A 72,089-nucleotide genomic window follows, 5' to 3' on the forward strand; every position below is an offset into this window, starting at 1 on the left:
AGCAAATAGACAGCTCTCAGAATGGGAGAGGATTTTTGCAAGTTATACTACTGACAAAGGTCTAATAACCAGAATTCACAGAGAACTCAAACTTATTACTAAGCAAAAAACAAGTGATCCCATTTCATTGTGGACAAGAGACATGAATAAAAGTTTCTCTGAAGAAGACAGGTGCATGGCCTACAGACACATGAGAAAATGCTCGTCATCTTTAATTGTCAGAGAAATGCAAATCAAAACTACTCTGAGATACCATCTAACTAAGAGTAGCCCACATCACAAAATCCCAGAACAACAGATGTTGGTATGGATGTGTAGAAAGGGAACACTTCTGTACTGATGGTGGGAATGCAAGCTAGTACATTCATTTTGGAAGGAAGTTTGGAGAACACTCAGGGATCTAAATGTAGACCTGCCGTTTGATCCCACAATTCCTCTTCTAGGTGTATATCCAAAGGACCAAAAATCATTTGGCAATAAAGATATTTGCACCAGATTGTTTATTGCAGCTCAATTCATAATTGCCAAGTCATGGAATAAGCCCAAGTGCCCATCAACCCATGAATGGATTGATAAATTATGGTATATGTATACCATGGAATATTATGCAGCAATAAAAACAAATGGAGACTTTACCTCCTTTATGTTTACATGGATGGAGCTGGAAAATATTCTTCTTAGAAAAGTATTTCAGGAATGGAAAAAAAAATATCCAATGTACTCAGTACTACTGTGAAACCAATTTTCATATGTAAGAGTTACTCAAACTTGTATATGACAAATTAAACACAACTTTAGGCTATGATGAAGGAGGGAAGGGGAGGGCTAGGGATGGGGAAGGGGTGGGAGGGATAGCAGCAGATAGTAGGGGGACCACAACTATGGAGCACATTGCAAGTACAAGTAGGTTCTATCATGTGTAGATCACAAATGTCCTAATGGTATAATTGGGTAAATGAGATGAAAGCTATGCTGATTAGTATGCTGTAAGCACTCCATTTTGTACAAATAATCAACACAGTGGAATGGGCATAATTGTATTTTTGATCTATGTACAAAAGACTTAATAAAAAAATTAATTAAAAAAAGAGAGAGAGAAATTGGTTTTCCTCACAGACTCTAAATCAATTACCTTAAGCTGTGTGATACAAAGGATTGACATCTTGTTTTAAAATGTTGTTTAAAAAATCTCATTAGAAGTAAATCTTAAATAACTAGAAAATGTAATAAAATATGATTGCATCTTATGAGCTTGAGCCAATGATTTGCTGGTGTGTAATAAAACTTTCAGTTTCTTTGGGAAAAAAATAAGAAATTGAAGGTGGGTAGGAAGACAAACATGATATATTAAGAATAAAGAACACACACACATACACAAAGAATAAGGGACACAAAAAGAGATTTGCTTATTCAGGAAAAGCTCAGCTATTCAGAACTCTGCACTTCAAAGCCCAAATTTACTACTTACTACAGTATGTCCACAAGTAAATTATTTCCATAGGTCTAATAGAGAAATAACCTTTATATGAAAACAAGATTAATAAAACAGATTATTTTCTTTGAGCATAAAATAAAACAATATAGAGGCGGAGCATGATGGTGGACAGAATGGATGTGTAGCCCACCTCTCCCAAGTCATCAGGTGAGAGGGAGGGGGGGTCTAGACCTTTTCCCCATGTGGATTATTGGTGTGGACAGACAGCTGGAGATGTGCAGTGAATTGGCAGATTGCTTTATATGAGGTGTAATTTAAAACAAAGGACTGTGTTGTAGAGATTTTGCCTGCCTGCCCAAGGTGGCCAGCATCCGGCCCCTCCCTCACAGAGGACAGCCATTTGCAATTCCTGGCAAAACCCAATTGATGAAAATTTATTCCTGAGCCCGGTTTGGTGACCAGAAAGGGGTGCCGCTCAGAGCCACAAGGGGCTAAGCAGCCCGATGGAAAATTGAAGGGAAGGGATCCTGCCCAGGAAACAGACATTTTGAATTGTCCAAAATGGCAGATACCTTTTCCCAGAACAACAGGAGTGATTAAATAGACTGGACCATTCCTGGTGAGGAATATTGGTGTGGGCTGGAAGTTCAGGCTGTGCAGCGAACTGGCAGGTGGCTGGTCTCAAAAGTCCAGATCCAAAAGTGAGACTCTGAGCCCCCAAAACTGAGGAAAAGGTCTCTGAGTGCTGCATCTGCAGGAGACTGGGCAGCAGGAGCCAGTAGCAGCCAGCCCCTCCCCCACAGCCAATTGCAGTTACCAGTTTGTGGGAGAACTTGGGAGCAGCATGGAAAGATTTGTGAAGTGTGGACTCCTGCACTGAGTTGGGAGGTTGGATAGGAGTGCTGTCTGAAACAGAGCAGCCACAGTTGGACAACAATTAGGAAATAAACATTTATAGAAACTCCAAAATGGCGGTAGGCCAGGTAGGGTGGTTACCATGGTAACAATACAAACTGTGAACCAGGTATAAGCCTGGGAAACACTCACAGCACCACCTGGTGTCCATAAAGTATATTGCATTATAAGTATATTCCTACTAAGTTTGATCCCTACATCATACATATAGATGTATATTTCCATGTATATACAAGAATACTACTTTGTGGTCCATGCCTTTCTTTTTCTCATCATTTTCTTGGAGGAGCTATTTTTAATTTTTTTATTATTTATTTATTTATTTTGTCTTTATTTTTTCTATTTTTAATTTTTTCTTTCTTCTTTTATAATTTTTTTATGAACACCACTTTTTTTCCCTTCTCTCTTCCTCTTCTTCCCTTCTTATGGTTCCTGAGAGTGATTACATCAGATTTGTAGAGTTTTTGTTTGTTTGTTTTTTACCTTTTTTCAATTATTTTACAATTATCATTACTTTTATTGTAGTTGTTATTTTTGTTGTCTGTATGTCTATGTGTTTCTGATTGTTCATGCATCTGTGGGCTTGTGTGTTTATTTCCTCCTTTGGTCTCAATGTGTTTGGTGTATTGCTAAATCCTCAGGTTGGCTATTTTCCCTAACTCCAATTTTCTTTTTCTTTCTTTTTTTTTTTTGTAGAGACAGAGTCTCACTTTATGGCCCTCGGTAGAGTGCCATGGCCTCACACAGCTCACAGCAACCTCCAACTCCTGGGCTTAAACGATTCTCTTGCCTCAGCCTCCCTAGTAGCTGGGACTACAGGCACCCGCCACAATGCCCGGCTATTTTTTGGTTGCAGTTTGGCCGGAGCCGGGTTTGAACCCACCACCCTCAGTATATGGGGCCAGCGCCTTACTGACGGAGCCACAGGCACCGTCTCCTAACTCCAATTTTCACATTCAAGAAGAACAAGGGGGAATGGGGGACAATGGCTGATTGGAGCCAGCTCTCGATAGAAGCTCCAGTCCAGAGGGAGAGATAACAGCCAGAAAGAACCCAACAAAGCCAAAGGAGGTGAACTGAGTTGAGAGATGAGATAGATAATTGCTCGTCTTCCCTGCTGAAGCAAGCTTCGACTCCAAAGAAACTATTTTTAGTTACAGACGTCATCCCAAAGAGGGTGTGTGGCTGTCCCCTTCCCTAAAAGAGTTGCTTGCTTACTGTGGGATATCTACTGGTGAGCAATGAACTGAAGCTCTCCTTCCTCACCCCACCAAAGGGAATTGCTGAAAGATGGGACTCCTATTCAAGAGAGCCCCTTGCAGTGAGTCTAGGAATTCCCTTGTTTGGCAGAAAATTTGAACAAATATTTTTCTTGTCACCTTGACCCTTCAGTCTACCCCACCCACAAACACCTGGCCTGGCAGTCTAGAAGTCCAATTCCTCCAGAACCCAGAATGTCTGCATTTCTTGGCAAAGATTGGAAATGGCATAGACGGTGGCAGTACAGCTGTGCTGTACCTGTGAATCCAGTAACTGCACAGAAAGACATAGAGGGAAAGGTGACTGACCTGGCCCCAGAAAAGAGTATTTCAGCAGCAGACAGACCCTTGGGTTCCTGCACTGCAGGTAGAGGCTCAGAAACTGGTAAGGTGCACGAACCCAAGAGGAGGCACCTCCCACACAATTTCAGCATTAGTAGAGTGATCCTGCAGGGGTCTAACTCTGGAGAGTCATCTCCCCAACTCTGTGGCCTGCCAGAGGGAACCAGACCTGATGTTATAGGGATTTCAGAGCTCCAGAACAGTGGCAACAATAGTGCAGTGGCTGAGGGAGAAATTCTTTTGCTGTCTGGATGTCCTCAGGTTTGAACTGAGCTCATGTGGAACTTTCTTTGCCTGCTATTGAGCACCTGAGGCGGACTGACCTCAGCTTCCCCTGCTGGATGGTGGTAGACTGTGGTAACCACAAGCAGGAGGCAACGACCTTACTTTTACTCTGGTAGGCACATAGCCCTGGCACATTTGCTTATTGGACATAACAGGGCCACAGAGATTTGGTTAACAGAGACTGCCATTGGGAATACTAGATACTGTGGTGACCAAAGTTCAGTGGTGAAGTACGACCAAGGTGGGGTAAGAGGCATCACCCCCTCTGGCTCTAAACCTCCTATTGGACGGGCCTCTCTAACCCCTTAGAGCACCAGAGGTGCTCAAATCACACTTTGACTGCCAATAGATCCCTAACATCTAGTTGCTGGAGTCCTCTTGAACTCTCCAGGTAGAGAGTGGGGGCTGTCTGGGACAATTGGTCTGGAACTCTTGAACTGGAAAAATTACCTGAGGACCCTCCAAGGTGGGACCCTGGTTTTACTGTAGTGGGAAGGTTTGATTGTCCTCTTCCAGATATTACTGCTGGGGGAAGGGATGTCCTAGTTGATTGTATTACACCGAAGCTGAGACTTCAACCTAGAGTTACTGATTCACTAAGATTGGACAGAGATCAGCTGAATACAAGGCAGAGCCACCCACCCGCACTGCACCAGGCAGGCGTCTAGAGTAACAGACTGTAGTACTGCACCGGTCCTTTGCAAAATTGTACAGGAAAAGCTACCATCATCAGTCCCAGTTTTTAGGTGAAGGGCTCGTCAGCCACAACTGTAGAAGTTTCCAGTCCAATTTCACCTTACCTGCTCATCTAGCTAAACACTGAAAAAAAATCATGGGGCGGAATCAGTGGAAAAACTCTGGCCACATGAATAAACAGGAAAGTTCAACTCTGCCAAGGAATGACAAAACAGCTAATCCAGAGGATCCCATTTACAAACATATAGCTGAGATGTCTGAAATCAAATTTAGAATTTGGATTGCAAACAATATCAACAGAATGGAAGTAAAGATGGAGGTAGAAATTGTACGAATAATTCAGAAGATGTCTCTAGAATTCAATTAATTCAAAGACAAAATCACCAAAGATTTTGACACATTGAGAAAAGAAGTTACAGCCTTATATGATATGAGAAATACAATCGAATCCCTCAGGAACAGGCAGAAGAAAGGATTTCTGACATTGAAGAGAAAGTTTTTGAATGATCCCAAATGTTCAAAGAGGAAGAGAAATCTAGAGCAAAAACAGATCATTCTCTCAGAGAGCTCTGGGATAACTCAAAGAAAACCAATATTCATCTATAGGGATTCCTGAAGGTGATGAAGGAGCTCCTGAAGGTGATGAAGTAGCTTCACAAGGCACAGAGGCCCTTCTTCATGAGATTATGAAAGATAACTTTCCAGACATGCCAAGAGATCCTGACATCCAGATAGGAGATAGTTTCAGAACCCTGCACAACTCAACCCGAATAAGACATCCCCCAGACATATCATAATTAATTTTACTAAGGTTATGTGAAGGAGAAAATCCTGAAAGCAGTCAGACATAAAAAAACCATAACCTACAAGGGGAAGAATATTACAATGACTGCTGATCTCTCTGCTGAAACCTTTCAAACCAGAAGAGGGTAGTCATTGACTTTTAATCTCCTAAAACAAAATAAATTTCAACCCAGGATCCTATACCCAGCTAAACTGAATTTCATTTATCATGGAGAAATTAAATACTTTAATGACATTCATATGTTGAAGAAATTTTCCATAACTAAACCAGTTCTCCAGGATATCCTCAGACCTATTCTGCATAATGGCCAGCACAACTCTCCACCACAAAAGTAAACTCACTCTGAAACTTTTGATCAAATTCCAAATTCTACAGCGGTGAAAGGATTAAAAATATCCACTAGTCTTTTGAAAAACATGATACCCAAAATTATACCAGACTTATCAATATTCTCCATTATTGTGAATTGATTAAATTGTCCTCTAAAGAGTTACAGGCTGGCTGATGGGATACAAAAGCTCAGACCAGATATCTCCTGCACACAGGAATCTCATGTTACCTTAAAAGATAAATAAAGACTCAGGATGAAGGGATGGTTATCTATATTCCAGGCAAATGGAAGACAGAAAAGAAGCTCATGTTGCAATTTTATTTGCAGATACAATAGGCTTTAAACCAACAAAATAATGAAAGATAAGGAGGGTCTCTACATATTTGTTAAGGGCAAGACTCAATATGATGAAATTTCAATTATTAATATTTATGCACCCAACCAAGATGCACCTCAATTTATAAGAGAAACTCCAACGAACATGAGCAACTTGATTTCCTCCAGGTCCATAGTAGTCGGAGATTTAAACACCCCTTTAGCCATGTTGGATAGATCCTGCAAGAAGAAGCTAAGCAAAGAAATTTTAGATTTAAACTTAACCATCCAACAATTGGATTTAACAGACATTTACAGAACATTTTATCCTAACAAAACTGAATACACATTCTTCGCACCAGGTTATGGGACATACTCCAAAATTGATCACATCTTAGGTCACAAATCTAACCTCAGCTTTTTTAAAACAATAGAAGTTATTCCTTGCATCTTCTCAGACCATAATAAAATAAAAGTGGAACTCAGTAACAACAACAACCTGCGTGCTCATACAAAAACATGGAAACTGAATAACCTCATGCTGAATGATAGCTGGGTCATAGACAAGATTAAGAAGGAAATAAACAAATTTTGGAACAAAACGACAATGAAGACACGAACTGTCAGAACCTCTGGGATACCACAAAGGCAGTCCTAAAAAAGAAATTTATAGGCACTGCAAGCACTGCAAGCCTTCCTCAAGAGAACAGAAAGAGAGGAATTTAACAACTTAATGGGACACCTCAAGCAATTGGAAAAGAACATTCCAATCCAAAATCCAGCATAAGAAAAGAAATAACCAAAATTAGACAGAATTAAATGAAATTGAAAACAAAATAATTATACAACAGATCAATAAATCAAAAAACTTGGTTTTTTGAAAAGGTCAATAAAATAGATAAACCTTTAGCTAATCTAACCAGACATAAAAAAGAGTAACATCTCTAATTTCATCAATCAGAAATGGTAAAGATGAAATAACAACAGACTCCTCAGAAATTCAAAATATCCTTAATGAATACTACAAGAAAGTTTATTCTCAGAAATATGAAAACCTGAAGGAAATCGACAAATACTTGGAAGCAGGCCACCCCCCACAACTTAGCCAGAATGAGGTGGAAATGTTGAACCAGCCTATATCAAGTTCTGAAATAGCATCAACTATACAAAATCTCCGTAAAAAGAAGAAGCCAGGTCCAGACGGCTTCACATCAGAATTCTACCAAACTGTTAAAGAGGAACTAGGAACTATATTATTCAAACTTTTACAAAATATAGAAAGAAAAAGAATGCTATCCAACACATTCTATGAAGCAAACATCACCTTGATCCCCAAACCAGGAAAGGACCCAACAAGAAAAGAAAATTATAGACCAATATCACCAATGAATACTGATGCAAAAATATTCAACAAGATCCTAACAAAAAAATCCAGAAACACATCAAACAAATTATACACCATAACCAAGTGGGTTTTATGCCAGGGTCTCAAGGCTGGTTCAATATATGTAAATCTATAAATATAATTCAGCACATAAACAAATTAAAAAACAAAGACCATATGATTCTCTCAATCGATGCAGAAAAAGCTTTTGATAATATCCAGCATCCCTTCATGATCAGAACACTTAGGAAAATGGGCATAGAAGGGACATTTCTTTAACTAATAGAGACCATCTACAACAAACCTAAAGCTAATATTGTATTGAACAAAGGTAAATCAAAACCATTTCCACTCAGATCAGAAATCAGGCAAGGTTGCCCATTGTCTCCATTGCTCTTTAACATTGTAATGGAAGTTTTAGCTATTGCAATTAGGGAAGAAAAGGCGATCAAGGGTATCCACAGAGGGTCAGAAGAGATCAAACTTTCACTCTTCACAGATGATATGATTGTATATCTGGAAAACACCACGGATTCTACTACAAAATACTTAGAAGTGATCAAGGAATACAGCAGTGTCTCAGGTTACAAAATTCATAAATTGGTAGCCTTTATATATACCAACAATAATCAAGCTGAAAAAACAGTTAAGGACTCTATTCCATTCACAGTAGTGCCAAAGAAGATGAACTATTTGGGAGTTTATCTAACAAAGGACGTGAAAAATCTCTATAAAGAGAACTATGAAACTCTAAATAAAGAAATAGCTGAAAATGTTAACAAATGGAAAAACATACCATGCTCATGGCTGGGAAGAATCAACATTGTTAAAAATGTTCATACTACCAAAGCAACATACAATTTTAATTCAACACCAATTAAAGCTCCACTGTCATACTTTAAAGATCTTGACACTACTGGGACCTGATCAAACTAAAAATCTTCTGTACAGCCAAGAACACAGTAAGGAAAGCAAACAAATAGACCTCAGAATGGGAGAAGATATTTGAAGGTTATGTCTCTGACAAAGGTTTAATAACCAGAATCCACAGAGGACTCAAACGTATAAGCAAGAAAAGAACAAGTGATCACATCACAGGCTGGGCAAGGGACTTGAAGAGAAACTTCTCTGAAGAAGTTTCATGTGCCTACAGACACGTGAAAAAATGTTCATCATCCTTAATCATCAGAGAAATTCAAATCAAAACTACTTTGGGATATCATCTAACTCCAGTAAGATTAGCCCATATCACAAAATCCCAAGACCAGAGATGTTGACATGGATGTGGAGAAAAGGGAAAACTTCTACACTGCTGGTGGGAATACAAATTAATATATTCCTTCCTTTTGGAAAGATGTTTGGAGAACACTTAGAGATCTAAAAATAGATCTGCCATTCAATCCTATAATTCCTCTACTAGGCATATACCCAGGAGACCAAAAATCACATTATGACAAAGATATTTGTACCAGAATTTTTATTGCAGCCCAATTCATAATTGCTAAGTCATGGAAAAAGCCCAAGTGCCCATCAATCCACGAATGGATTAATAAATTGTGGTATATGTACAGCACGGAATATTATGCAGCCTTAAAGAAAGATGGAGACCTTACATCTTTCATGTTTACATGAATGGAGCTGGAACATAGTCTTCTTAGTAAAGTATCTCAAGAATGGAAGAAAAAGTATCCAATGTACTCAGCCCTACTATGAAACTAATGTATGGCTTTCATATGAAAGCTATAACCCAGTTATATCCTAAGAATATGGAGAAGGGGGAGGGAGAGGGAAGGAGCAGAGGGAGGTTGGTTGGTGGGATTACATATGTGGTGCATCTTACAAGGGTAAACGTGAAACTTAGTAAATGTAGAATATAAATGTCTTAACACAATAAGGAAGAAAATGCCAGGAAGGCTATGTTAACCAGTGTGATAAAAATGTGTTAAACGGTCTATAAAACCAGTGTATGGTGCCCCATGATCATATTAATGTACACAGCAATATTTTAATTAAAAAATAAAATAAAAAGAAATAGCTGAAGATGTTAACAAATGGAAAAACATACCATGGTCATGGCTAGGAAAAATCAACATTGTCAAAATGTCTATACTATCAAAAGCAATATACAATTTTTTTAAATTAATTAATTAATTTTTTTTTGTAGAGACAGGGTCTCACTTTATAGCCCTCAGTAGAGTGCCATGGCATCACACAGCTCACAGCAACCTCCAACTCCTGGGCTTAAGCGATTCTCTTGCCTCAGCCTCCTGAGTAGCTGGGACTACAGGTGCCCGCCACAACGCCTGGCTATTTTTTGGTTGCAGTTTGGCCGGGGCCGGGTTTGAACCCACCACCCTTGGTATATGGGGCCGGCGCCCTACCAACTGAGCCAGAGGTGCCGCCCAGCAATATACAATTTTAATGCAATCTCTATTAAAGCTCCATTTTCATACTTTAAAGATCTTGAAAAAATGATACATTGCTTTATATGAAATCAGAAATAACCTTGAATAGCCAAGATATTAGTCAGAAATAAAAACAATGCAGGAGGAATTATGCTACCAGACCTCAGACTATACTATACCCAATAGTGATTAAAATAGCATGGTACTCGCACAAAAACAGAGAGGTAAATATATGGAACAGAATAGAGAACCAAGAAATGAACCCAGCTACTTACCGTTATTTGATATTTGACAAGCCAATTAAAAACATTCAAGGGGGAAAAGATTCCCTGTTTAACAAATGGTGCTGGGTGAACTGGCTAGTGACCTGTAGAAGACTGAAACTAGACCCACACCTTTCACTTTTAACTAAGATAGACTCTCACTGGATTAAAGATTTAAACTTAAGACATGAAATTATAAAAATACTAGAAGAAAGTGCAGGGAAAACTCTTGAAGGGATCAGCCTGGGCGAATATATTTTGAGGAGGACCCCCCCCAGGCAATTGAACCTGCATCAAAAATACACCACTAGAACCTGATGAAACTAAAAAGATTCTGCACACACAAGAACACAGTAAGTAGAGCAAGCAGACAGCCCTCAGAATGGGAGAAGATATTTTGCAGGATATGTCTCCGACAAAGAAATTACCAGAATCCACAGTGAACTCAAACGTATTAGCAAGAAAAGAACAAGTGATCCCATCTCAGGCTGGGCAAGGGACTTGAAGAGAAATTTCTCTGAAGAAGACAGGCAATCAGCCTACAGACACATGAAAAAATGCTCATGGGGCGGCGCCTGTGGCTCAGTGAGTAGGGTGCCAGCCCCATATGCCGAGGGTGGCAGGTTCAAACCCAGCCTCCGCCAAACTGCAACAAAAAAATAGCCAGGCATTGTGGAGGGCGCCTGTAGTCCCAGCTGCTCGGGAGGCTGAGGCAAGAGAATTGCGTAAGCCCTAGAGTTAAGAGGTTGCTGTGAGCCGTGTGACACCACGGCACTCTACCCGAGGGCGGTACAGTGAGACTCTGTCTCTACAAAAAAAAAAAAAAAAACAAAAAAAAAAAAAACAAAAATGCTCATCATCCTTAACCATCAGAGAAATGCTAATCAAAACTACTTTGAGATATCATCTAACTCCAGTAAGATTAGCCCACACAAAATCCCAAAACCAGAGATGCTGGCATGGATGTGGAGAAAAGGGAACACTTCTGCACTGCTGGTGGGAATGCAAACTAATAAGGTCCTTTTGGAAAGATGTTTGGAGAACACTTAGAGATCTAAAAATAGATCTGCCATTTGATCCTATAATTCCTCTATTAGGTATATATCCAGAAGACCAAAAATTGCACTATAACAAAGATATATGTACCAGAGTGTTTATTGCAGCCCAATTCATAATTGCTAAGTCATGGAAAAAACCCAAGTGCCCATTGACTCATGAATGGATTAATAAATTGTGGTATTTGTACACCATGGAATATTATGCAGCTGTAAAGAAAGATGGAGAGTATACCTCCTTCATATTTTCATGGATGGAGCTGGAAAATATTCTTCAAAGGTATCCAAAGAATGGCAGAAAAAGTACCCAATGTACTCAGCCCTAATATAAAACTAATTTATAGCTTTCATACGAAGGCTACATCCCAAATCTCAGTACAAGTATATGGGGAAGAGGGCAAGGGAGGGGCAGGGAGGGTCAAGTATTGGTCAATTTCCTTCAAATCTTCATATTTCTGAGAATAAAGTTTCTTGTAATATTCATTAAGGATTTTTTTTTATTTCTGAGGAATCTGTTGTTATTTTGTCTTTGTCATTTCTGATTGATGAGATTACAGATTTTATTCTTTTTATCCTGATTAGGTTGGCCAAAGGTTTATCTATTTTATTGACCTTTTCAAAAAACCAACTTTTTGATTTATTGATCTGTTGCATAATTTCTTTTTTTTCAATTTCATTTAATTCTGCTCTAGTTTTGGTTATTTTTTTTCTTCTACTGAGTTTTGGGTTGGAACGTTCTTTCTTTTCCAGTTGCTTGAGATGTCCCATTATGTTGTTAACTTCCTGTCTTTCCGTTCTCTTGAGTAAGGCTTGCAGTGCTATAAATTTCCCTCTTAGTACTGCCTTTTAGGTATCACAGAGGTTCTGATAATTCATGTGTTCATTGTCGTTTTGTTCCAAAAATTTGGCAATTTCTTTCTTAATCTCATCTCTGACCCAGATATCATTCAGCATAAGGTTATTTAACTTCCGTGTTTTTGTATGAGTATGCAGATTCCTGTGGTTACTGAACTCAACTTTTATTCCATGGTGCTCCAAGATGATGCAAGGAATAATTTCTATTCCTTTAAATTTACTGAGGTTAGACTTGTGACCTAAGATGTGATCGATTTTGGAGTATGTTCTGTGGGCTGACAAGAAGTATGTGTATTCAGTTTTGTTGGGATGAAATGTTCTGTAGTTGTCTGGTAAATCAAAATGTTGGTTGGTTAGGTTTAAATCTAAAATTTCTTTGCTCAGCTTCTTATTGGAGGATCGTTCCAACACTGCCAAAGGAGTGTTGAAATCTCCGACTATTATGGAGCTAGAGGAATTTAAGTTGCTCATATCTGTTAGAGTTTCTCTTATAAATTGAGGTGCATTCTGGTTGGGTGCATAGATATTAATAATTGAAATCTCATCATATTGAGTATTACTCTTAACAAATATGAAGTGACCATTCTTATCCTTCCTTACTTTTATTGGTTTAAAGCCTATTGTATTTGCAAATAAAATTGCAACACCTGCTTTTTTCTGATTACCATTTGCCTGAAATATGGATTCCCATCCTTTAACCCTGAGTCTATATTTGTCTTTTAAGGTATGATTTGACACTTGTATGCACAAAATATCTGGCCTGAGTTTTCGTATCCAGTCAGCTAACCTATGCCTCTTTAGAGAACAGTTTAAGCTGTTCACATTAATGGAGAATATTGATAAGTCTGGTAAAATTTTGGGTATCGAGTGTTTTGAAACTTCAGTGGACATTTTTAATCCTTTTCCCAGTGTGGAAGTTGGAGTTTGATCCAAAGTTTCTGAGTGAGTTTACTTTTGTGGTAGAGGATTGGGTTGGTCGTTATGGAAGATAGGTCTGAGAATATCCTGAAGAGCTGGTTTGGTTACGGCAAATTTCTTCAACATATGAATGTTATTAAAGTATTTAATTACTCTATCATAAACGAAACTCAGTTTAGCTGGATACAGGATCCGGAGTTGAAAGTTATTTTGCTTTAGGAGACTAAAAGTCAATGGCCACCCTCTTCAGGCTTGAAAAGTTTCAGCAGAGAGATCTGCAGTCATTCTAATATTCTTCCCTTTGTAGGTAATGGCTTTCTTACGTCTGGCTGCTTTGAAACCTTTCTCCTTTATATTAACTTTAGTGAAGTTAATTATGATATGCCTGGGGGATGTCTTATTGGGATTGAGACATGCTGGATATCTGAATTTCAGAATCTCTAGGCATGTCTGGAAAATTTACTTTCATAATTTCATGGAGAAGGGCCTCTGTGCTTAGTGAGGCCACTTCATCGGTTTTAGGGATTCCATTGAGGCGGACGTTAGCCTTCTTCAAATTATCCCAGAGTTCTCTGAGAAAATGATCCGCTTTTTCTCTCCATTTCTCTTCCTCTTTGAGAGTTCGGGAGTGTTCAAAGGCTTTGTCTTCAGTGTCAGAAATCCTTTCTTCTGCTTGCTCTACTCTGTTACTGAGGGATTCTACTGTATTTTTCAGATCTTTGAGGGCTGAAAATTCTTGCTTCAGTGTGTTTAAATATTTGGTGGTTTTGTCTTTAAATTCGTTAAATTCTTGAGACAACTTTTGAATTTCTCCTCGAATTCCTAATTCCGTCTTTTGAATTGCTGCTCAAATTTCTAATTCTAAATTTTCCTCCACTTTATTAATCTTGTTTGCAATCCAAATTCTGAAATCGATTTCTGACATCTCGGTCAGTTGTTTATGAATGGGATCTTCAGTTACATCTGACATATCTTTCTTTGGGGGAGTTGCTCTTTTCTGGTTATTCATGTTACCAGAGTTTTTCTGCTGATTTCACCCCAGGATTGCTTTACACCCTTTGACTTTTCCCCTGGAGCTTTGTTGAGGACCTGTACAGTGCTGTGGCCTGAGAAACTGGGGCCCTGTTTGGTGTGGTGGGGCTAAGTGGTTCTGTCTTGTTTTCAGCTGGTTTCTGTTTGACCCCAGTTATTCTAGGTTGAAGTCTCAGCTGTGGAGAAATACCAGCAATTAAGTCACCCCGCCCACCACAGGCAACAATTGGAAAAGAAAAATCAAACCTTCCTACAACCACACACCCAGGGTACCACCTGAATAGTCCTCAGGCGATTGGCTCAGTTCAAAAGGTCCAAATCAATTGTCTCAGTCAGTACAGGTCTTGGGTGGGAGATTTTAAGAGGTCTCTGGGAACTGGATCACAGGAGTCTGGTGACTACTCTAATATGGCTTGTTCCAGTGTTTTGTGGAGTCGGGAGGAGCAACCCAGCAAATAGATCAGTCTGGGAAGGTTGATGCCTTCTTCCCCACCTTGTACCTCTGCCACATCCCATCACTGATAGCCCTGCAGTTGGCTGACCCAGTTGCCTGTAGTGAACAGATACTCCAGGGGTTTGCATTTGCCTGAATTACAAGGAAATCTATTTCTGTTCAGCCAAGCCACTGCGCTTTGCCTCTACCTAGCAGGAGGAGGTGAGGCCTGACAACCTTGGGCGTTTGATGAGGGCTTGGGATGTTCACTCCGTTCCAGCCCAGCCCCTGATTGATGTTATTGACATAACAGAACAGAACAACTTTGCGGGATTTTGTTTCTGTTCCTGCTAAATTCCCCTGTCAGTTCTACCCTGTTGCCTACCTTTGTCTATAGGCTGATGACCCCCTGAGGGCCAGGTGTGTCTTAGGCTCAGTAACGCGGTCCTCTGGGTCAGCCCCGCTCTGGGAACTTCCGGGGTCTGTGAGTGTGTTTCTAGTCCCTGTGCTCTGTGGAAAGCTGGCTTCAGTCAGCCATCTTGTCTCCACTCTCTCCTTTGACTATCTTTTAAGCTTTCCAGTGTCATCACCCTGGAAGTATCTATGTACTTTTTCTATAACAGATTTGGGTGTGGGTCCCTTCACTAAGCAACGCCGAGTTTCTATGCATTTTTATTTCTTTGAATTAGCTTATTTGAAATCATTTTATTAATAACTTTAGGTCTATAAATAGTTTGTTTTAAATGATATATAACTGTAAAAGTATTTATACTTTTAATTGTATTTCTTTTTTCTTCCATATAAAGTGTAATCCCTAAAAGTATAGCCCTCCAGTGAAGAATACCTACAGCATTTTGAACAAGTCTACCTATTCTCCACATTATGAATTTTCATCAAATAATTATTAATATAAAACTTACTGACTTCCTAAACTCAAAATCTGATTTTGTCTGTAAAGCTTAAGTAAAAATATTAACTTGCACTCTTACATGCTGCCATTTATAATCAACATTATAATAAAATTGAGATTCAAATTGTATTCATAGTAATTTCTAGTTAAGTCCAAGGACTCACGTTGTAAGGCAGAGAGAGTGTTGGTAGTTTGGCTGTTATGAATAATCACTGTGAACCAAAAATACTTCTTTTGCAAGTACATATGTTGGATGTTGAGTCAGGAACCCAATTAAAGAAAGCCATGATATAATTGCTTGGAATCATTGTTAGAAAAAACATATTCAACATTCTCACTAAAAATAATGAACGTGATGCTTAAACTTTGTGGTGAAGCTTATTTAACTTTTTGTAATTAAGAAGAAAGATTCTTTTTAATGTAACTAGAGTTCAAAATAAGATGATATAATTACTGCTTAGGCAGCCTACTAAAATGACATTTATCTGACATTTTCACTTATATAAAAAGGCATCCCATAAAATAAATTTTTTTCAAGCAGTGAAGTTAAAATTGTAATCATAACAGCAAAATTATTTAAGATTACTCTTTTCTTAGAAAAATGTCATTCAGGAGTCATTATATATCAAACGTGAACTGAATTCCCATATTTGGTGGTGTATATATCCAAATACCATGCCTTACCTTTTTGTCATTGAAAAGAAAATGCAGCACAGAATTTTTTTTCCAAGCTTTTAGTTTTGTTAAAGAATTCTGTGAAAAATAGCAACTATTCAGGTAGCATAGATGCATTAGTTAAAACATTATGTCTGGGTCACCTAATTGTTTTTTTTTTTTTTTTGTAGAGACAGAGTCTCACTTTATCACCCTCAGTAGAGTGCCATGGCATCACACAGCTCACAGCAACCTCCAACACCTGGGCTTAAGCGATTCTCTTGCCTCAGCTTCCCGAGTAGCTGGGACTACAGGCGCCCGCCACAATGCCCAGCTATTTTTTGGTTTGCAGTTCAGCCGGGGCTGGGTTTGAACCCGCCACCCTTGGTATATGGGGCCGGCGCCTTACCAACAGAGCCACAGGTGCCGCCCCTCACCTAATTGTTAATAGCATAAACTGTATGACAAAAACTAAAATATAAAGCCTAATAAAATCTTTCCAAATATTCTTATAAAACTAGTATAATCATAACAGTGAAGGACGACTTAGATATTCCAGAAGAATTAATTCTCACATAACAAAGAAATAAAAAAAATAAAAGCAAATTGAGCAATATATTGAATTAATACTGAAATAAGCAAAGGCAAATACATTTCAAGAGTACTGTGTTTTTGATGATTATAGAGTTAAGGTATGGCATTTGGGTATATGCAATTATCAGAATACAGTTCACATCTAATATATAATAACATCCGAATGAGATTTTTTAAAGAAAAGAGTAATTTTGAAGAATTTTACTGATACGATTACCATTAAATTCACTGCTTGAAAAATTCATATATTATTAATATATTAATATTTAAAATAAGCATAACATTAATTGTGCAAATTAAAGAGTAGAAAACAATGAATTGTTTTTAGAGATAATGGGTAATATAAGGTCACCAAACTGGTGTTGCTGTAGCCAGGGTTACAAGCAATTTTTTCATATTCTTTTAAAAATGTTAACATAATGAAGAAAATCATGGATACTTGTGAATAGAGGCTCACATAAACTAACTGAGTGAAACTGTTTTCAAAGACATTTATTTGAAGTCTTAGTTAGAGGGTGGCTACTACAATGCTTTAAAAACCTAAGAGAGCTCCTACCATGAAAAGGCAAATCCTGTAAGACACAGAAGTGACCTCTAAGGCCTGAATAAATTTTCACTGTGACAGATTTTCTTCTGCAATGTTAAAAAATGAAGATGGTTGAACACTTGGCCATTTGTGCAAGGAACATACAGAAAACAGCTAGAATTAAAAACTCTTAACTTGGGCGGTGCCTGTGGCTCAAAGGAGTAAGGTGCTGGCCTCATATGCTGGAGGTGGCGGGTTCAAATCCAGCCCGGGCCAAAAACTGCAAAAGAAAAGAAAAGAAATTAAAAAACACACTAAAGATCCATCTACCACTTAATTATATCGTATGCAGTGTTTGTTTGGGATTTTGTTATTTTTTCCTAATTTAAAAAGGAGATTAAAAAAGAATACTATACAAATAAGTTGGAATTTATTTATTTATTTATTTATTTATTTATTTATTTTGAGACAGAGTTTCTCACTCTGTCACTCTGAATAGAGCGCTATGGTATTTTGTCTCACAGCAATCTCAAAGTCTTGGGCTCAAAAGATTCTCCTGCCTCAACCTACCAAGAACCTGGGATGATATGCACCTTCTACAATGCCCAGCTAATTTCTTTCTATTTTTATTACAGACATGGACTTATTATTTCTCAGGCTGTTCTTGAACTCTTGAGCTGAAGCAATCCACCTAGCTCTGCCTCCCAAAATGCTAGGATTACAGGTGTGAGCCATTACGCCCTCCTCAAAATCAGTTGGAAATTTTTAAATCACTAATAAAACATTAGATCTAGCAGACAGGAGTTAAGGCAAATTTGTCTGAAGATAAGAGTTATGGTTGTGTGTTTGATACTAACTCACACTGCTCTCATTAAAAGTATAAATTTTTATAATAAACAAATTTATAAGGCCAATAGAAGTCTCAGGAGATCTGTGCCAGCAGTCAATTACTGCTTGAAAAAATAGCACTAATAAACATTAATAAATTAATATTTTTTGTTAAAAATAAAAATAGCATTAATAAATAGAAGATTTAGGAAAAGAAGGCTGCTAGATTAATCAGAAAGGAGGAAAAGTTTTTGATGAAAAAAAAAAAACAATCATAGACGGGGTATAATACCAAGGGAAAAGTGCCAGAGTGGAGATTTCATATGAAAAAGTGGAGGATCAGAACAAGGAACAAGATATTGACAGAGGACACCTCTCAAGAGGCTTGGTGTATATTAAAATTAATTTTTTTTTTTTTGGCTGGGGCTGGGTTTGAACCCACCACCTCCAGTATATGGAGCTAGCGCCCAATTCCTTTGAGCCACAGGTGCCACCCCAAAATTAAAAATTATTTTGATTAGGGAGGAGAGAGCAAGGTGGCAGCCGAGTAACAGCTTCCTTGCATCTGGGCACCGTGAGTCTGGGGAGATAGGACTCTAGGCATCTCTGGCTGGTGGGATCTGCCTATCATCGCCCCTGTGAGGATACAGGGAGTCAGTGAGAGACTTCTGGACCCCAAGAGGAGGAATAAAACAGTGGACAAATGGCAAGTGGTCACATGTGTTCAATCCGTCTAAACCCACCCCCAACTGTAAGTTCAGTAGCAGCGAGACTGCAAACCAGAAAGGCCTTACCTGTGAACTGTTTTGGTGTCTTTGGACTTGGCACTCAGTTGAAATGCCTTGGGGAGAGCCTGAGCGGGAGTGCAGAGAACTTTGGCCATTGTCTAGGGCCCCAGTCTGAGCCACTGAGCCAGACGGAGCTAATAGTGTTTGGCTGTGGGTCACAGGGAGCCATTGTGAGCGATCTGCCCTGGCAAGCTCCGCCCTCAGGGTCGCAGAGCTAGAATTGGGTGGGAGCTGGTAACCCAGCGACCAAATAGCCTAAGGGTGGGATCTGAGCTGCCTTGCAGCCCTAACAATCAGGGGCAGAGTGAGACCGTTTTTGGCACACTGGGTAAGTGGATAGCCACTTCAGCAGTGATTCCAGCGACAAGCACTTTCCTGGAAAAGCTTCTGCTCAGCAAGTTTACAAGTTCAAAGTGCCATTTAAGTGGGCTGAAGAGAGATTTAGGGTATCTACCTGCTGGGGTTTGAGAAATCAGCAGCCTCCAGTCGTATCAGAACTGTGATTAACATCTCATACCCCAGAAGACCACATGTTGCCCAGACAATATTCAATAACATATACATACTGCTTGGTTTTTGGTTGTGTTTTTTTTGTTTGTTTATTTGTTTTTCTTTTTTTTTTTTGTTTGGTTGTTTTTTTGTTTATTTTGATGTTGTTGATGTTGTTTTGTTTTTTAATTTCAACCTTTTCCATAAGGATCCTTTTTCTTTCTCAATTTTTCTAGTTCAATTATAATTTCCCATTTCTGCCTTTTTCAATAACCAGAACTTCATTTTTGCTAGTGTTTCTACCACTATTATTTGGTTTTTCACCCAATTTTATCCCGTAAAGTTTTCTGTTTGCTTGTTTTGGCATGATTTATAGCATTTTTGTCTTTCCTCTCTACTTGGTGGAGGTGGGGTACTGTGTCTGATCAGGTTAGCAAAGAGCTGCTGACCTCAAAGGGACCACCCAACTGGGCACCCCCAAAAGGTGGGGATTTTTTGAGGTTGTGTCAAAGTACCCTACTGTACAACTATATTGCTCCGTCTCCCTCTTTCTGTGCCTCTCTTCTTTTTGTCAATATTCCTTTTACCCACCCCCTCTCCTTTCTCTATTTTTCCTTTTTTTCCTTATCACTCGGTCCTCCTTACTTTAATCCCTTATTTGCTCTTCAACCTTCTCACCCTTCTGGTCCTGTAACTCTTAGTCCACAGGCATGAGAACTTAAAGAGCAAGAGGAAGTGATAGGAAAATTAGGGCAAGGAAACAGATAAAAGAAATCACTCATGAGGAAGTATCAGCAGAAAACTCCAGGCAACATGAAGAACCAGTCCAGAAATACACCGCCAAGGGACTATGAGGTAGCTACTGCAGATGATTCCACCTATAAAGAAATGTTAGGAATGACAGAAAGGGAATTTGGAATACACATGTTAAAAACAATGAAAGAAATGATGGAAACAATAAAGGAAACTGCTAATAAAGTGGAAAATAACCAAAGGAAATCCAAAAACAGAATCAAATAAAAGATGATATGAAGAATATAAAAAGGATATAGCAGAGCTGGAGGAACTGAAACAGTCAATTAGGGAACTTGAAGATGCAATGGGAAGTATCAGCAACAGGTTAGACCATGCAGAAGAAAGAATTTCAGAGTTAGAAGACAAAGTTCTTGAGATAACTCAGATAGATAAAGAGGCAGAAGAGAGAGAAAGCAGAACATTCACTGTCAGAATTATGGGACTTTATGAAGCGTTCCAACATACAAGTTATAGGAATTCCAGAAGAGGAAGAAGGATGCCCCAGAGGAATGGAAGCTATACTAGAGAATATTATAAAAGAAAATTTCCCAAATATCACCAAAGATTCTGACACACTCCTTCAAGAGGGATAACGAACCCCAGGTTGCCTCAACTCTAACCGAGCTTTTCCAAGACACATTGTGATGAACCTTTCCAAAGTCAAGACAAAAGAAAAGATTCTGCAAGCTGCCAGGAGTAAGCGCCAGTTGACCTACATGGGCAAATCCATCAGCGTGACCGCAGACATCTCTAATGAAACTTTCCAAGCAAGAAGACAATGGTCATCTACCATTAATCTACTTAAACAGAACAATTTACAGCCCAGAATTTTGTACCCTGCTAAGCTAAGCTTCAAAATTGATGGAGAAATCAAATCATTTACCGATATACAAACATTGAGGAAATTCGCCAGAACAAGACCAGCTCTATAGGAAATACTTCAACCTGTTCTGCACACTGACCACCACAATGGATCAGCAGCAAAGTAAGAACTCAGAAATCAAAGGACAGAACCTAACCTCCACACTGATGCAAAAGATAAAACTAAGCAATGGACTCTCACAAAATAAGATGAATAGAATACTGCCACACTTATCAATTATCTCAATAAATGTTAATGGCTTGAATTCCCCACTGAAGAGACATAGATTGGCTGACTGGATTGAAAAACACAAGCCATCCATTTGCTGTCTGCAAGAAACACACCTGGCTTCAAAAGACAAATTAAAGCTCCGAGTCAAGGGTTGGAAGACAATTTTTGAGGCAAATGGAATTCAGAAGAAAAGAGGAGTTGCAATCTTATTTTCAGATACATGTGGATTTAAAGCAACTAAAGTCAAAAAAGACAAAGATGGTCACTTTATATTGGTCAAGGGAAAAATACAACAAGAAGAAATTTCAATTGTAAATATTTATGCACCCAATTTAAATGCTCCCAGATTCTTGAAGCAGACCTTACTCAGTCTGAGCAATATGATATCTGATAATACCATCATAACAGGGGACTTTAGCACTCCTCTTTCAGAGCTGGACAGATCCTCTAAACAGAAATTAAACAAAGATATAAGAGATTTAAATTGGACCCTAGAACAACTGTGCTTGATAGACGCATATAGAACACTCCACCCCAAAGATAAAGAATATACATTCTTCTCATCACCCCATGGAACATTCTCCAAAATTGATAATATCCTTGGACACAAAACAAATATCAAGAGAATCAAAAGAACTGAAATTTTACCTTGTATCTTCTCAGACCATAAGGCACTAAAGGTGGAACTCAACTCTAACAAAAACGCTCAAACCCTCCCAAAGGCATGGAAACAAACAATCTTCTGTTGAATAACAGATGGGCGCAGAAAGAAATTAAACAGGAAATTATTAAATTCATTGAGCATAACAACAATGAAGACACAAGCTACCAAAACCTGTGGGATACTGCAAAGGCAGTTTTGAGAGAAAAATTCATCGCTTTAGACGCCTACATTCAAAAAACCGAAAGAGAGCGCATCGATAATCTCACAAGAGACCTTACGAGATTGGAAAAAGGAGAACAAACTAAGCCTAAACTCAGTAGAAGAAAAGAAATATCCAAAAACAAAGAAGAGATCAATGAAATTGAAAACAAAAGAATCATTCAGAAAATTAATGAAACAAGGAGTTGGTTTTTTGAAACAATAAATAAAATAGATTAACCATTGGCCAGACTAACAAGGAATAGAAAAGTAAAATCTCTAGTAACCTCAATCAGAAATGATAAAGGGGAAATAACAACTGATCCCACAGAGATACAAGAGATCATCTCTGAATACTACCAGAAACTCTATGCCCAGAAATTTGACAATGTGAAGGAAATGGATCAATATTTGGAATCACACCCTCTCCCTAGACTCAGCCAGGAAGAAATAGAGCTCCTGAACAGACCAATTTCAAGCACTGAGATCAAAGAAACAATAAAAATCTTCCAACCAAAAAATGCCTTGGTCCAGGTGGCTTCACTCCGGAATTCTATCAAACTTTCAAGTAAGAGCTTATTCCTGTACTGCAGAAATTATTCCAAAAAATTGAGGAAGAAGGAATCTTCCCCAACACATTCTATGAAGCAAACATCAACCTGATACCAAAACCAGGAAAAGACCGAAACAAAAAGGAGAATTTCAGACCAATCTCACTCATGAATATACATGCAAAAATTCTCAACAAAATCCTAGCCAATAGATTACAGCTTATCATCAAAAAAGTCATTCATCATGATCAAGTAGGCTTCATCCCAGGGATGCAAGGTTGGTTTAACATACGCAAGTCCATAAACATTATCCACCATATTGACAGAGGCAAAAATAAAGATCACATGATCCTCTCAATAGATGCAGAAAAAGCATTTGATATAATCCAGCATCCTTTTCTAATTAGAACACTGAAGAGTATAGGCATAAGTGGCACATTTCTGAAACTGATTGAAGCTATCTATGACAAACCAATAGCCAATATTTCACTGAATGGAGTAAAACTGAAAGCTTTTCCTCTTAGAACTGGAACCAGACAAGGTTGTCCTCTGTCACCTTTACTATTCAACATAGTGCTGGAAGTTCTAACCAATACAATGAGGCAAGACAAGGAAATAAAGGGAATCCAAATGGGAGCAGAGGAGGCCAAACTCTCCCTCTTTGCTGACGACATGATCTTATACTTAGAGAACCCCAAAGACTCAACCACAAGACTCCTAGAAGTCATCAAAAAATACAGTAATGTTTCAGGATATAAAATCAATGTCCACAAGTCAGTAGCCTTTGTATACACCAATAACAGTCAAGATGAGAAGCTAATTAAGGACACAACTCCCTTCACCATAGTTTCAAAGAAAATAAAATCCCTAGGAATATACTTAACGAAGGAGGTGAAGGACCTCTATAAAGAAAACTATGAAATCCTCAGAAAGGAAATAGCAGAGGATATTAACAAATGGAAGAACATACCATGCTCATGGATGGGAAGAATCAACATTGTTAAAATGTCTATACTTTCCAAAGCAGTCTACCTATTCAATGCCATTCCTATCAAAATACCAACATCGTACTTTCGAGATTTGGAAAAAATGTTTCTGCGTTTTGTATGGAACTGCAAAAAACCCCGTAGTTAGTCCTTAGTAATAAAAATAAAGCTGGGGCATTAGAGTACCAGATTTTAGTCTGTACTACAAAGCCATAGTTGTCAAGACAGCTTGGTACTGGCACAAAAACAGAGACATAGACACTTGGAATCAAATTGAAAACCAAGAAGTGAAACTCACATCTTACAACCACCTAATCTTTGATAAACCAAACAAGAACATACCTTGGGAGAAAGACTCCCTATTCAATCAATGGTGTTGGGAGAACTTTATGTCTATACGTAAAAGACTGAAACTGGACCCACACCTTTCCCCACTCACAAAAATTGATTCCAGATGGATAAACGACTTAAATTTAAGGCATGAAACAATAAAAATCCTCCAAGAAAGCATAGGAAAAACACTGGAAGATATTGGCCTGGGGAAAGACTTCATGAAGAAGGCTGCCATCGCAATTGCAATGACAAAAATAAACAAATGGGACTTCATTAAACTGAAAAGCTTCTGTGCAGCTAAGGAGACAATAACCAAAGCAAAGAGACAACCTACACAATGGGAAAGGATATTTGCATCTTTTCAATCAGACAAAAGCTTGATAACTAGGATCTATAGAGAACTCAAATTAATCCACATGAAAAGAGCCAACAATCCCATATATCAATGGGAAAGAGACATGAATAGAACTTTCTCTAAAGATGACAGACGAATGGCTAACAAACACATGAAAAAATGTTCATCATCTCTATATATTAGAGAAATGCAAATCAAAACAACCCTGAGATATCATCTAACCCCAGTGAGAATGGCCCACATCACGAAATATCAAAACTGCAGAAGCTGGCATGGATGTGGAGAGAAGGGAACACTTTGACACTGCTTGTGGGACTGCAAACTAGTACAACCTTTCTGGAAGGAAGTCTGGAGAAACCTCAAAGCACTCAACCTAGACCTCCCATTTGATCCTGAAATCCCATTACTGGGCATCTACCCAGAAGGAAAAAAATCCTTTTGCTGTAAAGACACTTGCACTAGACTGTTTACTGCAGCTCAATTTACAATCGCCAAAATGTGGAAACTGCCTAAATGCCCACCAACCCAGGAATGGATTAACAAGCTGTGGTATATGTATACCATGGAATACTATTCAGCCATTAAGGAAATGGAGACTTTACATCCTTCATATTAACCTGGATGGAAGTGGAAGACATTATTCTTAGTAAAGCATCAGAAGAATAGAGAAGCATGAATCCTATGCACTCAATTTTGATATGAGGACAATTTATGACAATTAAGGTTATGTGGGGGGGAAAGCAGAAAGAGGGATGGAGGGAGGGGGGTGGGGCCTTGGTGTGTGTCACACTTTATGGGGGCAAGACATGATTGCAAGGGGGACTTTACCTAACAATTAGAATCAGTGTAACCTGGCTCATTGTACCCTCAATGAATCCCCAACAATAAAAAAAAAAAAAAGAAAGAAAAGACACCACCTCCAAAAGAAACACCAGCTCTCTAGATATGGATAATAAACAAAAGAAAAATATTGAAATGACAGATAAAAATTCCAAGTATGAATTATAAGAAAGCTAAATAAAATATAAGAGGAAATGGAACACCAACTTAAAGAAACCATAAAAAACAATTCAGGAAATAAAGAAAAATTAACTAAAAAATTGACATATTTAAAATGGTAGAACCTCTGACAAAGAAAAAATTCATTTAAAAAAATATAAAACAGGGGAACGTTTTAAGAATAAACTGGTCCAGGAAGAATAAAAAGTCTCCGAGCGTGAAGACAAGTATTTCAAGTCAAAACAGTCTTTCAAAAATGAAGACAGAGAATTAAGAAGAATGAACAAAATCTACAAGAAATACGGTAGTATGTAAAATGGCCGGAGGCGGAGCATGATGGCGGACAGGACGGACGTGTAGCCCACCTCTCCCAAGCCACCAGGTGACAGGAAAGGCGGTCTGGACCTTCCCTACGTGTGGATTATTGGAGTAGACAGACAGCTGGAGATGCCCAGTGAACTGGCGGTTTGCTATATATGAGGGGTAATTTAGAAATCACAGACTCTGTTGTAGAGATTCATCTCTGCTCTACCCTGCCGGCCAGCAGGCCCTTCCCCCATGAAGGTCAGCAGCTTGTAAATGCTGACAAAATCCAATTGACAAGTAATTAATCCTGAACTGAGGGAGGCATCCGAAAGGAGAGCCACTCAAAATCACGGGGAGCTGGGCAAACTGTTGGACAATTGAAGGGAAGGGATCCTGCCCGGGAAACAAACAGACATTTTGAACTACCCAAAAGGGCAGGCACCTTTCCCCCAGGTGTTGGAGGGGGCTGGCGGTTCAGGCTGCGCAGCGAACTGGTGGATGCCCTTCCAAAACTCTGAACCATAAAACTCAGAATAAATCCCCCGAGCACTCCAACCACAGGAACGGCTTGAAGCCTAGGACCTGGCTTTGGCTTCTGGGGCTGCGGAACAACTGAAGCCCTGGGAACCAGCTATAGGAGATAGCGCGTGAACTCAGCACCACTCCCCTTATGGCCGATTGCAGTCGCCAGTTTGCGGGGGAACCTGGGAGCAGAGTGGAGGGACTTAGGAAGCGTAGACACCTGCACTGAGTGGGAGGGTCGGTCGCAAGTGCTGTCCGGAGGAGAACAGCCGAGGTTGCACAATTCTTAGGCGACAAACATTTACAGAAAGTCCAAAATGACGATTGGCCATGGAAGGTGGTCACCATGGTAACGGTATAAACTGCAAACCAGGTATAAGTCTCAAAAACCACTCACAGCGCCACCTGGTGTCCAGAACGTATATTGCAGTATGAATATATTCCTACGAAAGTTGATCCCTACAGCAGACATATAGACATTTATAGGTATATTTCTACCACAAGAATATTTTTGCAGTTGCTGCCTTTTTTTTCTTTTGTTTTGTTTTGGTTTTCATGTTTCTTTTTTTTTTTTTTTGCTGTTGTTTTCTTTTTGTCTGATTTTTCCTCACCATTTTCTTAGAGGAGATTTCGATAATTTTTTATTATTACATTTTATATAGATATATTTTTTATTTCTATGTCTTCTAATTTTAATTTCTTCTTCTCACTTAACATTCCTTCTAACACCACTTTTTTCTCTTTTTTTTCCGTTCTTTCAATTATTTTACGATTATCACTATTTTTATTGCAGTTGTTCTTATATTGCTGTTGTCGTGGCTATTGCTTGTATGTTTATGTGTTTCCATCTATCTCTGTACCTATGGGCCGATGTGCCTGGTAACCTTTGTATCTGTTTATTTGTTCATTTGGTCTCAATGAGCTTGGTGTTACGACCTGTAACCCTGAGGTCCTAACACCCCCCTCCACTCTCACTCTGTGATCTGGAGACCTACCCCCTCAGGAGTCCAGATTCTTGGCTGAACTCTCAAGAGGTATAGACAGGACCTGGACTGCAGCTGACCAGTGCTGACTCTGTAGCAAAGGAGTGAGAAGACAACGGTCGGCTGAGAGGGAATTCCACTGGAGCGGTGGTGCCCCGAGGTGCAGAGCAACAGCGGTCTTCAGCAATAACAAGGCCCACCCCCAGATATCCCATAGCCTCTCCTCCTGTCTTCCTGGGCAACCAGATGAGGCCGAGCAACTTCTCAGATGGCAACCACCATGGAACAGACCTGGGACTGAAACACAGGCCCCATGAGTAAAGGGTTTTCCTGAGACGGTACCGACCTGGGTGAAACATGGGGACTAGAAAACACACCGGCAGAGCCAGGAAACTCCTAGGGTGGGGCTGATCCAGAGAACCGCTCTACTGAGCCTAAGACACACCTGGCCCTTAGGGGATCACCAACCTATAGAGAAAGGAGGCCAAGAGGCTACAGCCAACAACTGATCATGCTGCGAATACAAACCTGCAGGACTAAAGACAGGGCCTGAGACACAGGTTCTGGCAACTCAAATCAGCCTCTTCTCTGCAGAAGAATCTGGCAAGGTCAGAAACAAACTCCCACAGGGTTGTTCCCTTCACCCAGTAACATAAACTGAGGGTGGGGCTGGAACTGAGTGAACACCTCCAGCCTCCATCAAGTGCCCGAGGTTGACAGGCCACACCACTCCCTACTGGATAAAGACAGAGAATAGCGGCCTAGTCGAGCAGACACAGACTACCCTGTGACTTAGGCAGGTGCAAACCCTTGGAGTATCTGCTTACTTCAGAAAACTGACAGGGTCACAGCCCTGTGGGGCTAGCAGAGACTGGGTGTGACAGAGCTGCAAGGTGGGGAAGGAGGCATCATTCTTCCCAGACTGATCTATTTACTGGTGGCTCTTCCTGACTCCACGCAGCACTGGAGCAAGCCATTTTAGAGCAGTCACCAGACCCCTGTGACCCAGTTCCCAGGGACCTCCTGAACTCTCCCACCCGAGGTAGCTGCTGACTGAGACAATTGACTTGGACCTTTTGAACTTAGTCACTCACCTGGGGACTATCCAGGTGGTGCCCTGGGTGTGTGGTTGTAGGAAGGTTTGATTTTCCTTCTCCATTTATTGCCTGTGGTGTGTGGGGTGACTTAATTGCTGGTATTTCTCCACAGCTGAGACATCAACCCAGAGTAACTGCTTCACTAGGGTCACATAGAAAATAGCTGAAAACAAGTCAGAACCACTTAGCCCCTCTACACCAAACAGGGCCCCAGTTTCTCAGGCCACAGCACTGTACGGGTCCTCAACAAAACACCAGAGGAAAATCAAAGGGAGTAAAACAATCATGGGGTGGAATCAGCGGAAAAACTCTGGTAACATGAATAACCAGAATAATCAACCCCCCCCCAAGGAAAGATACGGCAGATGTAATTGAAGATCCCATTCACAAACAACTGGCTGAGATGTCAGAAATAGAATTCAGAATTTGGATGGCAAACAAGATTAACAAAATGGAATTAGGAATTCGTGGAGAAATTCAAAAGCTGTCTAAAGAATTTAACGAATTTAAAGACAAAACCACAAAAGACTTAGACACACTGAAACAAGAATTTGCAGCCCTGAAAGATATGAAAAATACAGTGGAAGCCCTTAGCAACAGAATGGACCAAGCAGAAGAAAGGATCTCTGACATCGAAAATAAAGCCTTTGAACGCTCTCAAACTCTCAAAGAGGAAGAGAAATGGAGAGCAAAAATGGATCACTCACTCAGAGAGCTCTGGGATAACTCGAAGAAGGCAAATATCCATCTCATAGGAATTCCTGAAACAGATGAAGTGGCCTCACTGGGCGCAGAGGCCCTTCTGCATGAAATTATGAAAGAGAATTTTCCAGACATGCCTAGAGAACCTGAAATTCAGATAGCAGATAGCTTCAGAACCCCAGCACGACTCAACCCCAATAAGACATCCCCCAGGCATATCAAAATTAACTTCACTAAAGTTAATATGAAGGAGAAAATTCTCATAGCAGCCAGGCGAAAGAAAACTATTACCTTCAAAGGGAGGAACATGAGAATGACTGCAGATCTCTCTGCTGAAACTTTTCAAGCCAGAATAGGGTGGTCATCACGTTTAATCTCCTCAAGCAGAGGGGGGAGACAAGATGGCGGACTGAAGCCAGCTTTCAACAAAGGCTCCCGTCCAGAAGGAGAGTTAAGGGACAGGAATTTAGTAAGTATCCTGGTGGACTTGAGCCTCACCAAGAGAGAAGGCTGAAGAACGCACATCAACACCGCTGAGGCAAGTTGTGATCACAAGGACGCAAACAAAAGGTACAAAATCCACCACCAAGCGGACGGGAGTCCCCCTCCCCCATGAGACCGGCTCTGTAGCCCCACAATTGAACAAGCGGGCAGAAATTAAAGCCCCTCCCACTACACTCCACGGGAGAGACCTTCTAAAAACTGGACCTACCTCCCCTACTGGGGTGCCGTGGCGTTCTCCTGCCGGACATAGGGCTGAATAAAACTTTGGGAATCCTTTGCCGGCAACCCTGAATCCCCGGCGCTCCCCTCCCGCCCACTGAGGTCTGGAGGCCTGTCCCCCAGGACTTCGGATCCTTGGGTGATTTCTCAAGGGGAGTGGACAGTCCCCGAGTTGCGACTGGTCAGCATTGACTCTGAGGCGCGCCGAGTGAGGAGAGGGCACCGGGCTGAGGGGGAGTCACGCCTCGCGGCACTTCCCTGCGGTGCAGTGCACCAACCCTCCCCGGGCATAGGGGACCCAAGACTGAATCAGACTCTGGCCTCCCCGCTGAGAGCTGAGAACCCCTACTCTCACTCGGGGTCTGAGGGCCTATCCCCCAGGAGTTCGGCTCCTTGGGTGATTTCTCGAGGGGAGTGCACAGTGCCTGAGCTGCGTCAGGTCAGCGCTGACTCTGGGACACATGAGCGAGGAGAGGGCACTCCGCTGAGGGGAAATCAAGCCTTGGCGGCACTTCCCTGCAGTGCAGTGCAGGAGCCCTCCCCGGGCACAAGACTGAATAAGACTCTGGCCTCCCCGCTGAGAGCTGAGAGCCCCTACTCTCACTCGGGGTCTGAGGGCCTATCCCTCCGGAGTTCGGCTCCTTGGGTGATTTCTCGAGGGGAGTGCACAGTGCCTGAGCTGCGTCAGGTCAGCGCTGACTCTGGGATACGTGAGCGAGGAGAGGGCACTCTGCTGAGGGAAAAAATCAAGCCTTGGCGGCACTTCCCTGCGGTGCAGTACAGCAACCCTCCCCGGGCATACGGGGCCCAAGACTGAATCAGACTCTGGCCTCCCCGCTGAGAGCTGAGAACCCCTACTCTCACTCGGGGTCTGAGGGCCTATCCCTCCGGAGTTCGGCTCCTTGGGTGATTTCTCGAGGGGAGTGCACAGTGCCTGAGCTGCGTCAGGTCAGCGCTGACTCTGGGATACGTGAGCGAGGAGAGGGCACTCTGCTGAGGGGAAATCAAGCCTTGGCGGCACTTCCCTGCGGTGCAGTGCAGGAGCCCTCCCCTGACCGTAGTATTGCGTGAAACTGAATGAAACTCTAGCTTCCCCCCGCCCCACTCCCAATCCGGGTCAGGGGGCCCATCCCCCAAGAGTTCTGATTCTTGGGGGATCTCTTAAGGGGTGTGGACCCAGCACAAACTGCGGCCGCTCAGTGCTGACTCTGGGGCGCGGGACAGAGGAGAAAAGGGTCGCCTGAGTGCCCACACCAGAGCAGCAGTTCCCTGGAGGTAGATCAACAGCCGTTTTTTCTTTAACGGCAGAACGCTCACTTCTGGATATTCTGAGGCCACACCCCCGTCTCCCTGGGCAACCAGAGGAGGCCACCGGTGACGGCTCACAAACACGGAAGCCTCCAGGGCGGGGCCGACCCAGAGAGGTGTTCAGACGCAATTCTCCAGCAGCAAAGACGTTTGAACTCAAAACAGCCCGTCTCCTGTAGGCGACGACAGGAACAGAGACAGAACCTCACAAAGTTGTCTGTTCTGTTCTGTTCTGTTAGCAGCATCCATCAGGGACGGGGCTAAGCCTGAGTGAACACCTCCTTCCCATCACCTGCATCAAACACTCAAAGATGTCAGGCCCCATCTCCTCCTGCTAGATAGCGGCAGTCTGCTGGGGCCTGGCAGACTTCCTCGCGATTCAGGCAGGTGCAAACCCCTGGAGTGTCTGTTCACTGCAGGCAACTGGGTTAGCCATCTGCAGAGATACCAGTGACTGGGTCCGACGGAGGGGCAAAGTGGGGAAGGAGACGTCAACCTTCCCAGACTGCTCTGTTTGCGGGGTGGCTCCTCCTGACTCCATGCTGCACTGGGGTGAGCTGTCTCAGAGGAGTCACAAGGCCCCTGTGATCCAGTTCCCAGAGACCTCTTGAACCCTTCCACCTGAGACAAGTGCCGATTGAGACAGTTGATTCGGACCTTTTGAACTGGGCTAATAGACTGAGGACTTTTCAGGTGGTGCCCTGGGTGTGCGATTGTAGGAAGGTTTGATTCTCCTTTTCCAACTGGGGCCAGAGGTGGGCAGGCGGGGTGACTTAATTGCTGATTTTTCCACACAGCTGAGACTTCAAGCCAGAGTAGAAGTTGCAATAGGATCGAACAGAAACCAGCTGAAAACAAGACAGAACCACTTTGCTCCACCACACCAGACAGGGCCCCAGTTTCTCAGGCCACAACACTGTATGGGCCCTCGATAAAACCCCAGGGGAAAAACCAAAGGGAGTAAACCATGGGGCGGAATCAGCGGAAAAACTCTGGTAACATGAATAACCAGAATAGATCAAACCCCCCAAGAAAAGATACGGCAGATGTGATTGAAGATCCCATTCATAAACAACTGGCTGAAATGTCAGAAGTCGAATTCAGAATTTGGTTTGCAGACAAGATTAATAAAATGGAATTAGGAATTCGAGGAGAAATTCAAAAACTGTCTCAAGAATTTAACGAATTTAAAGACAAAACCACCAAAGACTTAGACACACTGAAACAAGAACTTACAGCCCTCAAAGATATGAAAAATACAGTAGAATCCCTCAGTAACAGAATGGAGCAAGCAGAAGAAAGGATTTCTGACATGGAAGATAAAGTCTTCGAACGCTCCCAATCTCTCAAAGAGGAAGAGAAATGGAGAGCAAAAACGGATCACTCACTCAGAGAGCTCTCAGATAATTAAAAAAAAAATAACATAAGGGTTATAGGAATTTCGGAGACTGATGACGTGGCAGCCAAGGGCACAGAGGCCCTTCTACATGAAATTATGAAAGAAAATTTTCCAGACATGCCTAGAGAATCTGAAATTCAGATAGCAGACAGCTTCAGAACCCCAGCACGATTCAACCCCAAAAAGCCATCTCCCAGACATATCATAATTAGCTTCACTAAAGTTAACATGAAAGAGAAGATTCTCAAAGCAGCCCGGCGAAAGAAAACTATAACGTACAAAGGTAAGAATATTAGAATAACTGCTGATCTCTCTGCTGAAACTTTTCAAGCAAGAAGAGGCTGGTCATCAACTTTTAATCTCCTAAAGCAAAAAAACTTTCAACCCAGGATCTTGTATCCAGCTAAACTGAGTTTCATCTATGATGGAGAAATTAAATACTTCAATGACATTCATATGTTGAAAAAATTTGCCATAAGTAAACCAGCTCTTCAGGATGTTCTCAGACCTATCCTCCACAATGACCAACCCAATCCTATACCACAAAAGTAAACTCACTCAGAAACTTCGGATCAAACTCCAGCTTCCACACTGGTGAAAGGATTAAAAATGTCCACTGGACCTTTGAAAAACTCGATACCCAAAATTCCACCAGACCTATCCTTACTCTCCATCAATGTGAATGGCTTAAACTGTCCTCTAAAGAGGCATAGGTTAGCTGACTGCATACAAAAACTTAAGCCAGATATTTGTTGCATACAAGAGTCGCATCTCAACTTAAAAGACAAATACAGACTCAGGGTGAAAGGATGGTCATCCATATTTCAGGCAAATGGTAATCAGAAAAAGGCAGGTGTTGCAATTTTATTTGCAGATACAGTAGGCTTTAAACCATCAAAAGTAAGGAAGGACAAGAATGGTCACTTCATATTTGTTAAGGGTAATACTCAATATGACGAGATCTCAATTATTAATATCTATGCACCCAACCAGAATGCACCTCAATTTATAAGAGAAACTCTAAGAGACATGAGTAACTTTATTTCCTCCAGCTCCATAATCGTTGGAGATTTCAACACTCCCTTGGCAGTGTTGGATCGATCCTCCAGAAAGAAGCTGAGCAAAGAAATCTTAGATTTAAACCTAACCATCCAATATTTAGATTTAGCAGACATCTACAGAACATTTCATCCCAACAAAACTGAATACACATACTTCTCATCAGCCCACGGAACTTACTCCAAAATTGATCACATTTTAGGTTACAAGTCTAACCTCAGTAAATTTAAAGGAATAGAAATTATTCCATGCATCTTCTCTGACCATCATGGAATAAAACTTGAATTGAGTAACAACAGGAATCTGCATACCCATACAAAAACATGGAAGTTAAATAACCTTATGCTGAATGATAGCTGGGTCAGAGATGAGATTAAGAAAGAAATCACCAATTTTTTGGAACAAAATGACAATGAAGACACAAGCTATCAGAACCTCTGGGACACTGCATAGGCAGTTCTAAGAGGGAAATTTATAGCACTGCAAGCCTTCCTCAAGAGAACGGAAAGAGAGGAAGTTAACAACTTAATGGGACATCTCACGCAACTGGAAAAGGAAGAACATTCCAACCCCAAACCCAGTAGAAGAAAAGAAATAACCAAAATTAGAGCAGAATTAAATGAAATTGAAAACAAAAGAATAATACAACAGATCAATAAATCAAAAAGCTGGTTTTTTGAAAAGGTCAATAAAACAGATAAACCTCTGGCCAACCTAATCAGGAAAAAAAGAGTAAAATCTCTAATATCATCAATCAGAAACAACAAAGACAAAATAACCACAGACTCATCAGAAATCCAAAAAATCCTTAATGAATATTATAAGAAACTTTATTCTCAGAAATATGAAAATCTGAAGGAAATAGACCGATACGTGGAAGCACGCCACCTTCCAAGACTTAACCAGAATCAAGTGGAAATGTTGAACAGACCCATATCAAGTTCAGAAATAGCATCAACTATACAAAACCTCCCTAAAAAGAAAAGCCCGGGACCAGATGGTTTCACGTCAGAATTCTACCAAACCTTTAAAGAGGAATTAGTACCTATATTACTCAACCTGTTCCAAAATGTAGAAAAAGAAGGAAGACTACCCAACACGTTCTATGAAGCAAATATCACCCTGATCCCCAAACCAGGAAAAGACCCAACAAGAAAAGAACATTATAGACCAATATCACTAATGAATATAGATGCAAAAATATTCAACAAGATCTTAACAAACAGAATCCAGCAACACATCAAACAAATTATACATCATGACCAACTTGGTTTTATCCCAGGGTCTCAAGGCTGGTTCAATATACGTAAATCTATAAATGTAATTCAGCACATAAACAAATTAAAAAACAAAGACCATATGATTCTCTCAATTGATGCAGAAAAAGCTTTTGATAATATCCAGCATCCCTTCATGATCAGAACACTCAAGAAAATTGGTCTAGAAGGGACTTTTCTTAAACTGATAGAGGCTATCTACAGCAAACCCACAGCCAATATCATATTGAATGGAGTTAAATTGGAATCATTTCCACTCAGATCAGGAACCAGACAAGGCTGCCCATTGTCTCCATTGCTTTTCAACATTGTAATGGAAGTTTTAGCCACCGCAATTAGGGAAGAAAAGGCGATCAAGGGTATCCATATAGGGTCAGAAGAGATCAAACTCTCGCTCTTCGCAGATGATATGATTGTGTATCTGGAAAACACTAGGGACTCTACTACAAAACTCCTAGAAGTGATCAAGGAATACAGCAGCGTCTCAGGTTACAAAATCAACATTCATAAATCGGTAGCCTTTATATACACCAACAACAGTCAAATTGAAAAAGCAGTTAAGGACTCTATCCCATTCACAGTAGTGCCAAAGAAGATGAAATATTTGGGAATTTACCTAACAAAATACGTGAAAGATCTCTATAAAGAGAACTATGAAACTCTAAGAAAAGAAATAGCCAAAAATGTTAACAAATGGAAAAACATACCATGCTCATGGCTAGGAAGAATCAACATTATCAAAATGTCCATACTACCCAAAGCAATATATACTTTCAACGCACTCCCTATTAAAGCTCCACTGTCATATTTTAAAGATCTTGAAAAAACATTACTTCGTTTTATATGGAATCAGAAAAAACCTCGAATAGCCAAGACATTACTCAGAAATAAAAACAAAACAGGAGGAATCACACTACCAGACCTCAGACTTTACTACAAATCGATAGTGATCAAAACAGCATGGTATTGGCACAAAAACAGAGAAGTAGATATCTGGAATAGAATAGAGAACCAAGAGATGAATCCAGCTACTTACCGCTATTTGATTTTTGACAAGCCAATTAAAAACATTCAGTGGGGAAAAGATTCTCTATTTAACAAATGGTGCCGGGTGAACTGGCTGGCAACCTGCAGAAGACTGAAATTGGACCCACACCTTTCACCATTAACTAAGATAGACTCTCATTGGATTAAAGATTTAAACTTAAGACATGAAACTATAAAAATACTAGAGGAGAATGCAGGGAAAACCCTTGAAGAAATTGGTCTGGGTGAGTATTTCATGAGGAGAACCCCCCGGGCAATTGAAGCAGCTTCAAAAATACACTGCTGGGACTTGATCAAACTAAAAAGCTTCTGCACAGCTAAGAACACAGTAAGCAGAGCAAGCAGACAGCCCTCAGAATGGGAGAAGATATTCGCAGGGTATAACTCTGACAAAGGTTTAATAACCAGAATCCACAGAGAACTCAAACGCATCAGCAAGAAAAAAACAAGGGATCCCATCGCAGGCTGGGCAAGGGATTTGACGAGAAACTTCTCTGAAGAAGACAGGCGCACGGCCTTCAGACATATGAAAAAATGCTCATCATCTTTAATCATCAGAGAAATGCAAATCAAAACTACTTTGAGATATCATCTAACTCCAATGAGACTAGCCTATATCACAAAATCTCAAGACCAGAGATGTTGGCGTGGATGCGGAGAAAAGGGAACACTTCTGCACTGCTGGTGGGAATGCAAATTAATACATTCCTTTTGGAGGGATATATGGAGAACACTCAGAGATCTAAAAATAGATCTGCCATTCAATCCTGTAATTCCTCTGCTGGGCATATACCCAGAAGACCAAAAATCACAACATAACAAAGATATTTGTACCAGAATATTTATTGCAGCCCAATTCATAATTGCTAAGTCATGGAAAAAGCCGAAGTGCCCATCGATCCACGAATGGATTAATAAATTGTGGTATATGTATACCATGGAATACTATGCAGCCTTAAAGAAAGATGGAAACTTTACCTCTTTCATGTTTACATGGATGGAGCTGGAACATATTCTTCTTAGTAAAGTATCCCAAGAATGGAAGAAAAAATACCCAATGTACACAGCCCTACTATGAAACTAATTTGGGACTCTCACATGAAAGCTATAACCCAGCTACAACTTAACAATAGGGGGAAGTGGGAAAGGGGGGGGTGGGTAGAGGGAGGGGAATCGGTGGGATCACACCTGTGGTGCATATTACAGGGGTATTTGCGAAACTTGGTAAATGTAGAATATAAATGTTTTGGCACAGTAACTGAGATAACGCCGGAAAGGCTATGTTAACCACTGGGATAAAAATGTGTCAAATGGTTTATGAAGTGAGTGTATGATGCCCCATAATCATATCATTGTATACAGTTATGATTTAATAAAAAAATTAAAAAAAAAATAATCTCCTCAAGCAAAATAACTTTCAACCCCAGATGTTGTACCCAGCTAAACTGAGTTTCATTTACGACGGAGAAATTAAATACTTTAATGACATACATATGCTAAAGAAATTTGGCATAACTAAAGCAGCTCTTCAGGATATTCTCAGACCTATCCTCCATAATAACCAACCCAAAACTCTACGACAAAAGGAAACTCACTCAGAAACTTCTGATCAAACTCTAACTTCCACAATGGCAAAAGGATTAAAAATGCCCACTGGACTTTCAAAAAACTCAATACCCCAAATTTCACCAAACTTATCAATGCTCTCCATTAATGTGAATGACTTAAACTGCCCTCTAAAGAGGCATAGGTTAGCTGACTGGATACAAAAACTCAGGCCAGACATTTGTTGCATACAAGAGTCACATCTTAACTTAAAAGACAAATACAGACTCAGGGTGAAAGGATGGTCATCCATATTTCAGGCAAATGGTAACCAGAAAAAAGCAGGAGTTGCAATTTTATTTGCGAACACAATAGGCTTTAAACCAACAAATGTAAGGAAGGACAAAAATGGTCACTTCATATTTGTTAAGGGTAAGACTCAATATGATGAGATTTCAATTATAAATATCTATGCACCCAACCAGAATGCACCTCAATTTATAAGAGAAACTCTAACAGAAATGAGCAACTTGATTTCCTCCAATTCTATAATAGTCGGAGATTTTAAGACTCCTTTGGCAGTGATGGATCGATCCTCCAACAAAAAGCTGAGTAAAGAAATTCTAGACTTAAATCTAAGCATCCAGCATTTAGATTTAGCTGACATCTACAGAACATTTCATCCCAAAAAAACTGAATACACATACTTCTCATCAGCCCACGGAACTTACTCCAGAATCGATCACATCTTAGGTCACAAATCTAACCTCAACAAATTTAAGGGAATAGAAATTATTCCATGCATCTTCTCGGACCACCATGGAATAAAACTTGAGATGAGTAACAACAGGAATTTGCATACACATACAAAAACATGGAAGTTAAATAACCTTATGCTGAATGATAGCTGGGTCAGAGATGAAATCAAGAAGGAAATTGCCAAATTTCTGGAACGAAGCGACAATGAAGACACGAACTATCTGAACCTCTGGGACACAGCAAAGACAGTTCTAAGAGGGAAATTTATAGCACTGCAAGTCTTCCTCAGGAGAATGGAAAAAGAGGAAGTAAGCAACTTATTGGGACATCTCAAGAGACTGGAAATGGAAGAACAATCCAACCCCAAATCCAGTAAAAGAAAAGAAATAACCAAAATCAGAGCAGAACTAAATGAAATTGAAAACAAAAGAACAATACAACAGATCAATAAATCAAAAAGCTGGTTTTTTGAAAGGTCAACATAATAGATAAACCTTTGGCCAACCTAATCAGGAAAAAAAGAGTAAAATCTCTAATCTCATCAATCAGAAATGACAAAGACGAAATAACAACAGACTCCTCAGAATTCCAAAAAATCCTTAGTGAATATTACAAAAACTATACTCTCAGAAATACGAAAATATGAAGGAAATCGACCGTTACTTGGAAACACTTCACCTTCCAAGACTTAATCAAAAACAAGTGAAAATGTTGAACAGGCCCATATCAAGTTCAGAAATATCATCAACCATACAAAATCTCCCCAAAAAGAAAAGCCGGGGAACAGATGGTTTCACGTCAGAATTCTACCAAACCTTTAAAGAGGAATTAGTACATATACTACTCAACCTGTTACAAAAGGTAGAAAAAGAAGGAAGACTACACAACACATTCTATGAAGCAAACATCACCCTGATCCCCAAACCAGGAAAAGACCCAACAAGAAAAGAAAATTATAGACCAATATCACTAATGAATATAGATGCAAAAATATTCAACAAGATTCTAACAAACAGAATCCAGCAACATATCAAACAAATCATACATCATGACCAAGTCGGCTTTATCCCAGGGTCTCAAGGCTGGTTCAATATACGTAAATCTATAAATGTAATACAGCACATAAACAAATTAAAAAACAAAGACCGTATGATTCTCTCAACCGATGCAGAAAAAGCTTTTGATAACATCCAACATCCATTCATGATTAGAACACTTAAGAAAATTGGTATAGAAGGGATATTTCTTAAACTGATAGAGGCCATCTACAGCAAACCCACAGCCAATATCATATTGAATGGAGTTAAATTGGAATCATTTCCACTTAGATCTGGAACCATACAAGGCTGCCCATTGTCTCCATTGCTCTTTAACATTGTAATGGAAGTTTTAGCCACTGCAATTAGGGAACAAAAGGCAATCAAGGGTATCCACATAGGGTCAGAAGAGATCAAACTTTCACTCTTTGCAGATGATCTGATTGTATATCTGGAAAATACTAGGGACTCTACTACAAAACTCTTAGAAGTGATTAAGAAATACAGCAGTGTCTCAGGTTACAAAATCAACATTCATAAATCAGTAGCCTTTATATATACCAACAATAGTCAAGTTCAAAAAACAGTTAAGGACTCTATCCCATTCACAGTAGTGTCAAAGAAGATGAAATACTTGGGAGTTTATCTAACAAAGGACGTGAAATATCTATATAAAGAGAACTATGAAACTCTAAGAAAAGAGATAGCTGAGAATGTTAACAAATGGAAAAATATACCATGCTCATGGTTGGGAAGAATGAACATTGTTAAAATGTCCATACTACCCAAAGCAATACATAATTTCAATGCAATCCCCATTAAAGCTCCACTGTCATACTTTAAAGATCTTGAAAAAATAATTCTTCGTTTTATATGGAATCAGAAAAAACCTCGAATAGCCAAGACATTACTCAAAAATAAAAACAAAGCAGGAGGAATCACGCTACCAGACCTCAGACTATACTACAAATCAATAGTGATCAAAACAGCATGGTACTGGCACAAAAACAGAGAAGTAGATGTCTGGAACAGAATAGAGAACCAAGAGATGAATCCAGCTACTTACTGTTATTTAATCTTTGACAAGCCAATTAAAAACATTCAGTGGTGAAAAGATTCCCTATCTAACAAATGGTGCTGGGTGAACTGGCTGGCAACCTGTAGAAGACTGAAACTGGACCCACACCTCTCACCATTAACCAAGATAGACTCTCACTGGATTAAAGACTTAAACCTAAGACATGAAGCTATAAAAATACTAGAAGAGAGTGTAGGGAAAACCCTTGAAGAAATTGGGTTGGGCGAGTTTTTTATGAGAAGGACCCCCCAGGCAATTGAAGCTGCTTCAAAAATACACTATTGGGACTTGATCAAACGAAAAAGCTTCTGCACAGCCAAGAACACAGTAAGTAAAGCAAGCAAACAGCCCTCAGAATGGGAGAAGATATTTGCAGGTTATGTCTCCGACAAAGGTTTAATAACCAGAATCCACATAGAACTCAAACGCATTAGCAAGAAAAGAACAAGAGATCCCATTGCAGGCTGGGCTTGGGACTTGAAGAGAAACTTCTCTGAAGAAGACAGGCGCATGGCCTTCAGACATATGAAAAAATGCTCATCATCTTTAATCATCAGAGAAATGCAAATCAAAACTACTTTGAGATATCATCTAACTCCAGTGAGACTGGAGTCCATATCACAAAATCCCAAGACCAGAGATGTTGGCGTGGATGTGGAGAAAAGGGAACACTTTTGCACTGCTGGTGGGAATGCAAATTAATACATTCCTTTTGGAAAGATATATGGAGAACACTTAGAGATCTAAAAATGGATCTGCCATTCAATCCTGTAATCCCCCTACTGGGCATATACTCAGAAGACCAAAAATCACACCATAACAAAGATATTTGTATCAGAATATTTATTGCAGCCCTATTCATAATTGCTAAGTCATGGAGAAAGCCCAAGTGCCCATCGATCCACGAATGGATAAATAAATTGTGGTATATGTACACCATGGAATATTATGCAGCCTTAAAGAGAGATGGAGACTTTACCTCTTTCATGTTTACATGGATGGAGCTGGAACATATTCTTCTTAGTAAAGTGTCTCAAGAATGGAAGAAAAAGTACCCAATGTACTCACCCTTATTATGAAACTAATGTAGGACCTTCACATGAAAGCTATATCCCAGTTATAACCTAAGAATAGGGAGAAGGGGGAAAGGGAGGGGAGGGAGGGGGGAGGCAGGGGGAAGGAGGGGCATTAATGGGATTACACCTGCGGTGCATCTCACAAGGGTATATGTGAATCCTAGTAAATGTGGAATGTAAAGGTCTTAGCAAAATAACTAAGAAAATGCTACAAAAGCTATGTTAACTAATGTGATGAAAATGTGTCAAATGATCTATGAACCAAGTGTATGGTGCCCCACGATCATAATAATGTACACAGCTATGGTTTAATAAAAATAAAAATAAAAATAAAGTAAAATAAAATGGCTATATATAAGACTCAGATATTGGGGTGGAGATGTGGAGGGAAAAAGGCACAAGGTCTAGAAAATCTATTTGAAAGAGTAATTGAGGAAAACAGCCCTGTTCCTGCTAGAGATATGGACATCCAAGTACAAGAAGCTCAACAAACAACAGGGAGATTCATCCCAAAGAGGCAATTATAAAAAAACATACCCACTAGACTGGCTGAAGTCAACACAAGTAAGAACCCCTGTGAGTCATGAGGTAAAAATATCAAGTAGCTCATAAAAGAAAACTCATCAGGCTAACTGCAGACTTTTCATCTGAGACCTGAAGGGATTAGGGCCCCATCTTCAGTCTTAAATAGAACAACTCCCAGACTAAGAATTTTGTGTCATAGAAAATTAATTTTCGTATATGAAGGAGAAATAATTCTTCCAGACAAGCAAATACTAAGGTGATTGTCAAGACCAGACCTGCCCTGCACAAAATACTCAGAACTGCACAATGCATTTATCACCACAATAGACATCTACTACTGTAAAACTATCCTCAAACTAAAGTTCGGTTCTCACATAAAACAATGGCACAAAATGTAAAACAAAGTAATAAGGTACTAGACACAGAATGAACTGAACAGCAGCTCACATGTCATTCTATCAGTCAATGTGAATGGATGAATGCCCCACTCAAGAGACATACAATGGCTGAATGGATTAAAAACTATACCCCAAGTATATGTTGTCTCCAAGAAATACATCTAACACACAAGGATTCATAAAGACACAAGGTGAAGGGAGGAAAAAATATATTCCATGCAAATAAAAAGCCAAAAGAAAGTAGGTGTAAAAAAAAAAGAAAGAAAGTAGGTGTAGCCATTCTTCTATCAGCTAAAATTATTTTTAAATCAACAATAGTAAAAAAAGGGACTTCAATACCACACTGACAGAACTAAACAAATTATCTAAGCAGAAAATAAACACTAGACTTAAATGAAACTCTAGAATAAGTAAGCCTAACAGACATTTAAAGAATATTTTACCCCCAAACTACTGAATATACATTATTTTCCTCAGCACATGGTACATTCTCTAAGAGTGATCAAATCTTCAGCCACAAAACATGACTCAACAAATCAAGAAAACAAAATTAAGATGGAAGTCAGATTCCTTGATTTGAACAACAAAGGGGACAAAGTCTATCAAAATTGATGAGATTCAGCAACAGCTGACCTAAGGGGAAAATTCATACCCTTAAATGTATTCATTCGAAAAGACAAAAGATCTCAAATCAACAATTTCATGAGATCTCTCCAGGAACTAGAAAAGAAAGAGCAAACCAAACCCAAAGTCAGCTGTAGAAAAAAATATAAAGTCAGAACAGAACTAAACAAAATGGAAAAAAAAAATACAAAGAATTAATTGAAAGAAATGGTGTGTTCTTTGAAAATATAAACAAAATTCATATCCCTCTTCCAAGATTAAACCAGGAATATAATAGAAGACACTCAAATAATTTCAACTAGAAATGAAAAAGGAGATATTAACAAATAGTAACACAGAAATACAAAATGCAATTTGAATACTATGAAAATTATGACCCATTTAAATCCCAAAATGTAGAGGATTTGGAAAATGTCCTGAAAACATCAAGTTCCCAAGACTTAGGAAGAAATAGAACTACTAAACAAACCATAATGAGCAATGAGATTAAAGAAGTAATAAAAAAGCTTTCAACAAAAAAAGCATCCTACATCAGATGATATCAGAGATCAATTTTACCACACATACAGAGAAGAGCTGGTACCTAAACTTCTAAAATTATTCCATAACATTGAGAAAAAGGCAATTCTTCCAAACTCAGTCTATGAAGCTACTGTAACCTTGATATCAAAGCCAGGAAAGGACAAAACAGAAAAAGAAAGCTGCAGATCTATATCCCTTATGAACACAGATGCAAAGGTCCTGAACAAAATACTGGCAAACCAAATACAACAGCATATCAAAAATATAATCCACTATGATAGAGTAAGCTTCATTCCGTGAATCTGAGTAGATGGCGCAACATATAGGTGTGATCACCATATAAAGAGAAGCAAAGACAAAAACCATATTATCATCTCAATTGATTCAGAAAAATAAACATTTGATAAATCCAGCATGCCAGAGCAATTAGGCTGCATAAAATAATAAAGTATGTCCAAATCAGTACAGAGGAGGTCAGTCTATCATTTTTTACAAATACTATGTTCTTTTGGGATGGGGGTGGGGCCTTGGTGTGTGTCACACTTTATGGGGGCAAGACATGATTGCAAGAGGGACTTTACCTAACAATTGCAATCAGTGTAACCTGGCTTATTGTATCCTCAAAGAATCCCCAACAATAAAAAAAAAAAAGAAAAGAAAAACCCAAAGAGTCCACCAAGAAACTCCTGGAATTGGTAAATAAATTCAACAAACCTCAGATAACAAAATTAATGTACTCAAATCAATAGCATTTTTACACACAAATAACAGTCAAGCTGAGAGTCAAATCAGACTCACAGCTTTTCACAATAGCCACAAAGAAAATAAAATACCTAGGAGGTATTGAACAAGGAGGAGAAAGATGTCATCATAGATTGATAGAATTAACATTATTAAAATATCCATGCTACCTAAAGTGATTTACACAGTTAGTGCAGTCCCCATGAAAATACCAGTGTTACATTTCACAGTTCTAGGAAAAAATCATTCTACACTTCTTTTGGAAACAGGAAAAAGCCCGAAGAGCCAAAGCAGTCTTAAGGAAGAAGAACAAATTGGGACCTATCACATTACCAGACCTCAAGCTACATTGTAAGGTTATAGTAACAAAAACATCATAGCATTGGCACAAAAATGCACACATAGACCAAAGGAACAGAACAGAAAATCCAGGCATAAAACTATTCACATACAGACAGCTGATCTTTGATGATGTAGACCACAATACACATTAGTGAAAAGAAACCCTATTGGATAAACAGTGCTGGGAGAATCGGATAGCCACATGCGGAAGAATGAAACAGAATCCATATCTCACAAGAATTAATTCAAGATGGGTAAAAGCCTTACATGTTGGACACGAAACCGTAAGAATGCTAGAGAAAATATTTGATAAACTCTTCCTGATATCAGCATAGACAAAGAATTTATGAAGAAGATCACAATGGCAAGCAACAGCAACAACAAAAATTAATAAATGGGACTTCATTAAATTAAAAGGCTTCTGCACAGCTAAGGAAATAATCAACAGCACAAATAGATACCCTACAAAATGTGAGAAAATATTCACAAGGTATATATCTGATAAAAGGCTAATAACCAGAATTTACGAACAAGAATATACAAAGAACTCAAGTAAATCAGCAATGAAAAGAAATTTTTTTTTTTTTTTTTTGTAGAGACAGAGTCTCACTTTATTGCCCTCGGTAGAGTGCCGTGGCCTCACACAGCTCACAGCAACCTCCAACTCCTGGGCTGAAGCGATTCTCTTGCCTCAGCCTCCTGAGTAGCTGGGACTACAGGCACCCGCCACAACGCCCGGCTATTTTTTGGTTGCAGTTTGACCGGGGCCGGGTTTGAACCCGTCACCCTCGGTATATGGGGCCGGTGCCTTCCCGACTGAGCCACAGGCGCCGCCCGAAAAAAAAATTTTTTTAAGTGACAAAAAACATGAGTTTCCAGAAGCTTTTTGGAAGAAGATGGAATAATGATCAATAAACATATCAAAGGTACTAATTATCAGGAAAATGCAAATTAACACTACAATAAGATATCACTATACCTCTGTTAGAATGGCTTTTATTAAAAGTCCCCCCTAAATACCAGCTAGCATAGATGTAGAGAAAAAGGGAAACGTATACATGTCTGGTGTAACTGCAAATTACTACAACCTTTATGGAAAACCATATTAATATTACTCAATATTCTAAATGCAGACCTACCATTCTGACAATCCAGAAATACCATTACTGGGAATTTATACAAAGGTATTTATAAGAAAGACACCTGCAGTTTTGACATTTTGTGATGTGGGCCATTCTCGCTGGGGTTAGGTAATATCTCAGGGTAGCTTTGATTTGCATTTCTCTAATAATGAGGGATGATGAGCATTTTTTCATATGTTTGTTAGCCATTTGTCTGTCTTCTTTAGAGAAGGTTCTATTCATCACTCTTGCGCATTGATATATGGGATTGTTGGCTTTTTTCATGTGCTTTAATTTGAATTCTCTGTAGAACCTAGTTATCAAGCTTTTGTCTGATTCAAAATATGCAAATATCCTTTCCCATTGTGTAGGTTGTCTATTTGCTTTGGTTGTTTACTTACTGTACAGAAGCTTTTCAGTTTAATTATGTCCCATTTGTTTATTTGCTGGCATGGATGTAAAGAGAGGGGGACACTTATACACTGATGGTGGGACTGCAAACAAATACAACCTTTTTGGAAGAAAGTATGGAGAACCCTCAAAGAACTCAAGCTAGACCTCCCATTTGATCCTGCAATCCCATTACTTGTCATTTACCCAGAAGGAAAAAAATCCTTTTGCTGTAAAGACACTTGCACTAGACTGTTTATCACAGCTCAATTTACAATCGCCAAAATGTGGAAACAGCCTAAATGCCCACCAACCCAGGAATGGATTGACAAGCTGTAGTATGGAATACTATTCAGCCATTAAAAATATGGAGACTTTACATCTTTATATTAACCTGGATGGAAGTGGAACACATTCTTAGTAAAGCATCACAAGAATGGAGAAGCAAGAATCCTATGTACTCAATTCTGATATGAGGAAGATTAATGACCTAGTACATGGTGGGAGGTGGAGGAAGGGGAGAGTAAAGAGAGGAAAGGAGGGAGGGAGGTGGGAGGAGGGGAGAGCAGAGAGATGGAAGGATGGAGGCAGGCAAGGGGTTATGGGGTGTGACACACCTTTTGGGGGTGGGACAAAATTATAAGAGGGACTTTACCTAACAAATGCAATCAATGTAATCTTGTTCTTTGTACCCTCAGTGAATCCCCAACAACAACAACAAAAAAAGATACCTGCACTAGAATGTTTATTGTGGCACAATTCACAATTGCAAAAATGTACAATCAACACAAGTGCTCATTAGTTCCTAAGTAGATTAACAAAGTGTGATATGTGTATATGATGGACTATTGTTCAGCCATGAGAAAGGATGAATTAAAGTCTTCTGCAACAATTTGGATGGAAATGGAGACCATTATCCTAAGCAAAGTACCTAAATAAGGGAAAAACAAATACCATGTATACTCAGTATTAAAATGGAACTCACTGATGTGCACATATATGCACAGAGGGAAGTAAAACTAAGTGGAAAGCAAGCCAGGGAGAGAGGGAAGGAGATGGGTAAATTTACCTGACAGGTGCAATGAATGCTATCTGAGTGATGGGCACACTATAACCTGACTCAAGTATAACTAAAGTGATCCATGTAACCAAAAATATTTTCACTTCATAGTATTGAAATAATAAGAAAAAATTAACTTTTTATTAACCCAAGATTAGTTTTTTCAAAAGTAGTAGTTGAACACTGCTTTACTTCTACAACAGTATCTTTCAGAATACTTTTACAGAAAAATTACCCTCTCACGCAAGAAAAGCTGAATTAGAGTGCTTTATTTCCAAGTTTTCATTGTCCTATAAGTCAAAAGATGATAACATTAAGGACTACCTTTGGCTTTTGTAACTTAGAAGGCAAAAAGGCTTTAGTCTAATGATGCCTAAATCTCTCTAATGAAGTCTCCCCATGTACCTTCTTTCATTAAGCAGCAGAAAAAAATAAAAGATAATGAAAATAATTGGCAAGGAACAGATATAAAATATTTGCTGTTCATTTCATAAGAGATTACATGATCATCCATAGGAGTATATTTTAATTTTACATATTTTGATAGAACCTACAAAGCAATTTAAATAGTTTAAAATTTATAAAGAATCACTGTAATTAAATTTTGGAGTATCAAAGTTACATTTTAAAATTTAATTATTGAGCAATTAGAGGCCACAACTTTAAACATCATTCTGTAAGCATTAAAAGGTTAACTCAATGCAAGTAAAGGGTGCTAAAAGAAAAAGAAGGTAGGAAGCTCAGTTTAATCTCCTTGTAACACCAAACTGGAATAATTAAAAAAAAGAAAAAACAAAAGGAATTGTTTCCTATGGAATGATTTCAGCATGACATGCCTGGGCTTTCTTGGATTTCTTGTGTTAAAATAGCCGAAATCTATAAATTTATGGGGCATGGCTCTCTGGAAAATAACTCATATAACAAGCAGCTATTAAATAATAAAATGGATGTGTCTGATGACATAGTAGCTTATGCTGCATATAAAACTTTATCTCTTAATTGGGCCACACAAAGACATAAGAAAACACACTAGCTGATGGGCAGGGGTGGATTCTTAAGTGCCTCCCAGCTGTGGCTGTTCCTCACAAGTTCCCCAAACCTTGAAATTGTTAGTGAATGTTGGTAATAGCCAATGATCTCTGCATTGTGTGAGTCTGATTGACAGATGGATTTTTTGTTATCTTAGATGTTTACAAAATTGTGAGTCCTGCATGACAGTCAACTTTTTCTATAGGATACAAAGTTTAAACAATTAACTTATGAGCACCACATCTTTGTGACCCTGAAATGCAGTTGGTAAAGCACTGGAAATTAATGTTTGGTCATTTTTTAAAGGGGTGTAAGTCATTCACCCTTGGGAACTGAGGAAACGGATTTGCCTTTATGAACTCTGTGAGACTGCAGAAGATGAAGATCCTTGCAGCTTGTGCCTGGGATGGATTTTAGCAGATGATGCTTGGAAAATAAATTGGATAGTCCATTTTTGAGTCTCACATATTTATATAATTTTAGTGTTATTCTTATACTTGAAGATCAAATAGTCAAAAGAGTAAGATTCTGATATTGAATGAAATCTAAATATCTTACCACAAAGTATGAGATATGAGAGAATTAAATTTATGGCTTTGAATACCTGATAGTAAGAAGAGCTGCCCCAAAGCAAATGGTATTACCAGAATCAACTAGAGAAAAATTTAGTTTTAGTATTTGAAAATCACGGAAATTAATAAAAGTATTCTCTTATGGTTCTGCAAACATTTATTTCTGAAACATTTTAGTATTCCTTAATCAACAGAAATATATCTTATTTTATTTTTTATTTTAACTTTTTATGCAGTTTTTCTGATTGAGTTTTAGGGTTTTTTAGAGGGGAGAGGAGGCAGAGCAGGAACAGGAAGAGGAAAGAAGTGAAGAAAAAGTCAAGTTTTAGGTTTTTAATTAAAAAATATTAAAGGAGTAAAAATTCTTGGGTTATGAGGATATCTTTTATAATCCTTATACACATATATGTAGTATACCACATGTTTTTTTTACCCACTCATGAATAGAGGGATACTTTGGTAGATTCCTCATCTTTGCCATTGTGAATTGTACTGCAATAAACATTTGGATGTATGTACCTTTTTTATAAAATGACTTATTTTTCTTTGGGTAGATACCTAGTAATGGAATTCCTGAGTTGATTAGTAACTTTACATTTATTACTTTGGGGAATATTAATCTGCTTTATTATTTTATTTACTTAATGTATTTTTAGAAATTTCTTTTAATCAGCTTACATAATAAAAGGCTGTAAAAATATATTCATCGTAAGTGCTAGTTCATAAGATTTTAAAATTTTCATGAAAATGGTAAGGCAATTTGTACATTTAAATTTGCTTTTAAGTTTAATAAGCAGTTCTTAATATCTGTGCCGTTACTTATATTTATTTATTGTCAAATTTTTATTGATATATAATAGTTGTACACATTGTAGGTATGAGTGATACTGATAGCTGTATATAATGGGTAATGATCAAATCAGGATAACTGGGATATCCATCACTTCCAACATTTATCTTTTTCATTGTGTTGCAAGCATTATAATTATTCTCTTCTAGATATTTTAAAACATATGAAAATTATTAACTTAATTTCCCCATTATATTATCAAATAATAGAAAATATTCTTTCTATTTAAGTGAATTTTTATAACTTTTAACCAAAGAAATTCTTAATTTTTTGTGCCATTACTTTTTATACACAAATTTTACACCATAAATAGTATTTTGTATATATGTATATTTAATTTCTTGAAGATATAGTTGTAAGTAAAATATATTTAGGAATAAAATCTTGAAAGAAACAGTATATCTAAAATAAGAACATATGTTAAAAGGCATTTTAGCTTGATTCCTGACAACATAAATGTGTCTTTGTAAGTTAAAAGTCAGAAACTTTAAAAAGCAAGGGACTTAAAAGTGCCTTAACCATGTAACTGTTGGCATAAAACATTGCCTTTTGTGAATCAAAAAATTTATTCTTTGATGTTTTAAATAAGTTCATTTCTAAAGTACAATAAAATATAAAAGATGAAGAAAAATGTATTAATAAAAATAAAAGGTCAATAGCCCAATGGGATAAAATGGAGAATTTAGAATTCTGAATCTTCAACAGCTGCCACTAGAAAGTGTGATCTAAGAGAATGTTGGGCACCTAACGCTAACTGGGAAGGTACTTGGGAGCTCTGCAAGGAAGAAATAAGACAAAGAGGTAGAGAAACAGTCTGGACAGGACAAGACTAGAATGAATTAATTCCAGTGATTTTTTAGTCTCTTTTTCAATATATTCAAGATTTACATTTAGTCAAGGTATTTACAATAGGTTACCTTAGGTCTTATCTGTGCCTTGACTAGGAATAGGCCTGGCAGTCTGATAAGAGAAAGGGCTAATCTCCAGAGGTTAAGCTGGATGCTCACAGTAAACAGAGATTGATATCAGGTAACTAAAAGTAACAAATTTTTCACAAAGTACATGAACAAGCATTTTATAAAAGGAATAAATATAAATAGCCAGTAAAGTAATAGAAAATGTGTTCCAATTCTCAGTTCAAAGAAATAAAAATGTCAACAATAAAATGTCTTCCATAGTTGATACTGGAACATATTTAAAATATTAGAAATACTTCCCAGGTTAAGAAATGGGTCTTCTCCTAAGCTGGACATGGCATACTTTCTCAAAACCTAACTAAATTTTAAATATGTATACAATTTTACTTAACAATCTTATTTTTAACATATATTTAAAAAATAATTGTTTAAGCACTGTGTGGGAAACAAGGAAGGGAAAGTGGGAGGGAATACTGAAGAGAGGAAGAAAGGAAAAAAAGAAGAAAGAAAGGGAAAAAAAGAAAGAAAGACAAAGGGAGAAAGAAGAGATGAAGCGAGAATAACAATTAAACCTAACCATCTAACATTGATTATTAATTGTTAAACAACATTGTTTAACATAATCCTAGCTACCTGGGAGGCTGAAGCAAGAGGAATTGCTTGAGCCCAATAGTTTGAGGTTGCTGTGAGCTAACAATGCCACTGCACTCTACTGAGGGTGACCAAGTGAGACTTTGTCTCAAAAAAAGAAAAAAAACCTCTGATTCAGATTTTTTATTTTCTGTATTTAAGATAAATAACATGATGTTCTAATGTACATATACATAATAAGATGCTTACTACAGTCAAGCGAGTTAACATATAAGGTTGGACAGTTAAGTCATGAACTCATCCTAGAAAAAGGGCTACATGCCTCACTGGTAAATACCACTATGGTCACCAGATGACCAAGGGGAATACTTTGAAGGTGATTCTAGTGATATTCAGCCATGAGGTATGTAGCACTTTTTCTAGGATGAGTTCACAAACTTTACTGTCAGACCTCATATCTGTCACCTTTCATAGTTACCATTTTTTGTGTGGTAAGAGTATCTAAAACCCATTCTCTTAGCAAATTTTTCATACATGATACACTGTTATCCATTTATGTACTTTAAGATGAAGTCACAGCAGAAGGTCACACCCACCCATCCTAGATCATTCATGGATGGGCATGGAGATTGCTGGAGTCAGGAGCAGCAAGAAGGAACCCGGCCCATTTCTCACGTGTGAAGAGTAACTGGTCTGGCTGAGTAAGGAAAAACAGCCTTACATCTTGCTTTCAGCAGCTTGGGAGCACTTCTCATAAAACCTCATTATGTTTTGTTGTTTTATTACAAAATGAGCCTTTGGCTGGACACTGTGGTTCACTCCTATAATCCTAGCACTCTGGGAGGCTGAGGTGGGTGGGTCCTTTAAGCTCAGGAGCTCTAGAGCAGACTGAGCAAGAGTGAGACCCTGTCTCTACCAAAAATAGAAAAATCAGTTGGGCATGTGGTGGGTACCAGTAGTCTCAGCTAATCCGGAAGCTGAGGCAGGAGGATTGCTTGAGCATGGGATTTTGAAGGTTTGATGTTGCTTAATCTAGGCTGAGGGTATGGCACTCCAGCCTGGACAGCAGAGTAAGACTCTGTCTCCAAAAAAGACTGCTGAGCCTTTATTAATAGAGCTTGCTCCTCAGACAGTGATTTGGTCACTAGTCCTCTAGCAGACCAGAAGACAATGCATCTCCTTTCATTCATCCTTTATGTTAAATTTGCAGTTCACTGGGATTTCTTTATCAGAAAGGGACAACTGAACTGAGGAAGGGCATGCCTTGGAGACTGGAAAGTCAAGGTTAGTTGAAGGGCTTGGAAAGTGACAGATGAAGAGAAAGTGAGAAAATAAGACAAAGCAAGAAAGCTTTTGCGGGTCACTTTCAAATAGTTTAGGGACACCTGCAGGAAAAAGAAGCAGAGGCAATGGTCTCCTGAGTGCTGTGAGAAGGGATGAGACAGAATGCTGCTGTCACATTATATTTGTTCACCTCATGTGCAAATACAGTTTCTTGTATCAAGTCTCTGCTGTTTGAAACGTCAGCTGTGTTTGATGTTTTTCTGACTGGTACATAGGCTTATTATGGAGACCAGTGTTAAACAAATAGACACAAAATGAAATATAATTATACCTTTTTGAGATGAAACAGAAAAGAAAATTTAAAAGAAAACTAATAAAGGGATCTACTTTAGGTAAGAGAGGACCAGAACACATTCTGATGCAAAATCTCATTTATCCATACTCTTTTCACTAGGGCTCTTTCTTATTTACTCAGCCTGGGAGTAAGCTTCAATTTCTATGCTTTAGCCAAGGACTCCAAAATATTCACTCCTTGCTCTGACATTTCCCTCCTGGTCTAATTCTTTCCTCTCTCCTACTTCCTGCATAACTTCACCTGCTTTGGTCTCAAATCAAAAAGCTTACACCACTTCTCTATTTCTTAGGCCTTTTTGTGCTATTATAACAGAATATTACAGAATGGGTAATTTATAATGGACAGAAATTTATTGGCTCCCAGTTTCAAAGGCTGGGAAGTCTAATATTAAGGTGCCAGCATCTGACAAGATCCTCCTGTGTCATAAAACTGGCAGAGTGTGAGAGGGCCCAAGCTCCAAACTCCTTTCACTAAGGCATTAAATACACCTGGGATGGGGAGTACTTATGGCCTAAATCTCCCCTTACAGGCCACACCTCTTACTACTGCTAGAAGGGGAATTACATTTCAACAATTGTTTTGAAGAGGACAAACCTTCAAACCATAGCATCCTACAAACCTTTTTCTTCTTTGCTTGTCTCCCTCTCATATTTATACAATATCAGTTTGCATCATCTTGGAAAGCCAAAACCTCTAGTTCATTTCTTATTATTAGACTAATTTGGGTGACTGCTATTGCTAGATACCACAGTCATCTCATGGCTACCAACTCTCCCAAACTCATTTCATCCTCAATATCCTGCTAAGTAAATCTTTAAGCATAGTTCTGGCTGTAATAGTCCTTGTTGAAAAATATGTAGCAGCTATCCCATACCAACTAAAATTCTGACATCCAAGACCACCTATGAAATACCTGCAACCATTTTTTGCATTTAAGCCGATCACACCTCTGTGATCTAACCATATTGGACTACCTAAAGTTTGTCACATCTTCTCTGAAACTTTCTGCCTTAAAATTTTTGTTTAGTTTGTTCTCTCCAAGGAACATACTTACTTTTTATATTTTCTACACATTTTCTATCATCTTAAATTTCATATCTTCTATGAAAGAATTCCTCATGCTTCCCAGATGATAGAATTTCTGTTAGTTTTTTTTTTAATTAAATCATAGCTGTGTACAGTAATGCAATCATGGAGTATAATATGCTGCTTTTATATACGATTTGAAATATTTTCATCAAACAAGTTAACATAGTCTTCATGGCATTTTCTTTCTTTTATTTTAAATTAATTAATTAATTTTTTTTGTAGAGACAGAGTCTCACTTTATCGCCTTTGGTAGAGTGCCATGATGTCACAGGACTCACAGCAACCTCTAGCTCTTGGGCTTCCGCGATTCTCCTGCCTCAGCCTCCCAAGCAGCTGGGACTACAGGCGCCCACCACAATGCCCAGCTATTTTTTGGTTGCAGTTCAGCTGAGGCTGAGTTTGAACCCACCACCCTCAGTATATGGGGCCAGCACCCTACTCACTGAGTCACATTTTCTTAGTTATTGTGTTATGACATTTGTATTCTACATTTAGTAAGTTTCAAATGTACTCTTGTAAGATGCACCGTTGGTGTAGTCCCACCAATTACTCTCCCTTTACCCATCTTCCCCCTTCCCCTCCCTTCACTGTCCCCTTTCCCCATATTCTTGGGCCATAATTCGGTCATAGCTTTCATATGAAAGCTACACATTGGTTTCATAGTAGGGCTGAGTACATTGGATATTTTTCTTCTATTCTTGAGCTACCTTGATAAGAAGAATATGTTACAGCTCCGTCCATGTAAACGTGAAAGAGGTAAAGTCTCCGTGTTTTTTAAGGCTGCATAATATTCCATGGTGTACATATACCAAAATTTATTTATTTTTATTTATTTTTATTATTATTTTTTTTTGGTATGAAATCAGTACAGGATTTAATACATGCCAACATAGAAAAACTCAAATCAATTCAAGGTGCAGGGCGGGTGAGGGTGGGCGATAGAACGAGGGAGCCAGAGAGGGGAGGTGAGAGGGGGATAGGTATGCTCCCACTTAAAGGGCACAATGTTAGAGTGTATGGCACACCCCTTGGGGGCAGGACATCATTATAAGAGGGACTTTACCTGACAAATGCTAACATTATAACATAATTCTTTGTACCCTCAATTAACCTGAAACAGTAATAATTAAAAAAAAAAAAAAGGGCGGTGCCTGTGGCTCAATGGGTAGGGCGCAGGCCCCACATACCAAGGGTGCCGGGTTCAAACCCAGCCCCGCCCAAACTGCAACAAAAGAATAGCCTGGCGTTGTGGCGGGCACCCGCAGCCCCAGCCACTTGGGAGGCTGAGGCAAGAGAACTGCCCAAGCCCAGGAGTTGGAGGTTGCTGTGAGCTGTGGGATGTCACAGCACTCTATGGAGGGCCATAAAGTGAGACTCTGTCTCTAAAAAAAAAAAAAAAGACTATCACTTGAGCCCAAGAGCATGAGGTTGCTGTGAGCTATGATGACCCCCATGGCACTCTACCAAGGGAGCCAGAGTGAAACTCCGTCTCAAAAAAAAAAAAGAAAAAACATTAAGTATTTAATTTTCATCTTCCTTTCTTGCATCTGTTTAGCCTCTCAAATGAAATGAGATTTCTGTTTAAAAATATTGATGTTATTGTCTCTTGTAGAAGAAACTAATAAAGTGTCTGTACATGTGGAAAAAAAACAAAAAAAACAGAAAGCTACTTCTGTAATGTTCCCTTTCTCAGGAACCAGTTGCTAAGTTGACGAACTTGGAGTCATCCTTTGCCAGACTCTCCTTAACACCCTACAGTCAATCAATTAGCAATCCCTGCCTTGCCTACTTTCTAAAGGTATCTAGACTCTGGCCACACCCTTGTACTGCTGCTGCCACTACCCAAGGGAAGGCACCAGGGCCTCTGCCTGCGTCATTGTAGATGTTTTCTGTCTTGGGTTTGGGGCTTTTTTCTAATGTGGTAGTGGTGTTTGTTTTAGAGATAGGGTCTCACTGCATTGCCCAGGCTGTAGTGCAATAGTGCAATCACAGCTCATTGCATTCTCAAACTCCTGGGCTCAAGTGATCCTCCTGCCTTAGCCTTCTGACTAGCTGAGACTGCAGGTGTATGCCATCACGCTCAAATAACTCATTACAAATTTTGGAGAGACAGTATCTTTTTTTTTTTAAGACGTAGTCTCATTATGTCGCCCTTGGTAGAGCGCCCTGGCATCACAGCTCACAGAAACCTCCGACTCCTGGGCTTAAGCAATTCTTCTGCCTCAGCCTCCCAAGTAGCTGGGACCACAGGCACCCGCCACAACGCCCGGCCATTTTTTGTTGCGGTTGTCATTGTTGTTTAGTTGGCCCAGGCTGGGTTTGAACCAGCCACCCTTGGTGTATGTGGCTAGCACCATAACCACCACAGGCGCCGAGCCGAGACAGGATCTTGCTATGTTGCCCAGGCTGGTCTTTTCTTTTTTTGAGACAGTCTGACCGTCACCCTCGGTAGAGTGCCATGGCATCATAGCTCACAGCAACCTCAAACTCTTGGGTTCAACCAATTCTTTTGCCTCAGCCTCCCTGGCAGCTAGGACTACAGACACCCGCCATAGCACCTGGCTATTTTTTTAGACACGAGGTCTCACTCTTGCTCAGGCTGGTATCAAACTCATGATCTCAGTCAATCTATCCACCTTGGCCTCCCAAAGTACTAGGATTACAGGCGTGAGCTACCTCGCCTGGCCCCCAGGCTGATCTTAAACTCCTGATCTCAAGCAACCCTCCTGCGTTGGCCTCCCAAAGTGCTAGGATTACAGTAGCCACCACACACGAACCCATTCTTAAACCTTTTGTCACCTCTCTCCATGGTAGCCTCACCACCCCTGTTGAAATATAAAGGAGAGTAGACACCACTCCTTTACTTGTTAAATCCCCAGTGACTGTCCATCTCAGTGGTAGAAAATACTAATCAACTCAGCATTTTCTGATAGAACCCTAGGCTGTCTCTCTTATCCACTGGGGTCCTCCTTGCTCACTCTGCTGCAGCCGTCCTGAGCTCTGTGATGCCTTTTCCTTTTTCCTGTGTCCCATGTTTTGGAAGCTCTTTCCCCAGATTAACCCCCTCCGAGCTCCTGGACTGAGGGCCTTGACTCCTTCTCAGAAAAGCTTCCCTGACCACACTATCAAAAATCATAATCTATAGCTCAGCAGCTAGGGCGCTGGCTATAGCCTGGGTCTGCCAAACAACAATGACAACTACAACCAAGAAATTCCCGGGCATTGTGGCAGGCTCCTGCAGTCTCAGCTACTTGGGAGGCTGAGGCAAGAGAATCGCTCAAACCCAAGAGTTGGAGGTTGCTGTGAGCAGTGACATCACAGCACTCTAGCCAGGGTGACACAGTGAGACTCTGTCTCAAAAAAAAAAAAAAAAAATGGGCAGCACCTGTGGCTCAAAGGAGCAGGACGCCAGCCCCCCATGCTGGAAGTGGTGAGTTCAAACCCATCCCCAGCCAAAAACTGCAAAAAAAGAAAATCATAATCTCTACTGGAAGCAGCTGGTTCATGCTTGTAGTCCCAGCTACTTAATATACCAAAATTTATTAATCCATTCATGGGTTGATGTGCACTTGGGCTTCTTCCATGACTTGCCAATTATGAATTGAGCTATGATAAACATTCTGGTATAAATATCTTCATTATAATATGATTTTTGGTCTTCTGGGTATATACCCAGTAGAGGTATTGCAGAATTGAATGGCGGGTCTATTTTTAGATCTGTAAGTGTTCTCCAAACATCTTTCCAAAAGGAACTTATTAGTTTTCATTCCCACCAACAGTGTAGGTTTTTTTCTCCACATCCATGCCAACATCTCTGGTTTTGGGATTTTATGATATGGACTAATCAGACTATCATCTGAGTCAGATGATATCTCAAAGTAGTTTTCATTTGCATTTCTCTGATGATTAAGGATGATGAGCATTTTTTCATGTCTGTATGCCTCAGAAAATTTCTCTTTAAGTCCCTTGCCCATCCTGAGATGTGATCAATTCTTTTCTTGCTAATATGTTTGAGTTCTCTGTGGATTCTGGTTATTAAACCTTTGTCAGAGACATAACCTGCAAATATCTTCTCCCATTCTGAGGGCTATCTGCTTGCTTTACTTACTGTGTTCTTGGCTGTACAGAAGCTTTTTAGTTTAATCAGGTCCCAGTAATGTATTTTTGGTGTTGCTTCAATTGCCCGGGGGGGGGGTCTGCCTTATAAAATATTCCCACAGGCCGATTTCTTCAAGTGTATTCCCTGTACTCTCTTCTAGTATTTTTATTGTTTCATTTCTTAAATTTAAATCTTTAATCCAGTGAGAGTCTATCTTAGTCAATGGTGAAAGGTGTGGGTCCAGTTTCAGTTTTCTACAGCTTTCCAGCCAGTTCACCCAGCACCCATCTTTCTCCCATTGAATGTTTTTTTAATTGGCTTGTCAAAGATCAAATAACGGTAAGTAGGTGGGTTCATCTCTTGGTTCTCTATTCTGTTCCATACTTCTACCTCTCTGTTTTTGTGGCAGTACCCTGCTATTTTGATCACTATCAATTTATAGTATAGTCTGAGGTCTGGTAGTATGATTCCTCCTGCTTTGTTTTTATTTCTGAGTAATGTCATGGCTATTTGAGTTTTTCTGTTTCCATATGAAATGAAGTATTATTTTTTCAATATTTATAAAGTTTGACACTGGCGCTTTAGTAAGGATTCCATTAAAATTGTATATTGCTTTGGTAGTATGGACATTTTCACAATGTTGATTCTTCTCAGCCATGAGCTTGGTATGTTTTTCCATTTGTTAACATCTTCAGCTATTTATTTTCTTAGAGTTTCATAGTTTTCTTTATAGAAATCTTTCACATCCTTTGTTATGTAAACTCCCAAATATTTCATCTTCTTTGGCACTACTGTGAACAGAATAGAGTCCTTGACTGTTTTTTCAACATGACTATTGTTGGTATATATAAAGGCTACAGATTTATGAGTGTTGATTTTGTAACCCGAGACGCTGCTGTATTCCTTGATCACTTCTAAGAGTTTTTAGTAGACTCCCTGGTGTTTTCCAGATATACAATCAGATCATCTGTGAAGAGTGAAAGTTTGATCTCTTCTGACCATATGTGGATAGCTTTAATCACCTTTTCTCGCCTAATTGCAATGGGTAAAATTTCCATTAAATGTTAAAAAACAGTATTAAATGTTAACAAGCAGTGGAGACAATGGGCAACCTTGCCTGGTTCCTGATCTGAGTGGAAATGATTTCAATTTAACTCCATTCAATACGATATTGGCTGTGGTTTTGCTGTCGATGGCCTCTATCAGTTTAAGAAATGTCCCTTCTATACTTATTTTCTTAAGTGTTCTGATCATGAAAGGATGCTGAATATTATCAAAAGCTTTTTATGCATCAATTGAGAGAATCATATGGGTTTTGTTTCTTAATTTGTTTATGTGCTGAATTATATTTACAAATTTATGTATATTGAACCAGCCTTGAGACCCTGGGATAAAACCTACAAATTATGATGTATAATTTGTTTGATGCATTGCTGGATTCTCTTTGCTAGGATCTTGTTGAATATTTTTGCATCAATATTCATTAGTGATATTGGTCTATAATTTTCTTTTCTTGTTGAGTCTTTTCCTTGTTTGGGGATGAAGGTGATGTTTGCTTCATAGAATGTATTGTGTAGTATTCTTTCTTTTTCTATATTTTGAAAAAGGTTGAGTAATATAGGTACTAGTTCCTCTGTAAAGGTTTGATAGAATTCTGATGTGAAGCCATCTAGTCCTGGGCTTTTCTTTTTAGGGAGATTTTGTATAGTTGATGCTATTTCAGAACTTGATATAGGCCTGTCCAACATTTCCACTTCATTCTAGCTAAGTCTAGGAAGGGGGCATGCTTCCAAGTATTGGTCTATTTTCTTCAGATTTTCGTACTTCTGAGAATAGAGTTGCTTGTAATATTCATTAAGGATTTTTTGAATTTGTGAGGAGACTGTTGTTATTTTATCTTTGTCATTTCTGATTGATGAAATTAGAGATTTTACTCTTTTTTTCCTCGTTAGGTTGGCTAAAAGTTTATCTATTTTATTGACCTTTTCAAAAAAAACAACTTTGATTTATTGATCTGTTGTATAATCCTTTTGTTTTTAATTTCATTTAATTCTGCTCTAATTTTGATTATTTCTTTTCTTCTACTGAGTTTGGGATTGGATTGTTCTTCCTTCTCCAGTTGCTTGAGATGTCCCATTAAGTTGTTAACTTCCTCTCTTTCTGTTCTCTTGAGGAAGGCTTGCAGTGCTATAAACTTCCTTCTTAGGACTGCCTTTACAGTATCCCAGAGGTTCTGATCATTCTTGTCTTCATTGTTGTTTTGTTCCAAAAATCTGGTAATTTTCTTAATCTTGTCTATTCTTCAGCATAATGTTATTTACCTTCCATGTTTTTGTATGAGTATGCAGATTCCTGTTATAATTGAGTTCTACTTTTATTCCCTGATGGTCCGAGAGGATGCAAGGTATAATTTCTATTCTTCTAAATTTCCTGAGGTTAGACATGTGATTGATTTTGAAGTATGTTCTGTGGGTGGATGAGAAGAATGTTAATTCAGTTTTGTTAGGATGACATGTTCTGTAGATGTCTGTTAAATGCAAATGTAGAATGGTTAAGTTTAAGTCTAAAATTTCTTTGCTTAGCCTCTTATGGAGGATCTATCCAACATTTGCCAAAGGAGTGTTAAAATCGCCAACTATTATGTTGCTGGAGGAAATCAAGTTGCTCATGTCTATTAGAGTCTCTCTCATAAATTGAAACGCATTCTGGTTAGGTGCGTAAATGTTAATAATTGAAATCTCAACATGTTGAGTGTTGTGACCATCCTTATCTTTCCTTATTTTTGTTGGCTTAAAGCCTATTGTTTCTGCAAATAAAATTGCAACACCTGATTTTTCTGATTTCCATTTGCCTAAAATATAGATGACCATCCTTTCACCCTGAGTCTATATTTATCTTTTTTTTTTTTTTTATTAAATCATAGCTGTGTACAATAATGCAATCATGAGGTACAATGTGCTGGCTGCATACACAGTCTGAAATATTTTCACTGAACTGGTTAACATAGCCTTCATGGCATTTTCTTAATTATTGTGTTCAAACCCTTATACTCTGCACTTAGTAAACTTCACCTGCACCATTCCAAGATGCACCCTAGGTGTGGACCCATCAATCACCCTTCCACCACCCTTTTCCATCTCCATTCCCCTCCTTTGCTCCCCTTCCCATATTCTTGTACTGAGATTGGGTTATAGCCTTCTTATGAAAGCTATAAATTAGTTTCATATTAGGGCTGAGTACATTGGGTACTTTTTCTTCCATTCTTTGGATACCTTGCTAAGAAGAATATTTTCCAGCTCCATTCATGTAAACATGAAAGAGGTATAGTCTCCATCATTCTTTACAGCTGCATAATATTCCATGGTGTACAAATACCACAATTTATTAATCCATTCATGAGTCAATGGGCACTTGGGTTTTTCCCATGACTTAGCAATTATGAATTGGGCTGCAATAAACATTCTTGTATAAATATCTTTGTTATAATGTGATTTTTGGTCTTCTGGGTATATAACTAGTAGAGGAATTATAGGATCGAATGGCAGATCTATTTTTAGATCTCTAATTGTTCTCCAAACATCTTTCCAAAAGGGATGTATTAATTTGCATTCCCACAAGCAGTGTAGGAGTGTTCCCTTTTCTGCACATCTGCACCAACGTCTCTGGTTTTGGGATTTTGTGATGTGGGCTAATCTTACTGGAGTTAGATGATATCTCAAAGTAGTTTTGATTTGCATTTCTCTGATGGTTAAGGATGATGAGCATTGTTTCATGTGTCTGTAGGCCATGAACCTGTCTTCTTCAGAGAAGTTTTGTTTCATGTCCCTTGCCCAGCCTGGGATGGGATCACTTGTTCTTTTCTTGCTAATACGTTTGAGTTCACTGTGGATTCTGGTTATTAAACCTTTGTTGGAGACATATCTGCAAATATCTTCTCCCATTCTGAGGGCTGTCTGCTTGCTCTACTTACTATGTTCTTGGCTGTGCAGAAACTTTTTAGTTTCATCAGGTTTCAGTAGTGTGTTTTTGATGCAGCTTCAATAGCCCAGGGGGTCCTCCTCAAAAAATATTCACCCAGGCCGATTCCTTCAAGAGTTTTCCCTGTGCTTTCTTTTAGTATTTTTATAGTTTCATGTCTTAAGTTTAAATCTTTAATCTAGTGAAAGTCTATCTTAGTTAAAGTGAAAGGTATGGGTCTAGTTTCACTCTTCTACCGGTCACCAGCCAGTTCCCCATTGAATGTTTTTAAATGGCTTTTCAAATATCAAATAACAGTAAGTAGCTGGGTTCGTTTCTTGGTTCTCTATTCTGTTCCATATATCTACCTTTCTGTTTTTATGCCAGTTCCATGCAGTTTTGATCACTATCAAAAAAAAAAAAATATATATATATATATATTTTATCGTCTGAGGTCTGGTAGCGTAATTCCTCCTGCTTTGTTTTTATTTCTGAGTAATGTCTTGGCTATTCAAGGTTTTTTCTGATTCCATATAAGACGATGCATTATTTTTGAGATCTTTGAAGTATGACAATGGAGCTTTAATAGGGATTGCATTAAAATTGTATATTGCTTTGGGTAGTATAGACATTTTGACAATGTTGATTTTTCCCAGCCATGAGCATGGTGTGTTTTTCCATTTGTTAACATCTTCAGCTATTTCTTTTCTTAGAGATTCATAGTTCTCTTTATAGAGATCTTTCACCTTCTTTGTTAGATAAACTCACAAATATTTCATCTTCTTTGGCGCTACTGTAAATGGAATAGAGTCTTTGATTGTTTTTTCAGCTTGGCTATTGTTGGTATATATAAAGGCTACAGATTTATGTGTGTTGATTTTGTATCCTGAGACATTGCTGTATACCTTGATCACTTCTTTTTTTATTTTGGCCTGGGCTGTGTTTGAACCCAACACCTCCGGCATATGGGACCGGCGCCCTACTCCTTGAGCCACAGGTGCTGCCCTACCTTGATCACTTCTAAGAGTTTTGTAGTAGAATCCCTGGTATTTTCCAGATATACAATCATATCATCAGTGAAGAGTGAAAGTTTGATTTCCTCTGACCCCATATGGATACGCTTGATCACCTTTTTTTCCTAATTGTGATGGCTAAAACTTCCATTACAATATCAAAGAGTAATGGAGACAATGGGCAACCTTGCCTGGTTCCTGATCTGAGTGGAAATGGTTTCGATTTAACTGCATTCAATACGATATTGGCTGTAGGTTTGTTGTAGATGGTCTCTATTAGTTTAAGAAATGTCCCTTCTTTACCCATTTTCTTAAGTGTTCTGATCATGAAGGGATGCTGGATATTATCAAAAACTTTTTCTGCATCAATTGAGAGAATCATATGGTCTCTGTTTTTTAATTTGTTTATGTGTTGAATCATATTTATAGATTTACGTATGTTGAATCAGCCTTCAGACTCTGGGATAAAACCCACCTGGTTGTGGTATATAATTTGTTTGATGTGTTGCTGGATTCTGTTTCTTAGGAATCTTGTTGAATATTTTTGCATCAATATTCATTAGTGATATTGGTGTATAATTTTCTATTCTTATTGGGTCTTTTCCTGGTTTGGGGATCAAGGTGATGTTTGCTTCGTAGAATGTGTTGGGTAGTATTCTTTCTTTTTCTATATTTTGGAAAAGTTTGAATAATATAGGTCATAGTTCCTTTTTAAAAGTTTGGTAGAATTCTGATGTGAAGCCATCTGGACCTGGGCTCTTCTTTTTAGGGAGATTTTGTAAAGTTGATGCTACTTCAGAACTTGATATAGGCCGGTTCAACATTTCCACCTCCTTCTGGCTAAGTCTTGGGGGGTGGCGTGCTTCCACGTTTGTCCATTTCCTTCAGGTTTTCATATTTCTGAGAATAAAGTTTCTTGTAGTATTCATTAAGGATTTTTTTTAATTTCTGAGGATTCTTTTGTTATTTCATCTTTACCATTTCTGATTGATGAAATTAGAGATTTTACTCTTTTTTTTTCTGGTTAGGTTAGCTAAAGGTTTTATTGACCTTTTATTTATTTATTATTTAGTATTTATTTTATTGACCTTTTCAAAAAACCAAGTTTTTGATTTATTGATCTGTTGTATAGTCCTTTTGTTTTCAATTTTATTTAATTCTGCTCTAATTTTGGTTATTTCTTTTCTTCTGCTGGATTTTGGATTGGAGTGTTCTTCTTTTCCAATTGCTTGAGGTGTCCCATTAAGTTGTTAACTTCCTCTCTTTCTGTTCTCTTGAGGAAGGCTTGCAGTGCTATAAATTTCTTTTTTAGGACTGCCTTTGCAGTATCCCAGAGGTTGTGACAATTCGTGTCTTAATTGTCATTTTGTTCCAAAAATTTGTTTGTCTTCTTAATATCATCTATGACCCAGCTATCGTTCAGAATGAGGTTATTCAGTTTCCATGTTTTTCTATGAGTACACAGGTTCTTGTTGTTACTGAGTTCCACTTTTATTCCTTGATGGTCTGAGAAGATGCAAAGAATAACTTCTATTCTTTTAAAATTGCTGAGGTTAGATTTGTGACCTAAGATGTGATCAATTTTGGAGTATGTTCCATGAGCTGATGAGAAGAATATGTATTCAGTTTTCTTAGGATAAAATGTTCTGTAAATGTCTGTTAAATTCAGTTATTGGATGGTTAATTTTAAATCTAAAATATCTTTGCTTAGCTTCTTCTTGCAGGATCTAAAGTGGTGTTAAAATCTCCAGCTAATTATGGACCTGGAGGAAATCAAGTTGCTCATGTTCGTTAGATTTTCTCTTATAAATAGAGGTGCATTTTGGTTGCATAAATATTAATAATTGAAAACTCATCATATTGAATCTTGCCCTTAACATATATGTGGTGAACCTTTTTATCTTTCCTTACTTTTGTTGGTTTAAAGCCTATTGTATCTGTAAATAAAATGGCAACACCTGTTTTTTTTTTTGTCTTCCATTTGCCTAAAATATAGATGACCATCCCGTCACCCTGAGTCTATATTTATCCTTTAGTTAAGATGAGATTCTTTTATGCTGCAGATATCTGGTCTGAGTTTTTGTATCCAGTCAGCCAGCCTGTGCCTCTTTAGAGGAAAATTTAATTTGTTCACATTAATTAAGAATATTGATAGGCCTGGTATATATTGATTATCGAGATTTTTGAGAGACCAATGGACATTTTTAATCCTTTTGCCACTGTAGAATTTGGAATTTGATCAAAAGTTTCAGAGTGAGTTTACTTTTGTGTTGGAGAGTTACACTGGCCATTATGGAGAATAGGTCTGAGGATATCCTGGAGAGCTGGTTTAGTTATGGCAAATTTCTTCAACATATGCATGTCATTAAAGTATTTAATTTCTCCATCATAAATGAAACTCAGTTTAGTTGGGTATAGGATCCTGGGTTGAAAGTTATTTTGTTTTAGGAGATTAAAAGTTGATGATCACCCTCTTCTGGCTTGAAAGGTTTCAGCAGAGAGATCAGCAGTAATTCTAATATTCTTCCCCTGTAGGTTATGGTTTTTTTACGTGTGGCTGCTTTCAGGATTTTCTCCTTCATATTAACTTTAGTAAAGTTAATTATGATGTGTCTGGGGGATGTCTTATTCAGGTTGAATCATGCTGGGGTTCTGAAACTATCTCGTATCTGGATTTCAGGATCTCTTGGCATGTCTGGAAAGTTATCTTTCATAATCTCTGTGCCTTGTGAAGCTACTTCATCACCTTCAGGAATCCCTATAAGGTGAATATTAGTTTTCTTCAAGTTATCCCAGAGCTCTCTTAGAGAATGATCTATTCTTGCTCTCCATTTCTCTTCCTCTTTGAACATTTGGGAATCATTCAAAAGCTTTGTCTTCGATGTCAGAAATCCTTTCTTTTGCCTGTTCCATTCTGTTACTGAGGGATTCATCTGTATTTCTCATATCATGTAAGGATGCAACTTCTTTTCTCAATGTGTCAAAATCTTTGGTGATTTTGTGTTTGAATTCATTGAATTCTTGAGACATCTTCTGAATTAATCCTACAATTTCTACCTCCATCTTTACTTCCATTCTGTTGATATTGTTTGCAATCCAAATTCTAAATTCGATTTCAGACATCTGTTTGTAAATGGGATCCTCTGGATTGGCTGTTTTGTCATTCCTTGGCAGAGTTGAACTGTTCTGTTTATTCATGTGGCCAGAGTTTTTCCACTGATTCTGCCCCATGATTGTTTTTCAGTGTTTAGTTAGATGAGCAGGTAAGGTGAAATTGGACTTGAAACTTCAACGGTTGTGGTTGACCAGACCTTCACCTAGGAACTGGGACTGCTGACGTAGCTTTTCCTGTACAATTTTGCAAAGGACAGGTGCAGTATTACAGTCTGTGACTCTAGAGGTCTGCTTGGTATAGTGGGGTAGGTGGCTTTGTCTTGTATTCAGCTGATCTCTGTCCAATTCAGTGAATCAGTAACTCTAGGTTGAAGTCTCAGCTGTGGTGTAATACAATCAACTAGGACATTACTTCTCCCACTGGTAATATCTGGAAGAGGGCAATCAAACCTTCCCACTACAGTAAAACTAGGGTCCCACCTTGGAGGGTCCTCAGGTAATTTGTTCAGTTCAAGAGTTCCAGACCAATTGTCCCAGACAGCACCCATTCTCTAGCTGGAGAGTTCAAGAGGACTCCAGCAACTAGATGTTAGGGGTTTATTGGCAGCTGAAGTGTGATTTGGGTGCCTCTGGTGCTCTGAGGGGTCAGAGAGGCCCATCCATTAGGAGGTTTAGAGCCAGAGGGTTGATGCCTCTTACCCCACCTTGGTCGTTCTTCACCACCAGACTTTGGTCACCTCAGTCTCTAGTATTCCTACCGGTAGTCTCTGTTAACCCAGGCTTTGGGGCCTTGTTCTGTCCAACAAGAAAATGTGCCAGGGCTATGTGCCGGCCAGAGTCAAAGTGAAGTCGTTGCCTCCTCCTCATGGTTAGCACAGTCTATCACCATCCAGCAGGGGAAGCCGAGTTCTGCCTGCCTCAGGTGCTCAGTGGCAGGTGAAGAAAGTTCCACCTGAGCTCAGACCAAATCTGAGGATATCTGGACAGCAAAAGAATTTCTCTCTCAGCCACTGCACCTTTGTTGTTGCTGTTCTGCATCTCTGGAATCCTTACAGGGTGAGGTGTGGTTCCCTCTGGCAGGCGACAGAGTTGGGGAGATGACTCTCCAGAGTTAGACACCAGCAGGATCACTCTACTAATGCTGCAGTTGGGTGGGAGGTTCCTCTTCTTGGGTTTGTGCACCTCAGCAGTTTCCACCTGCAGTGCAGGAACCCAAGCCTCTGCTGCTGCTGGGATACTCTTTTTTGAGGCCAGGTCTATTACCTTTCCCTCTGTCTTTCTGTACAGTTATTGGATTCACAGGTACAGCACAGCTGTACTACCACCATCTATGCAATGCCAGATCCTAGCCAAGAAATGCAGACATTCTGGATTCTGGAGGAGTTGGACTTCTAGAATGCCAGGCCAGGGGGTGGGTAGACTGAAGGATGAAGGTGGCAACAAAAATATTTGTTCAAATTTCCTGCCAGACAGGGGAATTCCTAGACTCACAGCATGGGCTCTTTTTAGAAGGAGTTCCAACTTCCAGCAATCTCCTTTGGTGGGGTGAGGAAGGAGAGCCTCAGTTTATTGCTCACCAGTAGAGATCACACAGTAAGCAAGCAACACTTTTAGGGGAGGGGACGGCCACACAACCTCTTTGGGATGAGATCTGTAGCTGAAAATAGTTTCTTTGGAGTCAAACTTGCCTCAGCAAGGAAGACGAGCAATTATCTATCTCATCTCTCAGCTCGGCTCCCCTCCTTCGGCTTTGTTGGGTTCTTTCTGGTCATTATCTCTCCCTCTGGACTGGAGCTTCCATTGAGAGCTGGCTCCAAGCAGCCATCGCCCCCCATTCCCCCTTGTTCTTTTTTTTTTTAATTAAATCACAGCTGTGTACATTAATGCGATCCTCTTATTCTTTTTTTTTTTGAGAATTTATATTTCATTTTTTTATCTTCTTTTTTTTATTGTTAAATCATAGCTGTGACATTAGTGTAATTGCCTGTACTCATTCTAAGATGCACCATAGATGTGGCCCCACCCATTACCCTCCCTCCACCAAAACCTCCCCCTTCCCTTCCCCTTCCTTGCCAGTTTCCCCATAGTCTTGTGCTTATAGTTGGGTTATAGTCTTCAAGCTATAATATAGCTTCATAGTAGGGCTGAGTACATTGGATACTTTTTCTTCCATTCCTGAGATACTTTGCGAAGAAGAATATGTTCCAGCTCCATCCATGAAAACATGAAAGAGGTAAAGTCTCCATCTTTTTTTAAGGCTGCATAGTATTCCATGGTATACATGTACCACAATTTGCTAGTCCATTCGTGGGTTGATGGGCACTTGGGCTTCTTCCATGACTCAGCAATTATGAATTGGGCTGCAATAAACATTCTGGTACAGATGTCTTTGTTATGTTGTGACTTTTGGTCTTCTGGGTATAAACCTAGTAAAGGAATTATAGGATCGAATGGCAGGTCTATTTTTAGTTCTCTAAGTATTCTCCAAACATCCTTCCTGAAGGAACATATTAGTGGGCATTCCCACCAGCAGTGTAGAAGTGTGCCCTTTCTTCCACATCCATGCCAACATTTCTGGTTTTGGGATTTTGTTATGTGGGCTACTCTTACTGGGGTTAGGTGATATCTCAAAGTAGTTTTGATTTGCATTTCTCTGATGATTAAGGATGATGAGCTTTTTTTCATGTGTTTCTACATCTTGTGTCGGTCTTCTTTAGAGAAATTTCTCTTCAAGTCCCTTCCCACCCTGAGATGGGGTCAAGTGTTCTTTTCTAGTTAATATGTTTGAGTTCTCTGTGGATTCTGGTTATTAGACCTTTATCGGAGGTATAACCTGCAAATATTTTCTCCCATTCTGAGGGCTGTCTGCTTGCTTTACTTACTATGTTCTTGGCTGTGCAAAAGCCTTTTAGTTTGATCAGGTCCCAGTTGTGTATTTTTGATACTGCTTCAGTTGCCTGGGGAGTCCTCCTCATAAAATATACACCCAGGCCGATTCCTTCAAGAGTTTTCCCTGTACTTTCTTCAAGTATTTTTACAGTTTCATGTCTTAAGTTTAAATCTTTTATCCAGTGAGAGTCTATCTTAGTTAATGGTGAAAGGTGTGGGTCCAGTTTCAGTCTTCTACAGGTTGCCAGCCAGTTTACCCAGCACCATTTGTTAAATAGGGAATCTTTTCCCCACTGAATGTTTTGAATTGGCTTGTCAAAGATCAAATAACGGTCAGTAACTGGATCCATCTCTTGGTTCTCTATTCTGTTCCAGACATCTACTTCTCTGCTTTTGTGCCAGTACCATGCTGTTTTGATCACTATGGATTTGTAGTACAGTCTCAGGTCTGGTAGCGTGATTCCTCCTGCTTTGTTTTTATTGCTCAGTAATGTTTTGGCTATTCGAGGTTTTTTCTGATTCCATATAAAATTAAGTATTATTTTTTCAAGATCTTTAAAGTATGACAATGGAACTTTAATAGGAATTGCATTAAAATTATATATTGCTTTGGGCAGTATGGACATTTTAACAATGTTGATTCTTCCCAGCCATGAGCATGGTATGCTTTTCCATCTGTTAACATCTTCAGCTATTTCTTTTCTTTGTGTTTCATAGTTCTCTTTGTAGAGATCTTTCACGTCCTATGTTAGGTATACTCCCAAATATTTCATCTTCTTTGGCACTACTGTGAAAGGATTAGAGTCCTTGACTGTTTGTTCGGCTTGGTTATTGTTGGTATATATAAAAGCTACAGATTTATGGGTGTTGATTTTGTAGCCTGAGACATTGCTATATTCTTTGATCACTTCTAAAGGTTTTGTGGTAGAATCCCTAGTGTTTTCCAGATATACGATCATATCATCTGCAAAGAGTGAAAGTTTGATCTCTTCTGACCCTATGTGGATACCCTTGATCGCCTTTTCTTCCCTAATTGCAATGGCTAAAACTTCCATTACAATGTTAAAGAGCAATGGAGCCAATGGGCAACCTTGCCTGGTTCCTGATCTAAGTGAAATGATTTCAATTTAACTCCATTCATTATGATATTGGCTGTGGGTTTGCTGTAGATGGCCTCTATTAGTTTAAGAAATGTCCCTCTATACCAATTTTCGTAAGTGCTCTGATCATGAAGGGATGCTGGATATTATCAAAAGCTTTTTCAACATCAATTGAAAGAATCATATGGTCTTTATTTTTAAGTTTGTTTATGTGCTGAATTACATTTATAGATTTATGTATATTGAACCAGCCTTGAGACCTTGGGATAAATCCGACTTGGTCATGGTGTATAATTTTTTTGATGTGTTGTTGGATTCTGTTTGTTACGATCCTATTGAGTATTTTAGCATCAATATTCATTAGTGATATTGGTCTATAATTTTCTTTTCTTGTTGGGTCTTTCCCTGGTTTGGGGATCAAGGTGATGTTTGCTTCGTAGAATGTGCTGGGTAATATTCCTTCTTTTTCTATATTTTGGAAGAGGTTTAGTAGTATAGGTACTAGTTCTTCTTTAAATGCTTGGTAGAATTCTGATGTAAAGCCATCTGGTCCTGGGCTTTTCTTTTTAGGGAGATTTTGTATAGTTGATGGTATTTCAGAACTTGATATAGGCCTGTTCAACATTTCCACTTCGTTCTGGCTAAGTCTTGGTAGGTGGCGTGCTTCCAGGTATTATTCAATTTCTTTCAGATTTTCATATTTGTGAGAGTAGATTTCTTGTAGTATTCATTAAGGATTTTTTGAATTTCTGAGGGGTCTGTTGTTATTTCATCATTAACATTTCTGATTTATGAAATTAGAGATTATACTCTTTTTTTCCTGTTTAGGTAGGCCAAAGGTTGATCTATTTTGTTGATCTTTTCAAAAAACCAGCTTTTGGATTTATTGATCTGTTGTATAATTCTTTTGTTTTCAATTTCATTTAATTCCGCTCTGATTTTGGTTATTTCTTTTCTTCTGCGCCTTTAGGGTTGAAGTGTTCTTCTTTCTCCAGTTGCTTGAGATGTTCCATTAAGTTACTGACTTCCTCTCTTTCCATTTTGTGAGGAAGGCTTGCAGTGCTATAAATTTCCTTCTAGGACTGCCTTTGCTGTATCCCAGATGTTCTGGTAATTTGTGTCTTGATTGTTGTTTCATTCGAAAATATGGTGATTTCCTTCCTAATCTCATGTATAACCCATGTATCCTGCAGCATAAGGTTGTTTAGCTTCCATGTTTTTGTATGGTATGCAGGTTCCTGTTGTTATTTAGTTCAACTTTTATTCCATGAGAAGTCTGAGAAGATGGAAGGAATAATTTTTATTTTTTAAATTTGCTGAGGTTAGATTTGTTGCCTAGGATGTGGTTGAATTTGGAGTATGTTCCATGGGCTGATGAGAAGAATGTGTATTCAGTTTTTTTGGGATGAAATGTTCTGTAGATGTCTGTTAAGTCCAAATGTTGAATGGTTGAGTTTAAATCTAAAATTTCTTTGCTTAGCTTCTTTTTGGAGGATCTATCCAGGACTGCTAAAGGGGTGTTAAAATCTCCAACTACTATGGAAGTGGAGGAAATCGATTTGCTCATGTCTGTTAGAGTTTCTCTTATAAATAGAGGTGCATTGTGGTTGGGTGCATAAATACTAATAATAGAGATCTCATCATATGAGTATTACCTTTAACAAATATGAAGTTTCCATCCTTATCCTTAATTATTTTGGTTGGTTTAAAGCCTATTGTGTCTGTGAACAGGATTGCAATGCCTACTTTTTTCTGCTTTCCATTTGCCTGGGATTTAGATGACCATCCCTTCACCTTGAGTCTATATCTGTCTTTTAATGTAAGGTGTGACTCTTGTATGCAGCAGATATCTGGCTTGAGTTTTTGTATCCAGTCCACCAACCTATGCCTCTTTAGAGGAAAATTTAAACCATTCACATTAATTGAGAGTATTGATAAGCCTTTCGAGAGACCGGTGGTTATTTTTAATCCTTTTGCAACTGTGGAAGTTGGAGTTTGATCAGAAATTTTTTGGGTGGGTTTACTTGTGTGGTGGAGAATTTCACTGGTCTTTATGTAGGATAGGTCTAAGATGTCCTGGAGAGCTGGTTTAGTTGTG

Source organism: Nycticebus coucang, chromosome 7 (genome assembly GCF_027406575.1).
Source record: "Nycticebus coucang isolate mNycCou1 chromosome 7, mNycCou1.pri, whole genome shotgun sequence".
NCBI classification, from domain to species: Eukaryota; Metazoa; Chordata; class Mammalia; order Primates; family Lorisidae; genus Nycticebus; species Nycticebus coucang.